Source organism: Bidens hawaiensis, unplaced genomic scaffold (genome assembly GCF_021521415.1).
Source record: "Bidens hawaiensis isolate Kalapana, Puna unplaced genomic scaffold, B.hawaiensis_p1.1 tig00022316_1, whole genome shotgun sequence".
NCBI classification, from domain to species: Eukaryota; Viridiplantae; Streptophyta; class Magnoliopsida; order Asterales; family Asteraceae; genus Bidens; species Bidens hawaiensis.
The window spans coordinates 136,317-208,405 of NW_027493470.1; the positions used below are offsets into that span (position 1 = coordinate 136,317).

At 38.3% G+C, this 72,089-nt stretch overlaps 3 protein-coding genes and 3 pseudogenes across 5 annotated transcripts in view; 4 read left to right on the plus strand and 2 right to left on the minus strand.

Annotated features, from left to right (window-relative positions):
- Window positions 1–4,041: 4,041 nt before the first annotated feature.
- On the plus strand, window positions 4,042–8,070 carry LOC143565312 (ubiquitin carboxyl-terminal hydrolase 20-like). Its single transcript, XM_077052312.1, has 7 exons — window positions 4,042–4,095; window positions 4,565–4,685; window positions 4,791–4,901; window positions 5,477–5,646; window positions 5,721–6,173; window positions 6,649–7,189; window positions 7,777–8,070. Exons 1-7 carry the CDS (start codon window positions 4,042–4,044, stop codon window positions 8,061–8,063), a joined length of 1,737 nt encoding a protein of 578 aa, XP_076908427.1. The 3' UTR covers window positions 8,064–8,070.
- Window positions 8,071–26,998: 18,928 nt separating this feature from the next.
- LOC143565297 (uncharacterized) lies at window positions 26,999–28,257 on the plus strand. The gene has a single exon (XM_077052304.1). It carries the CDS (start codon window positions 27,103–27,105, stop codon window positions 28,255–28,257), a length of 1,155 nt encoding a protein of 384 aa, XP_076908419.1. The 5' UTR covers window positions 26,999–27,102.
- Window positions 28,258–51,734: 23,477 nt separating this feature from the next.
- LOC143565313 (uncharacterized) lies at window positions 51,735–53,771 on the plus strand. Its single transcript, XM_077052313.1, has 3 exons — window positions 51,735–52,178; window positions 52,996–53,168; window positions 53,500–53,771. Exons 1-3 carry the CDS (start codon window positions 51,735–51,737, stop codon window positions 53,606–53,608), a joined length of 726 nt encoding a protein of 241 aa, XP_076908428.1. The 3' UTR covers window positions 53,609–53,771.
- Window positions 53,772–56,663: 2,892 nt separating this feature from the next.
- Window positions 56,664–57,683, minus strand: LOC143565298 (inositol-tetrakisphosphate 1-kinase 1 pseudogene; annotated as a pseudogene).
- An 8,392-nt stretch (window positions 57,684–66,075) lies between these two features.
- Window positions 66,076–67,980, plus strand: LOC143565306 (pentatricopeptide repeat-containing protein At1g62350-like; annotated as a pseudogene). Its single transcript, XR_013141042.1, has 2 exons — window positions 66,076–66,556; window positions 67,184–67,980. The product of XR_013141042.1 is annotated as a pentatricopeptide repeat-containing protein At1g62350-like (transcript).
- A 547-nt stretch (window positions 67,981–68,527) lies between these two features.
- Window positions 68,528–72,089, minus strand: part of LOC143565304 (alpha,alpha-trehalose-phosphate synthase [UDP-forming] 5-like) — a 5,214-nt pseudogene continuing 1,652 nt past the window's right edge. The window contains exons 2-4 of the transcript XR_013141041.1: window positions 70,487–72,089; window positions 69,688–69,961; window positions 68,528–69,052 (exon numbers count right to left, since the gene is read on the minus strand). The exon at window positions 70,487–72,089 is cut by the window's right edge and continues 419 nt beyond it. The product of XR_013141041.1 is annotated as an alpha,alpha-trehalose-phosphate synthase [UDP-forming] 5-like (transcript). The remainder of the gene's footprint in view (window positions 69,053–69,687; window positions 69,962–70,486) is intronic.

The following is a 72,089-nucleotide window of genomic DNA, read 5'->3' on the forward strand; positions in this document are numbered from 1 at the left end:
CTATATAATCAAATTTCATGGGTTCAATTCCGTCAAAGAGGGCCCTGATTGTATTTATTTATCAGGTTGATCCTAATGGCCAATATCGAATTAAACACGAGAATATTTTGACACAACTCACCAATTTTATCAATCAAGAAAACAACTCAAAACTTATCAATTCTCTCATAACACTTACATAAATTCTTTGGAGTTATATAGATGCTCAATTACAATAAGAATAAACCACTAACTCCTATTTATTTATTAAATAAAATTTCATCTATATCTAATAAACAAAAACAGATAATTATCTCTAAATGTAATAATTAATTAATCAATGAGATCAATCCATTAACTCGAACCAGCCCCACATTCTCGACCCATAACTCGGTTCGGAAGTTAACTCCAACAACTCCCCGGTGATTGTAGGTTTCCTCTCGTCTATTTACCAGGTAGATCCCAGGTGTCTGACACTCATCTCTCCTACCTTAATTAATATATTTTTGATAATAAAAATAATGGCGCCTTAAGTTTCCCTCCAATTTCAAATTCTCAAAAACCCCAAATAATTTTAAATCTTGATTTACCCCAAATTTTCAAACCCTATAAACTATTAACCAAAACCCTTAATTTTGCAGCACCAAAACCAAATTAATGACAAATTCCACACAAACCCAACTCGCGCAATCAAAACCCATCATGCTGTTACAAACCCTTGACCCGGATGATTCCGGGTTACCCGGATTGAAAAACGAGTTGGGTATGGGTAACCCGTTAATATCAACTGAAGTGACTGAAGATTCTGATCCACCGGCTGCTGAAGCTAATAGTATATGTGATCCACAGAGTCATGTTGATAATAATAATAATAATAATAAGTTTGGTGTTATTAGTATTGAGAACGGTGAGTTGGGTTCGGGTAGTCGAAGCGATTGCGGTGGAGATAAGGTGGTGCGATCGATTGCTTCGAGTTCTTCGGGTTGGAACGAAGATGGGTGCGAGAAGGTGAATGCGGTGGTATGATTTGTTTAATTAATTGAATTATTTTGCATTGTCATTATAACTTAGATGGATGTTAACCGGTGTTGTCAGACCGATACGAAACAAAAAAACCGAAACCGAAAAAAGTCAAAAACTTTAGAACTTACTTTATCGGGTTGGGCTTGGTTACTTCATGTTTTCGGATCAACGTGTTGACTGGGTCATGCTCGGGTGGATCGGGCCCGCTTGATGTCAGCATTGGTTTCCCAAAATGGGACACACTGTTTGGGTGGTGGGGGTATCTGGGTGAGCAATAACTGAACCGTTAACCAAAACTGAATTGTAAGCTGACTAAAAGAACCGATATTAACCAAGACTTGGTTAACTTGACCCAACCAAACCGAATCATTCGTAATTTTCAAATGTTTCAAGCTTTTATGTCTTTATTTCGTGTATTTCATGTTTTATACCACAATTTGATGTATTTCATGCGTGTGCGTGTTTACAAAAGTTCAATTTTGACCCATTTTTAACGAGTTGACTGAAGTTTGACTAATTTTGATCCATTTTGACTTTTCCGATCAATGTGATCGACTTAGTGAAATTGTATCTGCCCTATGCCGATTTTCTGTTTTTTCCAACATTAACGCCAGGGTGGGTCAACTCAATACGCATAAAAATTTTTTTATAAACCGGGGTGGCCATGCTCAAAATTTTTGGACGAAAACGGGTAAATTTATACGATATATATAAGTTTTTGAACGAAAACGCATATATTTACACTGCTTAGCAAAAAAAACCGGAGGTGCCCAGAACACCACGGGCCACAATAAAAGTTTCGCCCTTGACTGCTATTAATATTGTTTCTGTTGGGATGCGAAGGCCTTTAATTGGCCGGCCCTAGGTTGGTTTGAATTAAGGAAAAGGGCAGCCGGCCCTAATTAGTTCCTACCTAATTTAGATGACTTATTCCCCAAGCTAATCTTGTCCTATAAATACACATGATGTAATTGTATTCTTTGAGCACCTAATAAAGAATTTCCTAGTTGCAAAGTGGACGTAGGCATCTTGGCCGAACCACTATAAATCTCGTGTCTCTTATTTTTCTGCTTTCGTTTGTGCTTGTGTGTGGTTTTCCGCTGCGTACCGACTCTGATTCCTAACAACTGGTATCAGAGCTTTGGCTCGTTGTTTACACACGGTTTTCCGGGTGATTTTGCAATTAGAATTCCTGTTTTGGACTTCTTGGAGTTGCAGGTTTCACTCGGGCGTTGCAGGTGAAGCACCGGGTCGGGTGTTTCGGGTTTTAGGGTTTTTTCTTTGGAGGTTGCTTGGCTTCAGGTTGTTCGTGTTTTTTTTTTTTGGTTCTTTCTCGTTTGCAATGGCTGAAGACGGGAGGGTTCGAATCGACAAGTTTAACGGGACTGATTTTGCATGGTGGAAAATGCAAATAGAGGCGTTACTTGGGGAACACGATTTGGATATGGTTTTGACAGAAAAACCAAAAGGAATGAGTGCGGCTGATGAAGCGATTTGGGACTCAAAGGACAAGAAGGCAAAAGGAAAGATCATACTGGCTTTGACGAGGAGCGTGGCTTTCAACATAATGAAAGAAACCACAACATGTGGTATGATGACGGCTCTGTCAAACATGTATGAAAAGCCTTCTGCCGGTAATAGAGTGTTCTTGATGAGGGAATTGTTCATGACAAGGATGAACGATGGCGGTTCAGTTACTGATCATATTAATAACATCAATTCGATTTTGTCTAGGTTATTAACCGTAGGCATGAAATTTGATGATGATACTCAGGCTGTGATTTTGTTATCCTCTCTGCCTGAAAGCTGGTCAGGTTTTGTGACAGCGATCACGAATTCTGCGGGGGCTGGTACTTTGAAGTTTGACGGGATCCGGGATAGTGTTTTGGGTGAAGATATTCGCCGGAAGAACTCTAGTGGCGGGTCATCTTCAGAGTTACTTAATGTTGGCAGGGGAAGGGGAAATAACAGGAGCAGTGGGAGTAGGGGGAAAAGTTCAACTCGAGCTCTAAAGGATGTGAGGTGCTGGATCTGCGAGGAGTTTGGACATGTGAAAAATCAATGTCCAAGAAGGAACAAGGAAGAATCTGAGAAGAATGAAGGCAAAAAGCAGATAAACACATGTCAGGATAAATTTGGTTCTGATTCTGAAGAAGATGCTTTGATTTGCTGTACGGAGTCTTCTATTGATTCTTGGGCCATGGATTCTGCTTCATCGTGCCATGCCATGCACAGCGGGGATACGATGGTGAATCTAAAGGTTGGTAACTTTGGGAAGGTACGAATGGCTAATGGGGATGTTCTCGATGTTACGGGCATGGGTGACGTTACTTTAGTAACTGATTTGGGAACCACATGGAACTTGAAGAATGTCAGGGTTGTTCCAGCTTTGAAGAGTAAGCTTATCTCTGTCAGTCAGCTGGATAAACAGGGACTAGAAGTAAAGTTTGGTGGTGGCAAATGGAAGGTAACTAAAGGTAATCTGGTTATTGCTCGTGGAAACAGGCAAGGTTCATTATACATGGTGGAAGTACCTGTTGAGGGAAGCGTGGCCGTCCCTCAAAACAAAGTTAGGCTCACTGAGTCGAAGGGGCAAAAGAAGGTTCAGTTTGCAAGATTAGAGCCTTGTGCCAAAGTGATTCGAGCTGAGCGGAGTCGGAAGTCTAAACTAGGTCAGGGGTTCGGTGACAGTGGGAGCAAGGGACGTGTTCCGGTTACTGTTACAAAACAACGTTGGGTTTTGAAGACTGCTAGTCCGGCTGTGAAAATCTCTCTTGGAAGAATCTTGCTTAATAAGGAGAGTGGTAAAGGTCCTCGGTGTATCTCTGGATCCGGTGGAGTGTGCAAATCGGTTGAGACAGAGGAGGAGTTTGTGGCGGTAACAGTCACGACTGGGTTGGAGCTCGGGGGAGCTTCAACCGGCCCTTCAGTTAATTAATGAGGGGAATTGCAACTAGGGAGGTTTTGGAGTCTTAGCTTGTTCTGTGAGAACTGGAGGCTTGGAGGACTCAGACATAAAGAATACTGGAGTTACTGATGATGGGTTATTTGGATGAAATTGCTGAATATGCAAAGACCTTCGAGTGGGAGATTGTTGGGATGCGAAGGCCTTTAATTGGCCGGCCCTAGGTTGGTTTGAATTAAGGAAAAGGGCAGCCGGCCCTAATTAGTTCCTACCTAATTTAGATGACTTATTCCCCAAGCTAATCTTGTCCTATAAATACACATGATGTAATTGTATTCTTTGAGCACCTAATAAAGAATTTCCTAGTTGCAAAGTGGACGTAGGCATCTTGGCCGAACCACTATAAATCTCGTGTCTCTTATTTTTCTGCTTTCGTTTGTGCTTGTGTGTGGTTTTCCGCTGCGTACCGACTCTGATTCCTAACAGTTTCTTTATAAGTATTTAGTTTATTCAATTATTTGATTGCTTTTAACTAAAATTCTTGAGGCATGATATTGATCAAAATAAGTAAATAACCTCCCTATTAAATTAGATTAGCTGTTTTTTTTAATTTAATGCAGTATTTGAAATTTGCTAATTTAATTTATGAACTTACAGGGTGCAGGACTTGGAAATCTTGGCAACACTTGTTTTTTCAACGCGGTTTTACAGTGCTTCACGCATTCGGTGCCACTCGTTCAGGATCTATATTCACACACGCATCCAACGCCTTGTGATTGTATGTCTTAATCTTTTATATAATAAAATTTCTTTAAAAATTTACATTGACTGTTGTGAATATTGTGTTTTGTTTGTATGATAATATTAAAGCGTGCATTTGCAGGTAGCTATGATCGGTTCTGCTTGATCTGTACATTGCGGAAACACGTTGAAATTTCGTTATCATCAGCTAAAAAAGTTATTTACCCCTGGAAGTTTATTAAAAATTTGAGCTGTATCCTTTGGTTTATTACAAATTATAGATAATGTTTATTTCTTGTACCTGTTCTTAATTTTTTTTAACTGTGAGGATCTTAAGAGAACCTTTTGGAAATTGAGAACTTTGAGAACCATTTTGAGCCACAAAAAAAACCCTTAGAAATTTTTTTAAAAAAATTATAAAACAAAAAAAAACAGAAATTGTTAAAAAGTTAAAAAATCAAATTTTTTTTATTTTTCATCCCGGTTTCATAAATAAAAAACCTTAATTATACACATATGTATATTTTTATTTAATCTCGATTTACATAATGTACACATGTACATTATCATTTATCTTAATTGTACATATGCGTATAAAGAATAAGTTGTTTATAATTATAAAATACGTATTATACATATATGTATAATTTGCTACACCGATATTTTTTTTTAATTTTTATATGAAACTAGGATGAAAAATAAAAAGTGTTGGTTTATTTATTTATTTTTTTGTTTTATAATTTTTTTTATTTTCATGTTCTCACATGATCCTAATCCTATGTGTGTGTGTGTATATATATATGTAATCCTTGACCTAACGAATATTAGATTTTTCGTCATCATTCCGAAGATATCAACAAGAAGATGCTCATGAATTCCTGCAATGCTTCTTGGATCGACTTGAAAGTTCGTTTAACATTTTAGAAACAAAAGATGACGGTTCAACACAAACCGACAATTTGGTCAAACAAGTTTTTGGAGGTCGGGTTATTAGCAAAGTAAGAACCTTTTTCTCATGAACATTTTTATATTATTAGATCCTGTTATAATAATACGAAATTTATATATCCAGTTAAGGTGTTGCAACTGCAATCACGTATCTGACACATACGAGCCATCAGTCGATCTAAGTTTAGAAATTGGAGACATTAACAGTCTTGCAAACGCTCTTGAATCGTTTACAAAAGTCGAGCACATTGAAGATGAGGAAATGAAGTTCACATGTGACGAGTGTAAACAAAAAGTCTCGGTTGAGAAACAGCTTTTGCTCGATCATATTCCTCCTGTTTGCGCTTTCCATTTAAAAAGATTCAAGAACGACGGATCTCATGTTGAAAAAATAGACAAACACGTTGATTTTCCGTCAGAGTTGGACTTGCAGCCGTACACACACGACAACCAGACGGATCTGAAATATGAACTATACGCAGTTGTGGTTCATGCAGCCTTTACATCTAGCTTTGGTCATTATTATTGTTACATCTGTTTCGCACCTGATACATGGTACAAGTTTGATGACTCGCAGGTAATACCACCACCACTACTGCTACTGCTGCTGAATGGGTCAACCTTAAAAAAGAAAATGATTGAAACGGGTCAAAACGGGTTGACATTTCTCGAGTGTTTTTTTATGGAATGAGAAAAACGGAGGAAACTTTTTACTACTTTTACTTTTTTAGTTTTTGATTTATATTTCGAGTTATGATTTTTTAATTATTTTTTTAAAATTTTTTTTAATGAGGGGTTTTTTAAATGGGTCAAAATGGGTTAAGATTTCAGAAACCCCTCATTAAAAAATTATAACTCGAAATATAAATCAGAGTTCCATAAAAAAAACTCGAGAAATATCAACCTGTTTTGACCTGTTTCAATCATTTTCTTTTTTTAGCTTGACCTATTATAGACATTTTAATACAGCTCAATGTGTCACATTTGCCACCCCTAATAATAATACATGTAATTTGGATATTTGAAGTTAATGTATATTTTTATTTTGTTAGGTTATTCGCGTTACGGAAACTCAAGTGCTTGCAGAGGAAGCATATATACTGTTTTATGCAAAACAAGGCACACCTTGGTTTTCAAATTATATGGAAACATATAAACCTTCATTTTATCCTAACTTATTATCACCCAAATCAGTACTGGAGAATGTGGACCCGCCAAGTGTTAAATCTGGCGTGGCGCTGATGAAGCCGAATATTAATGTAGTTAAAGAAAAGCCTCCGTTTATCTTGAAAGAATACGGTTCTAACCACAAAAATGAAGTTGTGAAGAATACATACATCACTCCCGTTAATGACTCGAAAAGGAAAATTTTTATTGATAACTTATTATCACCCAAATCAGTACCGCACAATGTGGACCCACCGAGTGTTAAATCTGATGTGACGCTGATGAAGCAGGTTGTTAATGTAGTTAAAGAAAAGTCTCCGGTGGTTTTAAAAGAATACCATTCTAACCGTGTCACTCCTGTTAATGACTTGCAAAAGAAAATTGATTTTGACGAGTTAGATTCCGACGATGAGATTGAGAATTCAGGTTATTTTTACTAATCTTTTATGTTCTTTAAATGGCGTATATTTTGTAAAATTTTAGTAAAATTTATTAGGGGGGTGTGCGTGGTACGGTTCGGTGCGGTTTTTGAATAAAAACCAAACCGAAAACCAAAACTTCGGTTTTTGGAGTTTTTGAAACCGTTCGATTTTGGTTTTTCGGATTTCGTTTTGGTTTCGGTTCAGTTTTGGTTTTTGCCATTTGAGCTTGAAAACTTTAGGCCAAAAAAAAGTTGATAAAAAATAATGAATTTAGGTATAAATAATTTTGTTACTTATAAAAAATAGACTATTATACATTTGATCAAAAATATTGGAGTTGCATATTTATTAAATTCTCATAAATTGCTTAACATAAAATATAAAAAAAACAAATATTTAGGAATTCGGTTTGGTTCAGTTTTTTTGGTTTTTTTACATGCAAAACCAAAACCGAACCGTTAGTGCGTTTTTTACAAAGACATAAAACCAAACTGGCGGTTTTTGTTTCGGTTTGGATTATTTGGTTTTTTCGGTTTTTTTCACACCCCTAAATTTATTAACTAACATTTTAAATGTTGGTTGGTTATTCAGGCGTGGTTTTTGCTTCAAAGCCGAAGCAAGTGAAACTTGTGGAGAAAGTGACGTTTAAACGACAAAGAGACAACGAAGTCGACGATTCTGCAAAACGTGAAGCGATGAAGATGTGTAAGAAGATGCCTGGTTCAAGGGGGGCGTTGTTAATGGCTGCATTGTCGTCAAAGAGTGAAAACTCGTTGGCAAAGAAGAGCAAGAAGATGACAAGAAAGAATGGTTGTAAATCAGTTGATAGATTTGGTTCTGGTAAGGGTAGTAAGTCGGGTTGTTTAAGTTTTCGGTGAAGGGTAGTTTTGGAACTTATTTTTGGTTGTTGAGATATAGTCGAATTAAAGTGGTTTTAGGTAGCTGATATCGTAAAGAAGTTATCTTTTTGTTAATATGAGACAGCGTGTACGAATATCTGATCATGCCGAATAGATTCAAGCAAAAGTTTAACTAAGTTATTTTTTTGCATATCAAAAACTATAGTTACTAGAGTTAATATTGCAGGACTTGTCTTAATTTGTTTATTTGATATGGAGGTGATGTAATGGGCGGGTTGAGTAATAGGTCATAACGGGTTGTGGTAATCTGAGCCATTAAAAAGCTAAAATTGCCTGTTTTGACATCAACCCATTTTTCTTGTTGCCGGGCCTGCGCGACTTCTCTACTTTTCCATCTATATTAATATCATTTTATGACTTTCGTTGAACTGGTACGTCATTTTTTGGACTTTATTTGTACATATATGTGTTAAACGAACTGGTAAGTAAACATGTTTTTAAGCCTTGAAACCATTATATGTATAATTTCTGAATGCAGTACTCTTGGTTCTCGGTTTCATTTGTTAAACAGGTCCAAAGGGTACTTTTTATGTTTAAAATCTTCTAAATCGTTTTTATTAAACATAACAATGTTGTAATCATATAAACAGTTATTTGAATAACAAAGAGTTCTTGGTCAAAATTTTACTGGTAAAGCTAACCCAAACTAAAAAAATTACTTGTATATATGACCCTTGAGGCTTAAGGTAACAACTCAAAAACCGAGGTGCGACTAACCTCTTTATTGACAGTTATGGCAAAAGTATTAAGTCTTTGAAAACATACATACAACAAACTTAAATAAGACTATGTCTATCAGAGTTCCTTGTATCAAGTACTGTTTGTGCCAAATAGCCACATGATGGGTTTTATGACACTTACTACTCTTATTGCCGCTATGTTTTGTATAGATCCAATGTTGGTCGCACCCCTATTTTTGGGTGTTACTGTTGGTCGCATGATCAAGTCACTAAATTTTATATAATGTACAAGATGCAGGCCAACCTACATTCATCGTTTTCTCTTTTCTTGGATTTTAAAGTTATAATATGGAAATTATGACTAAATAAAACTTTCTTATTACATAAGTAATACATTTGATACACATTTTATTACAAGATTCAGTTGACACTAGTTATATTAGTAATACTAAATCCTCATATTTAGTTTTAGAGTGAATTGCAGTTTTCGTCCTTATTGTTTGTCCAAATATGCAGTTTTAGTTCAATAGTTTTAAATTTGCGGTTTTCGTTCATGTTGTTTCATTTCACTTGCAATTAAACCCGAATTCACTAATCCCGTTAAGTCTGATAGTTAAACACATCAGTGTGCCCTTCACGTGAGGGGCAATTTTGTCTTTTTTTATCCAGATACACCTCAGCCCCTCACGTGAGGGGCTTGCGAATTAGGACTGAGGTTTATTTGGGGAGAAAAATGACAAAACTGCCCCTCACGTAAGGGGCACGCTGATGGTTTTAACGACCAGACTTAATGAGTTTAATAAATTCGAGTTTAATTGCAAGTGAAATGACACTATATGAACGAAAATTGCAAATTTGAAATTACTGAACTAAAACGACAGATTTGGACAAACCACATTGACGAAAACCGTAGTTTACTCTTAGTTTTATGATACAAAATGACCATTCGATTATTGTCACAATCTGGCATATGATAGGCACATTGTTATAAATAAAAAGAAGGAAAAAGTAGAAACAAAAGTTATGAATATGAAGTAATGACAAAAACTGTATATGAAAAGAAGAAAGTGAGTACAATATTTCAAACATGTCCACTTACAAATCAAGAGTCAAGATTGGTTGTGCATGCTAAAAGCAATCCTAGAGTAGTAACCTATTAATGTTGGTTTTCATTTGAGATGTGAACACTTGAAGTAGTAAAGTAGGGGCTTTTTACTTTTATGTGTTGAAAACAGATTTTATTTGATCTTTTAAGGCAGTGCTCCACTAAGCCCATGTGGGAGATCACATGGTGAACCAATTATAGTGGTTTCGTTTGGTTCATGAGTAGAAGTATAGCCCACCACTTTTGATTGGACAACCCAATATAGTAGAAACTGAAACTTTAAGGCCGAGTGCTGCGGATAACCGCCCAAGGGGCGCTAACCATTCAAGTAAGCAGCAGGTGGCCGTCCGAAGAGGCGTTTGGTAGGGGCAATATTTGCAAGCTCTTGGTTTTATAAACCGGAATGTTCAACTAAGTTGCATTGTGCCTAAGTCCCCCGAGGCGCCAACATGGAGCAATATTTGCTAAGTTCTTGGTAGGGCAGGCCTTGGGGAGAAGCAAAGTGGGCGACCGTCCAGGGCCCAAAGAATGTTTAAAGATATATAATACAAAAAAAATGCTTATTTTAAAAACCCCGAGTTATTTGTTAAATCCAATGAATATTGATTTAGATTAGGTCAATTTGAATTCGATTAGGGGCTTTATTTTTCTACTCGTCTAGGACCTCTATGTTCTTATACATTTTTGGGGTGACTATAATTCTTAGTACTTAACAATATTGTTAAGCTTGAGAAATCAAACCCACCATAGATGGTGTAATAAGAATCATCAAAGTTGGGTAAAAAATGCAATGGTGGATGAAACATAAACCAAATAGATAGATCATGGACCATATGATTGAAGACTTTTTTTTTTCTTTTTAATCTTTCAACAATTCTTAAAGAAAAACTTAGGATTAATGAAGTACATATTTGCCCTTTATGACATATATTGCATATCCCTAATCATACAATAGAACTCAACGAGCCATTAACTTTGAATGGAACCATGACACTCCCTCTAACATCTTGAAATAAAATTGCACCACATCCGCATCTTGAACCACTGGTCCACGCCTTAGCGTGTCCACCATGTGATCCTTTGGCCAACATAGTTTATATGTGTTTGGAAAACCATATTAATGTAACACCTATACAACACACAAATTATATGCATTTGGATAACCAGGTTGACATATTACCTGCAAAAAATTTTTAACAATCTACACAATTTATATGTATTTGGAGAACCAGAACGGCATATACGTACACAAACTTTTTAATGTCTACACATGTATGTATTTGGATAACCAACTTGACGTATTATTACCTACGCAATTTTAAAAAAAAAACCTAAACAATATATATGTATAATGAGAACTTGATTAACACATACCTACACAATATTTTGACAAACAACACATTGAATAAAAAGTTTCATTACAATAAAAGCATAGCAATAAAAGTTTTAATTTACTAAAAGTTTACTTGCACTCAGTATGTAAATATATTGCGATGATATTGATTGTATGAAATGGTAACCAAAATTTTGATAATGATGATATGGTTGTAATAAATGGAATTGATTATTCGATTTGATTCCACATGGTCAATGGTTCATATATAATGCCTGAGACTACCATATGTGCGCAATCCAAGATGTCAAGCCGACTTGACCATGATATATGTATCTCTGCCCAACATTCTTAAAGTTACAAAAGGTTGTTTTCATGACTCGAACATGTGCCTCACGTCAATCAATGGTGAAGAGGTAGGTCCCAGCAGAGCCCAGTTGGACCCGCAAGACTCACCTTGAAGAGGGACGTTTGCGCAAGGACCAACTTGTTCCGCAGGACCCACCATGCTCAGAGATGACCTTACGCGCAGTACGCCAGCTGTTCACGCAGGGAAAGCCTCCCAATGGTGAAGTACCCCGCCTGTCCCCGCAGCTGCGGATACAAGCCATCATGGAAGGCTACCCGCACTAATAGCAAGGCTACACGCACAAGGCACTCAATAATTCAGTGTCACCTGAAGGAATGAGCAAGGCGGGAATACTCCCGCCCAAATGAGCCAGTCCGTATGCTTCTGGAAGATCTTTTGTACTATACCTACCAAGGTATGGACAAAATAGACAAGATTTGACCAAAGCAGCCCATGAACCAATCACAGGGTGACAGCTCACTGACAAACAGTACGAGGAGCATGCTCTAGTACTGTTTGTCACTATTAGCCGCTGCCTACTCACCAACCCTTGTCGTGGCACGCACATAGCCTGCAGTTGGTGGAAAAGGAATAGTACACAGCCGGCCTGGTCACTATCAGCCGCTGCCCACCCACCAACCAGCATGGCACGTGCGTAGCCCGTAGTTGGTAGAACAGGAATATTATACAGCTGGCTATACCTGCTTGGAAACCTACCTTCGGCTATAAATACTCCAACACCTTGGAACGGTAGGATCATCAGGTATTTTACCTTCACTAGCTAAATCTCTCAATATACACTTATATTCAGAGCAATCTAGTCTGATTCTCACGCCGGATGGTGGTCACAAGGAGGAACCCCCCCTTCTCAGTGATGAGCTCACGATGTCTGTTTTGCAGGTCATCTGAAGAACATCCTTCTTTGCCGGACCTAACCCTCTTGGGAAACATTACTTAACCCCCAGATTATCCATAATCTACCCGGGGTCGCCTAGTGTTTCTTCATTGGCGCCATCCGTGCATAAAAGCTAAAACTAATTCAGTTTTTTCAAAACTTCTGAAAAAATGGTTAACGTTACTCCGGTCCCAAGGCCAGTAAGTGACCAAAAAATCCCGGTAACCACAACCCCAGCTACTGGGGGAACACCGGCGGTTACACAAATTTTACGAACACTACCCCGGTTACCCAAGCCGGGGCAAGTGCAGTAAACAATATTTCACTGGGGTTCACTGATGCCCAGTTGGAGAAACAGAGGAGGCTCCCTCGCCAAACACTCGATCAAGTTAAGGCGTGGGCCGAAGCACGTCAGAAGGAATTCCAAGCTGAGTTGGATGAACGCTTGCGTTCACTCCAACAGGCTGACGAATTCGGGAGCACTCGATAACAGCTCAACATGAACATTGAGTGCGAGTACTCGGACGATGATCGGGAGGAATCCGACACTGACGCGAACCCTCGCCATAGGGCGAAAGGGAAGCGTAAAGAAACGGACTTCCAACCAAGAAGGAATTTCAGAGAAACCTTCAAACCAAGGAACGCGGGGGGAAACCCACGCGACTTCTCCAAAACCTTTAGACCAACTGCTGCAAATGCGGGAACATCCAAGTTTGCAAGGGACATTGCGGAAGCAATCGCATCGAGAAGTGCCAAACAGATGTCCAACATTGGCACTTATGATAGTCTATCCGACCCAGACGATCACTTGAACAGATTCATAGCGGGGGCAACCGTCAGTAACTGGACGGAACCCTCGTAGTGTTATATGTTCCAAATGACGCTGGTTGGAGAGGCCAGGGCGTGGTTTGATCGTTTACCGGTCCACCACATCTATGATTGGGCGGACTTTCAACACAAGTTCAGCCAACACTTCAGTCAACAGAGGAAATATACTGAAGAGCAGTGGACGATCCTCAACTGCGTGAGAGAGGAAGATGAATCTTTACTAGACTTCATCACTCGCTTCAACTCCAAAAAGCTGAGTCTGGGCAACATAAGTGAAGATCTTGTTCGCGCCGCTTTCATCTAGGGCGCCGAATACCCAAAGCTTATCCGCACGTTGACGGGTAAGGACGGCATGCCATCCACATGGGATGCCATCATGACGGCGGCCAAGCGCTTTGCCGAGACGGAGAAGCAACTGGGTAGGGATCTTCCCCAGAGTACACATCTCTACACGCAGAGGACCAGAGAAAACAATGTTCGGATCGCCCGGCAGAACAAAAAGAGGAAGCTAGGTATTTGGCAGTCAAGGGTAAACTTTGACACCTCATCCAGCTCTCGCCCTTTTGTTGGCGGAAGGGATAACACGCACCCTTCAAGCCGAAAACACCGGTGGACGCCACTCACCAAAAGCGTCACGGAGATATTTGCCACCGAAAAACTCCTATGGCCAAAAGCTCCAATGATCCGGCAACGACCTAATGCGGATAAGAGCAAATTCTGTGACTACCACGGGACAAAGGGTCACAGTACAGAGGAGTGTACATCCTTGAAGGATATTGTTGAAACATTCGTCAAGGATGGAAGACTTGCACACCTTGTGGCATCAATCAAGAATGGAGGAAGGAATGATAACCGGTATAAAGGCAATGGACGAAAGCCCGTTGACATCAGCATCCACATGGTTCAGGGCAACATCAGAGGAAGAAAAAGACGAACGACAAAACCATGCGAATGGAAGGAAGTTGAGGTGCGCTTCCCGCGAGTGCCAGGAGGACCCAGCAAGGAAGGCCCTATCGTCATCAAAAGCCAGCTGGGGCATTACATAACTTCCCGCACTCTTGCTGACAACGGCGCCTCGTCAACGGTTATGTACAGGCAGTTCTTCGACAAGCTAGACGGCGAAGACAAAGAACGCCTGGAAACGGTTTACGCCTCAATGGAAGGGTTTGACGGCAGCACAAACACCCCCCTGGGTATCCTATCTTTCCCCGTCATTCTCACGGACGGGAAATACTCCCGCACAGAAGACGTGGACTTCGTCGTAATGAGGAAGCCACATCACACATACGACATTCTCTTCAGGAGAGATGGGATGGCAAGATTCAACGCCGTGGTATCTTCAGTCCACGGCATGATGGGATGGCCAACTGCTGAGGGTGTAGCGATGATCACCGGTATCCCCCAGGTATGCATCGCATCCGTCTCATCTTAACTCAAACCAAAGATGGCTAAACCAACCATTACCGAACCAGAAAAATGGGCCCTCAATGGCAGATACCCTGACCAGGCTGTTACAATTGGCCCAAAAATCGCTGATCCTACGCGCACCTTACTCAAACGCTTACTACAGAGAAACGCTGACATCTTCGCGTAGACACCAGCTGACATGACTGGTGTACCTCGAAGTAAAGCAGAGCATAAGCTCAAGTGTGACCCGGCTTTTACGCCAGTCATACAAAAGCGCAGAGTAATGGGGGCGGAACAGGCTAACGCGTGTAGAACCCAAGTCAAGGAACTCCTTGACGCGGGCATCGTATGCGTTAGTAGATATCAAACATGGGTTGCAAATCCCGTTATGGTACCGAAGGCTAACAAACAATGGCGCATGTGTATAGATTTCAAATATTTAAACAAAGCATGCCCCAAAGATTGTTACTCGTTACCCGAAATTGACCTCAAAGTGGATTCATTAGCACCGTTTCGCCTTAAATGCTTCCTTGACGCATATAAGGGGTACCATCAAATCCACATGGCTGTAGATGATCAGGACAAAACCGCATTTCGGACGCCCGATGGCACATTTTGTTATCAAATGATGCCATTCGGACTTAAGAATGCAGGGTCCACATACCAATGCCTGATGGACAAAGAGTTTCATGCCCAAATTGGGAGAAACTTGGAAGTCTACATGGATGATTTGGTCATCAAAAGCCCTGAGCCAGAAGCGATGTTGAAAGACATCGAAGAAACTTTCAACACGCTCAGGAAGATAAACATGAAACTCAACCCGAGCAAGTGTTCCTTTGGGATGGAAGAAGGGAAGTTCTTGGGAGTCATTGTTACTAAAGATGGCTTCAGAGCGAACCCTGAAAAGGTCGAAGCCATTATCAAAATGGAATCACCTACTACCATCAAGCAAGCCCAGACACTGAATGGACGCCTAGTCGCACTTAACCGCTTTTTGTCAAACCATGCGGATAGGTCGTTCCCATTCGTGTCAACATTAAGAAACTGTTTAAAGAAAACGCACTTCCGCTGGACACCAGAAGCGGAAGCAGCTTTTCAGGAAATTCAGTCACGCCTGATCGAACTCCCAACGCTCACAGCACCAGAAGCAGGGGAGGAATTAATCATATATCTTTCTGCCACAGATAGAGTAACTGGGGCAGTCCTGCTAGTAGAGCGGAAAGGTATCCAGATGCCTATTTACTATGTTAGCCGTGTCCTAACAGACGTAGAAACCCGGTATTCTACCCTGGAAAAACTAGTCTTAGCACTTGTACAGGCTTCACGCAGGCTAAGACGATATTTCCAAGGTCACCCAATTACCATTCTCACCAACTTCAAACTCGCAAACGTTCTAGGCAAACCCGAATTATCGGGACGTCTAGCCAAATGGGCAATTGAGTTGGGGGAATATGCGATAAAGTACAAGCCACGACCAGCTATGAAAGGCCAGGTCCTGGCCGACTTTATTGCAGAAGTCCCCGCTTCGCGGGAGAAAGAGTGCCAGGAGGAGGCTCAACCCTCCCCAGCACAGGACATTAATGATGTCTGGCGACTCTACACTGATGGAGCAGCCAGCAACGAGGGTTCAGGCGCAGGGCTGAAATTAACCAACCCAGCAGGCAAAGAATACACTTACGCTATTCGACTGGATTTTCCAAGTACGAATAACGAAGCCGAGTATGAAGCATTCTTGGCAGGGCTGAGAATTGCGCGTAAAATGGGAGTAAAAAACTTGGAAGCCCACGTGGATTCCATGTTAGTAGCCAACCAGATAATCGGAACGTATACGGCCGTGAACGACACAATGGCCCTGTACGTCGCACAAGCAAAAACCCTTATGCGCGATTTTAATGATTGTAAAGTCATACACGTCAAGCGTAGTGAAAACAAATCTGCGGATGCGTTAAGCAAGCTTGCATCATTAGCCTTCACCCATTTGGGAAAGGACATCCGCATTGAACTCCTTGAAGCACCATCAGTCCCGCACAAGGAAAATTTGTGTCATCCAAACCGGTACAGAAACGTGGATGACACCAATAATAAATTACCTTGCAGCGGGTATATTACCAGAGTCAAAAACACAGGCAAGAAAAATACGATGTAAAACATTAAACTATCAACTCATCGATGACATCCTTTACAGACATAACTTTCTTGGCCCACTCTTAAGATGCGTGGACAACCAAGATGCTGACTACCTCCTAAGGGAAGTACATGAAGGCATCTGTGAAGTACACGCAGGTCCACGCGCTGTTGTAGCTAAGCTAAACAACGCGGGATACTTTTGGCCGGGGATGCATACGGATGCTCTGGCATACATCAGAAAGTGTAGGTCTTGCCAGCTCTACGCACCCAACACGCATCGCCCGAAGAATGAACTTGTTCCAGTCACCTCTTCATGGCCATTTCAGAAGTGGGCCATCGATGTGACAGGCCCATTTCCTACAGCAGCAGGAAACGTTCAGTTCTTAGTGGTAGCCATCGACTACTTCACCAAGTGGATAGAAGCAAAACCCTTAGCCCAAACAACCGCAAAACATATTAAAAAATTTATTTGGGAATTTATTATTTGTCGTTTTGGACTTCCACAGACTTTGGTGAGTGATAACGGCACCAACTTTGCTGACAAGAAGCTACAAAAGTGGCTGGAAGAACTTCAAATCACCCACACCTTTTCCTCAGTGGCACACCCGCAAGGTAACGGTGAGGTGGAAAGAGCAAATAAAAGCATCGTCGAAGGCATAAAGAAAAGACTCCGGGAACACAGATCCGGCTGGGTAGACGAAGTTCCACACGTCCTTTGGGCAAACAGAACGCTGAAAAAGGCCAGTACGGGAGAAACCCTGTTCAGCCACACTTATGGCACTGAAGCCATGGTCCCAGTCGAAATTGGTTTGCCCTCACCAAGGGTCTTGATTCAGCCAGAAGACAATGATGCGGAAAGACGGTTAGATATTATGCTAACCGAGGAACGCAGAGACTTAGCCGCAGCGCGTGAAGAAAACTATAAGCGACAAATGCAAAAGTACTACAACACGCTGGTAAAACTCTGCAACTTCAATGTAGGAGACTACATATTGCGTAACAACGAGGCTTCAAACCAAGAACGCCCAGGAAAACTGGCACCGGTCTGGGAAGGACCGTACATTATCAAAGAAGTTTTGGGAAAAGGCGCATACCGGCTCGAAAGGCTCGATGGCACTCCTATCCCAAGAACATGGAACGGAGCTCAATTACGCAAATGTTACATGTAGATCAATTCCAAACTTGTAAAGAAAAGGCCTAGAGCCACTTCTAATGGAAATGATTCTCCTTTCACATTGTGTTGATAACCTTACCTTTATACTTATGAACCTCCCACACTAATGCCGATATTCACCGCATAAATATGGGAAGAAGTAAGTCGTTGCGTGTGGAAGGCGGCAAAACCCGCATAAACACATAAAACGGTAAAAACTTCTAAGGAAAACCTTCACGCAGGTCAGCTATAGGCGAAGTTTGGTCATCCCAATAAATGAAAGTGACGGTCCTACCCGCACAATCATGATAGAGGAAACTGAACATTGACCTATTGGCAACCGCGCGTCGAAAGGTTAACTTATTCAAAACACTTAGAAAATTTCAAAGGAAAAGATGAGGAAAACTTTCACGCAGATCATATATAGGTAAAGTTTAGCCATCCTACTAAGTGAAAGTGACGGTCTTATCCGCACAATCACGAAAGAGGAAGCAAAACTTTAACTTATTATCCGCCACGTTGGAAAGTTAACTTATCTAAGTACTCAAGAAATTGCTAAGTTAAAACAAAATATACGCGAAATAAACAAGGCAAGGCATTAACAAATAATCTTTATTCCATCAACATTCAAACATTACAAGAATTGTTGGATACATACCCGCATACAAGATTAGAAGTCTACAAACATAAAAATCTACTCTAATGGTGGAAAGGGATCTAAAGTATCAAGCTTCAGGACCACTCCCACTTGGACCCGCACCATCGGCAGAGTGTGGCGGTTCAAGGAAAGCTTTGAGGATAGCTAGCCCATCATCAGCAGCAGCAATCTCGTTTACCTTCTCCACCACCGGATGCGGGAAGGCGGCATACTGATTCACTGCTTGGTCATACGCAGCTTCAGTATCCACATTGTAAAGAGGGAAGTTGGAAGGCGGAATGCCTTGTTCAACAAACCCTAGACCAAGCAGGAAGCCAGCCTTTTCCCCATCCTCATGAGAAGCGTTGAGGGATGCGCTCATCGCATCGTCATATGATGTGTTCGTGAACACCCGATGCACAACCTAAAAAACAGAAGTATATCAAAAACTCTTCTAAGTGTAAGGAAAAGCGTAAAGAAATGGTGAAACTACGCATACCTGCGACAACGTTTCTCGAAGAAGCCATTCCTTGGTAACCAGAGCCTCCTAGAGGGCAGCTTGAGCTTCATTACGGGCGCGTTCGGCTTCGTTCTTTGTAAGGTTGGCAAGCAACACATCTTTGGCTGCAGCCTCTTCGACGCCCTTTAGCTTACGCTCAGTGTGGTTATGCACCTCCCTCTGGTCCAAGATCTCTTGGAGCTTCTTGGCATCTTCCATGGCCAAGGCGTCATGAGCCTGCTGGAGCCTCTCTAATTTGGCTTTAAGTTCCTCATTCTCGATGCGTAGAGGCTCAGCAGCAGCTTCAGCCTTGGTGGCCCTCTCGGTTGCGTTCCGTGCAGTTTCCTTAGCCAACCGAAGCTGTTCATTAACAGCTTGGGCGGCCTTGGAACGGGCCTCGAGACGAGCCTGAACGTCAACCTCAAGAGCCTTGAAGGCCTTCTCCTTTTCCGCAGCAACGGCGGCAAGCTTCGCATTCTCCTCCCGGATAGCCCGCGCCTGAGCAACTTCAAGGCTACGCGCCGTCTTTAACTTGTCGTTTTCACGACAAAGTAGCTCGACGCGCGGCTGCATCCGGGCGAGGAGGATTCGGAGCTCGTTGGACAACCTACCTTCCTGGTAGCTGGCCATGGCCTCCCCCAGCGCACCGCTTGGGGCGGCGTGACACGCCCATTCGACGCAATCCTCATCAGTCCGGAGGGTCGTTCCCCGGCGGATCTTCCACCGAGGAGCGTACACCTCGTTGGAATCACGAACTGCAATAAAACGAAAAACAGTTAAGAGAGAGAAATGATGAAAGGGATATAGGCCAAAATAACCCTACGCACCTGTAGGGTCGACAACAGGCCGATAGCCACTTAACCCATCACCTGAACCTAAGGGATATCCATCCAAAAGGTCAAGGAGACGGGAAGGAGGCAAGGATTGGCTAGACGCCCTAACCCCAAACGTACCTGAAGGACTGGACGTAGTCGCAGGCGCCGGAGAAGGCATGGTGGAGGCTGCCGCGGTGGAAACCAATGGAGGTGAACTCACCGGAGGTGAACTCACAACCGTGGCCGCGGCTGCGGAAGAACCCGCAAGAGAAATCACCGCCGGCTCAGTGATGGATTCTGTGAAAATGGCACTGACGGCCGGCGGGGATAATGTTACAGCTGGAACAGTTGGCTCAACGGGATGAGCAACTGAACCAGTACTGCAAGCAGGCGTAACCGCCTGGGTCATCGCCTCGGGTAGGTTGACCAAACCTACCTTCATGGGTCCAGAGCTGCTCCCTCCCGCTCCACTCTGGAATGCCGTAGCATCCACGCCTTCACGAAGACAAGATATATAAGTATAATAGCGAAAAGATATGAAGTTAAAGTTATGTACACTTACGGGTCTTTTTGAGCTTGAAGGTGCGAACAGGCGGGGAGGAACCCGATGGAGCCAGCCTCTTCGTACCGGTCACCGTCGTCGTCCTGGGCTGCTCAGAGGTAACAGCCGTTTCAACCTCCGGAGCAGTGGTCTCAACACCACCTGGGTTCCTCGCCGCCTCTTCACTCTCGGTCTCCGACTCAGACCGGTTCACCTGGTCGGCGGTGGAGGCTACCTTCGCCTTGCCCTTCCCGCCAGCAGCCTTCTTCTTCCGCGCAAGAAAAGGACCATCTGCGGATTCCTCATCAGAAGATGACAAGATTAGAGGAATTCCGGCAGAGGTTTCAGCATTTAGAGGGCGAGGGTTAAATAGTCTTTTACCTGGCCGCGTGGCGCTCAGTTTTTCGTGGCCTGGCGGGTAGGCCTCCACAAACCGATCCGCAGTCTGCGCAAGGATAGGCAACTCGTTCTCGTCAAGAGCGCGAGTACCCAACCGAGCGGTACCGTCAGCTTCCCGCGGATGCAGGAGGGACTGCAAGTCATTTCCCTCTGAAATAAAAAGAAAAACGGTTAGAAAAAACCTTAAATCAACAAAGAAGACGGAGCATACCGTAAGGGATAAAGTTCAAACCGTATTCAAGTACGATGGGAATCTGTGGCGCATCCGCCCCAGCATCCTTCCACACCCTGCTCATACCGAGCATCACCATCCCGGACTCCGGAAAGCGGTAAACCGGAGTCTGGATCCGAGAAAACTTGGAGAACCATTCCGCCTCCTGGTAGTTGGAGGCGTGAAGGCTGGGGAGAGCTCTCCCGTTCTTAAATGTCATCGCTATAGGGACGACACGGGCAGAGATGTAAAAGAACTCCCGCTTCCAAGACCGAAGACTGCGCTCGGTAGCGCAGATCTTCAAACCCTTGATCCGGGTGACCAGGGTGTACCAGCCTTGGATGCACCTCCAGGAGTAGAAGGTCATCAGGCGGTCGACGTGGGGATCCATGCCAAGAATGAGGCACACCCACTCAAAATGGCGGATCTTGGCGATCGCCATTGGGTGAACCTCCGTCAGGTGCACACCGTGTCTATCCAGAACACGGTATACAAACTTCGTCAGTGGGAACCTAAGATTCCCATAGACGAAGAAGGCGGCATATACCCCTATTTTGCCCTTGGGGGCATCGTACACCGTCTGGTGTGGCTCCGGAAACTCAGGCTCGAACGGCTCGAGCATGAACTTCCGGACGATGTACCGGTAAAGCTCGATGGGAAGAGCACACTGGCATTCGCCAGCAGTGCTCTTATCGTCCTTATCGGACGTAGACGTCGGGTTCTCGACATACAAGTCAGACTCCTCGACGATAGCTTCTGGATCATGAGTAGACGACATGTTTTGGAGGCAAAGAACGATTTCAGGAGAATGCTCGGAAATCGCTTAGAAGAAGAAGAGAGAAGTGAAAGTGTGGATTACCAAGGACCCTCTCCCCCTTTATATACTCATCGCAATGAATGCGATGAATTTAATGCGGAGGAGAGAGAAAAGAGCTGGTGCAATGAAACTATGACACGTGGAAAAAGCAAGCTGGCAACAGCTGTGGACGGGACGCGCGCCGTAAAATCCGCACCCACGCGCCCAAAAAATTGCGCCCACGCGCCTGAAAAAGCGTCTGGAATGACCATGTACTGTCACGTCGCCATAACTTCCTGCACGTCCTGAAACTGTCAGAAGAAACCGTCGGACGACGTTTCAACAGTTTGGACTGTTCATATCCTTACACCAACTCTTCGAATTTCAAAAAGATTCAAAAGTAAGCGGGACTATACCCCTTACCTTGGCAACCAAGTAACTATAAGATAGGTGCGAGTACAGTGTCAAGGCAAAACCTTCACATACTTAGCACCCGCAGGGAATTGAAGCCAGGAATACCTTGGAAGTAAAGTAACTATAAGACGAGTGCGGGTACAGTGTCAAGGTGAAACCCTTCACATACCTAGCACTCCGCGGGGAATTGAAACCAAGAAGGATCTTCTGGGCCATGCTTGCGGAAACGGGAATTACATCCCCGCATAGCGGGAACGTCGAGAACTAGATTGTTTGAAGCTCCAAGATGGAATTGGTTGTTTTAACATAATTGATCACTATGTTCAAAACTACCAAAACCTCATGGAGAATCTACACAAGTGGAACTCAACGCTCCTGACTTGCGAGGAGGTTACACACCTACCCGCATCATACCCAAAGATCAAGCAGAAAAGTCGGGAATTTCTGCGTGACATTAGGGAAACCGCGGGAAGAATCCCCACAGACAACCTTAAAACTAAATCCTTTTCAAAACCCCTTGATTAAGTCCAAAGTTCACCTCACTTATTAACAATTCATGAGAAGAACATTGGACTGGGGGGACTTGAAGAGGTAGGTCCCAGCAGAGCCCAGTTGGACCCGCAAGACTCACCTTGAAGAGGGACGTTTGCGCAAGGACCAACTTGTTCCGCAGGACCCACCATGCTCAGAGATGACCTTACGCGCAGTACGCCAGCTGTTCACGCAGGGAAAGCCTCCCAATGGTGAAGTACCCCGCCTGTCCCCGCAGCTGCGGATACAAGCCATCAGGGAAGGCTACCCGCACTAATAGCAAGGCTACACGCACAAGGCACTCAATAATTCAGTGTCACCTGAAGGAATGAGCAAGGCGGGAATACTCCCGCCCAAATGAGCCAGTCCGTATGCTTCTGGAAGATCTTTTGTACTATACCTGCCAAGGTATGGACAAAATAGACAAGATCTGACCAAAGCAGCCCATGAACCAATCACAGGGTGACAGCTCACCGACAAACAGTACGAGGAGCATGCTCTAGTACTGTTTGTCACTATTAGCCGCTGCCTACTCACCAACCCTTGTCGTGGCATGCACATAGCCTGCAGTTGGTGGAAAATGAATAGTACACAGCCGGCCTGGTCACTATCAGCCGCTGCCCACCCACCAACCAGCATGGCACGTGCGTAGCCCATAGTTGGTAGAACAGGAATATTATACAGCTGGCTATACCTGCTTGGAAACCTACCTTCGGCTATAAATACTCCAACACCTTGGAACGGTAGGATCATCTGGTATTTTACCTTCACTAGCTATTTCTCTCAATATACACTTATATTCAGAGCAATCTAGTCTGATTCTCACGCCGGAGGGTGGTCACAAGGAGGAACCCCCCCTTCTCAGTGACGAGCTCACGGTGTCTGTTTTGCAGGTCATCTGAAGAACATCCTTCTTTGCCGGACCTAACCCTCGTGGGAAACATTACTTAACCCTCAGATTATCAATAATCTACCCGGGGTCGCCTAGTGTTTCTTCAAATGGGCACCCTCTCTTGAGCTAATATTAGTGGTAAAACTTCGAGGCACTAACCATTTTAACCCATGCACGATTGCACTTCCATACCCTCAAACATATAACCTTAACTATACCATTACTAACTTCACCAATCCACCGATAAATCCAACACAATATTTTGTCTCGGTTTTAAAGTGAAATAATTTTAACTTTTTTGACTAGCAAAACAAATTTTCATTACCACAGGCTTTACAAGTACAAATACAAACTCAGCAAGGTGCATGTGTCACACCCCGGCCAAAGGCGGCGGAACATACCGGGGTGCAACGTGATTGGACAAATACACAAGACACTATTAAAGTGACAATATTTAATCAACTCATTAATTTCATTCAATCACCAAAGTAACACATATTGTTCATACAAATAACATCAAAACATAAGAAATAGATATTGTTCATTCTTCTAATAACCTAGCGGTATCAAAATAGAATGACGTCTTCAAACTCCAACTCAAGTAATAATCAAACATGTAACATGCATAAAATAACATTTGTCAACACGTATGTTGGTGAGCAATTTCATAGTTTTGAGTATATATAATATGAGTGAAATCCACAAACGTATATGAGAATATAAATAAAAGCATCAATCATGGTATATAAAACATATGTAAATGAGGATCCTTTCTAATCGGTAAGAATACCGACATACTTGGATAATGAGGCCCTATTCTACTAGCACAAGGCTAAGTAGTTAGGGGAGCGTATGATCATACTTAATGAGGCTCAACAACAACATAAAAATAAACACTCGCGCACGTAAGGCATATGAGACATATAACACACAATAGAACAAGTATTCTAGCATCATATACCCTAAAGTTTGTGGTTTGAGAAATGAGTATAATATAAATCATTTTTGTTTGAATAACTATGCATGTTACCCCCAAAAGATAAAAGTGAAAACGGGGGATGAAATGTACTCACGTTAACTAAGTAACTTGAAAGATTGATTCGTGAATAATCGGAGATCGGGTTTAACGAGCAAGACCTAGATTAAATGGGTCTTAAGTTAGTAGGTAGTCTTGGAAGGGTTTAAAATAAAATATGACAAGTAAAGTAAATAAATGAAGTTTATGGTTTAAAAATGTAAATACTTGGAAAATTAAAGACATGTTCTAAAAAGTAAGTTTACTCGAAACCGGGTCTTGGTATTTCATTCATAATTATTACTCAACCTATGTTAAGTAACTTATGTGGGTTATAATGCACTAATGCAAGACCCTTTGGGTATATGAACACCAAAACAATGTTTTAATCGAGTGTTCGGATTTGTTAACTTGGGTCTAGATAATTAACTAAACTCAAAGTTAACTTTCCAAAATGTTTTGAGATAACTCAATAAAATCGAAAGACTTAACCAAGTATATAGTTCTATTATGAAGAACCTTAACGTCTGTTAAGTGTGTATTTGGTATCACCGGTCCAAGCTTGTTATAAGATCAAGTTGGATACCGACACACCAAGTAAGTTGATAAAATACTTAAAATTAGTTTAAAATACATTCTTGAAGAAAAGATGAGTTTCGATGGCCAAAAATACACTTGTGTGTCTTAGGAAAGTGAACTCGGTTTAGTTCGGTTTTGGTTCGGTCCTTGACTCGGAATGATACCGAGGATGGTTGCCACATACCCAAATACCATAGAACTATCAAAATGGTTTTAGAAGTTACAAGGTTCAAATCTTTCATAAACATGTTTATTTAACTATTTTAAACAAAACTATTTAAAACAAAAGCTAGTAAACAAGAGTTCGGTCTTGGTTCGGTCTTGATTCGGGTCTAATCTCGGGATGAAACCGAGACTAGTGACTTCATACCCAACACCATGGAACTCTTTAAACATGAATTAAAACTAAACTACTTACAATATAAACAAAAGCATTAAAGAGAAATAGTATAAACAAGACTAGTAAACAAGAGTTAGGTCTTGGTTCGGTCTTATTTCGGGTCTAATCTCGGGATAAAACCGAGACTAGTGACTTTATAACCAATACCATGAAACTCTTTAAACATGAATTAAAAGCTAAACTACTTACAATATGAACAAGACTAGAAAAGAATTAAAGGAAAATAGTATAAACAAGAACTACAAAGAGTTCTCCATGTAGCCTTGCCTTGTAGCATATCACCTCCCAAAGAAGATGAAAGCCGAAGGAAACAAGGGGTGCATATTATATATATGTTGTGCCACAAGATATGAATTAATAAGTAACAAACAAGAATTGAAGAAGGTTATTGCTTGATTATTAAGAACCTTAGAGGTTAGAGATATGAACTTTATTTGGGAGAGAAAGATGATGAATGAGCAAAGAATAATGAAGAGGATGGGGTTGTTTATATAGGGAATGAGTCAAACTTGTTTTCCTTGTTTTATATCAATACTTGCATGTGTTTTTTTTAAAAAAAAAATGTTTAAATAATGCAATCTAGTAACAAATCCAAAAGGTAAGAGATGGTTATGAAACATAAAAATCCAACATTTTATATTAGTGAAAGATTTGGTTCATAAATCGGGTCAGGTTTTGATACAAATACAAATACAAAAAGATCGAAAATGACGAATGTTAAAGCATGAAACAAAGAAAAGTACATCATATGTTTTTGTTTAAGGTAAAATAAATATATTAATTAATAAGAAAATTCAATTTTATCCTGCCAAATACATTAATCAATATATGTATTGTGATAGGCCATAGCACATGCATTTAAATAACTTAGCTATTAATCCAATTATTTAATATAATACATGAAACCATTTTTGGGTGGATAAAGTGGATTGAGTTGGATATCCATTTTTATCTTAAAATATCTTCTTATACATGAAGTTATAAATTTTATAAAACCATGAAGTTATAAATTTTATAAAACAATGTGTAGGAACCTTGCTACTAACATATACCGAATTACCGATCATTTAAGTGTTGAGGTGAGATAGAATTGCATATATATAGATGGTAACTTTTCTTCGACTCAAAGTAGATCAATCAATGATGTATATAATACACGGCTTATATTTTAACAAGATTACTATAGATAAAATCGAAAACTTGTATGAAATATGAATACACACATTTGGGAAACAGCAAAAGCACACTAAAAAATAAAGGAACATTCATTGGTGGACTATTTGTGAGCTGGACCACTAAAAGCTTATCTCGTTTTCATGTGGTGAGCCCATTGGTGTACTGCTCCTAGAAGCCAACCCTTACCCAATGCCTATATATATGCAACTAATTTCATGTATTTTACAAACAACTCACACTCACTTTCGTTCAATATGGGTGTTCACAAACTATCAAGTGTGGTTTTGTTAGTGTTATTTGGTTTAGGCATTTGTGTGGCTACTAGAGTTCTCTTCAATGTTGAAGAGAGCATTCCCTACATTCATGGTGGTTTAGTAGGAGGAGGTGGTGGTGGAGGTGGTACTGGTGGAGGTGGTGGTTATGGGGCAGGAGGAGTGCATGGAGGCGGATATGGAGGTGGTGCTGGAAAAGGTGGTGGAGCGGGGTATGGCGGTGGAGCAGCAGGAGGTGGTGGGGGAGGTGGTGGTATTGGAGGAGGTGGTGGTGGTGGAGGGGGAGCGGAGGGTGCAGGGTATGGTGCAGGTGAAGGAGGTGGGAGTGGTGGTGGACATGGTGGAGCGGCTGGTTATGGTGGTGGAGCAGCTGGAGGTGGGGGTGGGGGTGGTGGCACTGGAGGAGGTGGTGGTGGAGGAGGAGCAGATGGTGCAGGTTATGGTGGGGGAGAAGGAGGTGGGAGTGGTGCAGGGCATGGTGGAGCGGGTGGTTATGGTGGTGGAGCAGCTGGAGGGGGAGGTGGTGGTACTGGAGGAGGTGGTGGTGAAGGAGAAGGAGCAGATGGTGTAGGTTATGGTGGGGGTGAAGGAGGTGGGAGTGGTGCTGGACATGGTGGAGCGGGTGGTTATGGTGGTGGAGCAGCTGGAGGTGGAGGCGGAGGCGGTGGTAGTGGAGGAGGTGGTGGTGGAGCACATGGTGGGGGTTATGGTGGAGGAGAAGGAGGTGGGAGTGGTGCTGGACATGGGGGAGCTGGTGGTTATGGTGGTGGAGCAGTTGGAGGTGGGGGTGGAGGTGGTGGTAGCGGAGGAGGTGGTGGCATTGGAGGAGGTGGTGGTGGAGCACATGGTGGGGGTTATGGTGGTGGAGAAGGAGGTGGGATTGGTGGTGGATACGGTGGTGCTGGAGGAGGTGGAGGGGGACATGGTGGTGGCGGAGGGGGAGGAGCTGACGTAGGAGGAGCAGGAGGAAGCGGATATGGTAGTGGAGGTGGAGCTGGTGCTGGTGGTGGTTCAGGAGGATCATATGGTGGATACAATGGCGCAGGAGGAGGTGGTGGTGGTGGTTCAGGAGGCGGTGGTGGGGAGGTGGCGGTTTAGGTGAGCATGGAGGGGGTAGTGGTAGCGGTAGTGGAGGTGGAGAAGGTGGTGGGCATGGTGGCTATATCCCTTGAATAAGAGTTGTATTCATTGTTAAAATGGACAATGACTTCTTTATATAATAAGATGGATGCAAGAAAGCAAGTGCATGCATGCATGCATGCATGCATGCATCAATTTGTAATCTTGTTGTATGTGTGCTTATTAATTTACCTGTTGATGTGTACTTGGTTATTACGAATCTAATCTACCATATTGTTTATGTTGTACTTTAGTTACATGTTATAAGAATTTGAGAAATATTATAATTAGTAACAAAAGCAGCATAATGAGATTGATCCTATTATCAAACTGTGACAGTAGTCCAATTAGAAAAGTATCCAGGCCCAACAAAGCGATGAGACCCAAACTCAAAGAGATACCATTAAAAGAAGCAAAATGAGGCCCATTGCCTAATTAAATGGGAATAAATGATGACTAATTTCTATTTTTTTAGAGCCCAAATTTATAATCCTAATTCTCACTAAAATAAATATTGGGCAGTTGTTAAATAAACGTGAAAATAAGTAGACCCAATTTAATGAGCCCAATTCTTAGTTAGAGCTTCGAAAAAAGCATAGGCCAGTCGCCTGTGGAATTAGAGTTGCACAAAATGGTTCTTGGGCCTTACCGGAACCAGGTACACGCCGATCAGGTACAACACATGTACCGGGTTTTCTTAGGAACCGAACCCGGGTACAAGGTGTATGGCTCAAAATTGTATCCACATGTTTGAACTTTTAATTGTTGAAATAGGGAATACAAGTTGTTTTATTTTCTTTTTAGTAATTTGATAAAATGATTTATTCATAAATGCTTCTCAAATCACAATTGGTCATTAATTGATTCAAGTTGGTTCGTTCATCACTTAAATTGTTAATTGTAGTGTCTTATCGTTCTTTAACGATGTTATCTTATACGGGTTGTAGAAACAAAATTAATCACTACCGAACTGATTTGAAGAGAGCAAAAGACGTGTGAAGCACGTTCTTATTAATTTTAAGTAACTCCATCTTATTTTGTATTTTTAATAGTCTTTTCATATTATTGGTAAGTTAGTCCTTAGAAATTAGCATATGATTTTTGGCCGATTTGATATCTGATTTGAACGGCTTTGCAATTACATTTTAGTTGACCAAACTTTAACATTTTGGAACTTTGTTGATATTTTTAAGCATTTTCTAAAGGACATAATGGTAATTTACATTATGGGAACATTAGTTATTGCAATTAACATTAAACATGGCCTAGTGTTTCAACCAAAACATTAGTTGCCCCTATTTTTCTTAATATAAAGTCAAGAACTCCCCAAACTTTGGGTATGCTTGAACAAATAAAGTGTGCTACCTAAACAACTCCCCAATTTGGGGAGACTTTTAACAATAAAACCATTTTAAGATGTTTTTTCCATGTATTATACATTTAAAAACCATTTTTAAAATGTTAAATTACCTTCACATATGATTGGTTTAGTCATTAATAAACATATTATATTTGAATGGATTTGTTGAACTTATTTAATAAACGGGTTAATTTAGGATATACTGAAATTAGAATGGATAGACATGTCGACTCATTTAAAATTAAATGTGACTTTGTTAACCTACTAACTCATTTATGATCGCTTATGATTATATAACAAACAATTTTATAACTTGTAAACTTGTTTATAATTCATATACAACTGATTTATAATGTATTTACCAAATTACATGGATAAAGTTACTTGATTTTAAATATGTCTATGTTAATATTGATGTCTTTTACATAAATAAATCAAGGTTGTGTCAAATTTATATATTTTAACACAAACATGCAATAAAATAAATGTACTTTTTATACCCATTTTATTTTAGTAATATTTAATTTGTATGGTTTATAGAATTGTAAAAAAAAGGGTTAAATATACAATTATAACAAGTTTACAAATATTTTCTGAAATACGATGCTTTGATTACTTTTCTTAGGTTGCAATGAAATACCCTCAACAAATACAATAATGTGGCAACAAGGCTTTGTTAAGGGAATCTCAAAGCCACCTCATCCTTGTAATTAACAACTCATTCTAAGAATGATCCAACCCACCACGCCATATTATTGTTTGATAGAAACTAAAACACATACCTTTTATGCACATTAAATAACAAATATATAACTTTATGCATAATTATTAGACAATTTAATATGTATTACAAGTTATTTCTTCATTATCAAAATTCAATGATGCTATCTTATCTAACGAATATTCCGTGCCATCATTAGTGTGTTATAGTTTACTCATTATATAAATACTCTTACATACACAAGTTGAAACTTGAAAGAGAGACACAACTATATTATCTACCTTGCTAGAAAACTAGAAAAACATAAACTCCAAAAACAAAGCAACGTTACATTTTGTTGTAGAATTAATTATTTAGCAACGTTTAAATTACTATATTGTGTAACATAGTAAGAAATTTATTATCATGCCTAGTAAGCTAAATAAATTGGTAACATTTAATGTTACTTAATACTTTTCTATTACACCAATAAATATAAATTACATCCTTGAAAACTTAGTTGAGGCTAATAACCAAACCGATCAGTACCCTGGTAGCAAGTGTAACGAATATCCCTAGATATACCTGATAGTCGATACATTTTAGCATATGTGTATAGTAGTATCTACAGTAATAAAACCACGAATAAGACACATTTTAACAATAGTTCACTTAGATTGTCTATTGTGATAAGGCCAACGGGGCGCAAACGGTGAATTTGTGCCTCATTACTCATGAACACCGCAACAGGCGTCGGCGATGGGGCGCGGACAAACCGGCGCGATCCCGCTTACGAGCGCTAATGAGTAAATTGGAGAGGAATGTGGCTCACAAGTAGGGGTTTTATTCGCATCAGGGGTCAAGTGACATAATATTATAATATGAGTGCCAACGAAGCCACACAACGTATAGTCTTAACAGAGACTCTTGCTTTTTAGTGAGATACCATACGTATTAACCTATATGATTTGAATTACATAATTACTCGACTTATATATATAATTACTCTATTTAATTCTTATAATTAACACATTAATTTCGTTTATACTTTAACTTCTCTCTTAACCGATATATACGAGTAAATTTAGCCGCTAAAAAAATAAAAAAAAACCTATAAAAAGTCACTAACACCCACGGGTTCAACTCCAAGGTTCCACATGTGGATTCCTTGTACCCGGTTCCAATTATGTTCGGGTTTGGTACTAACCTCGTAATTCGTTCATTTACATTAATTGTGTTAGCAGATAAGAACGACCACCCACTTTCTATACTCTTATTATTTCTATTCCTATTTCTATTTTCTCCTTCATACAACACAACTACTCTCTCATTCTCATTTCTCATTTCCACTCTTTTCAACCCGTCAAACTGGCGATTGATCATCAAGAAACCACCCTTGTCCGTGAAATCAAACCCAAAAACCGCAGGATTATGGTAAGTATATATAAAATGCTAATTATATTATTCATATTATTCATGCTCTATGTTGTAACAGCTATACAATGAACCAAACTGTACTCGAAACCGAGCTAAAATGAATAAGATATCGATGCTCGAAGTTGGGTGTGTAATATTATTATTATTATTGTTATTAATATTAATATTAATGTAGGGTGCTGGAGGACCTGATGAAGAAGAACAACAAAAGTGGCCGCCATGGTTGAAGCCTCTGCTTCTTGAACGCTTCTTTATTCAATGCAAATTACACGCTTATTCGCACAAGTCTGAATGCAATATGTACTGCTTGGACTGCATCAATGGCCCACTTTGTTCCATTTGTGTCAATCAACACAAAGATCACCGCCCCATTCAGGTGTATATTATTATTATTATTATTATTATTATTATTATTAATCTTGATTCCACATTCTACCAATATTTTGTTATTTATTCAATCTTGTAAAATTCGGATTCCAAGGAATCAGTACTCAGAATTTGTTCAAGTCGGCCTTGGTCAACTTTTGACTACTCAGTCAAAAGTCTGCGGTGCAGCTTGTTACCCGTTTATCTGTCACTTCATTGTAAATCTTTTGTATGTTTTTATCGAAAAAAAGAAACAAATTAATCGTTTTTAGTAGAATCGGATTTGCTATTTAAATGTGGTTGTGTCGCAGCTTGTTGACCGTTTACCTGTTAATTTTTTTAGTTTAGCATTTAATTTAGTTAAGCTTATTCTTTTAAACTTTAGCATTTGAAGTCCGAACTTTAAACATGTATCATTTTGAAGTACCTTTATTTTTAGACAAATTCTATTTATTTTGACATATATATAATTAATATCTAATAATTAATTTTCTTTATATTTTACGTGTCCAACTAGACGGTGAGCGTCTAGCGACTTCTGCAACACTAAATTTAATATGTTTTTGTTTAATTTATAGATACGGAAGTCATCATACCACTGTTGGGTTTCTATGGAATTTATAATCTTAGTTAACCATTTAACTAGTCACAATTAAGGCGGAAGCGTGATAATTTACAAACTAAACATATGTATCCATATGTTTATATATATATCTATATATTACAAGTCTATATAATATATGTTCATGAACAACCTAGTTTATTCATGATATAAGATTACCAATAATCTATATATTAGAAACCCGAGGCAAGGATCAAGTAATGCGGGAAAACTAAACTATCAAAGCCATAAACACTTACATCCTTAACCTTTTAAGAGTGTAGTTAATGTTGAAGAAGATGATGATGTTGATGCTAGACCTTCAAAGGGAAAATCCTCAAACGGAATGTACCCCGAGCCTCCAACACACACCGAGCTATGTTAGGAAGCTTGAACACGAATAACCGAGACCCGAATCTTTCTTTTTCTCCTTGGCCGTAAACAAGAAGAAAGAAGAGAAAGGTTGTGTGTTTTATTTTTGGTTACTTGAAAGTATTTATGATCATTATCTTTTATCATCATATCCATCCATCCATGATGTTTGGTATATGGTTAAGTAAAACATACTCATTATATACCAAATACATGACAAGATTTGACCAATACATTGGGGTGTGGGGCCCACCCAAAACCGGCCCCAATTATATCTTTTTTTTTTTTTTTTTTTTTTTTATTTTATTTATTTTATTTTATATTTTATAAAATATATAAACACCCCATCTTTTATAAACCATTTTATAAAAGAATACATAGTTAAATAATTATTCCAATAATAATTATTTGAATAAATAAATTAACCAATTAATTTATTTAACACTTTCAAGTAAATATTCAGAAACCCGATTTTCTGAATGTATCGTGTCCTGTATTTGTTTTATAGATCTTATCTTAACAAATATATAATTGGTGTGTGTCTAACTCGTTATTGGGTATGACCCGACTTGGATCAAACACGGCTAGCCGCATTAACCTAATTATGTGTCTCGGGCATATGGTATTCCAACAATCTCCCACTTGCACGAGACTCATAGGAAGTTAATGCTAATGGTGAATACCGCCTAACAACAGGTCACCACCCCTAGTGTGTTTGACTAAGTGCCATTCAATAACATCATCCCCTTCAAGTCCATACTTGATATGACATAGGTAAGTCTTATCACTACATCCCTTTGTTGCTAGATGTCCTGTCAAATCGAAGAGACACAGATTGATCATTCTCTCATTGATTTAACTTAACAGGCCTTAGACATCTAAACTCTCAACACATAAGAGGAACAAATCCCATCTTGACTGCATACATCCTTGTTGACATCTCGTATGATATCTGAGCTCTTTCTTTTTACGTCATCGTGTTACCGAAAAACAAAGAAGAGAGTCAAGTTATCAGACTTGATGAAAAGACCAGATCCAATATGCATCTCAGGTCAAAGGACACAATGATACTCGCCTTTACTCAAGGATTACTTATGATCAGTTGCACTAACTCTATGCAGTGATCCTTGAGAGCGGATCATGTCCAATATTTGTATCCCACAAATATCTATGAACCTTGGTGGCAAACCTATGCCTTATATTCATCACATGAATATCAACCAATCCGGGTTCATAATAGTCTTACCTTCATACTTGTTCCCACAAGCATGATCGACTACGGACGTTTAGAACAACATAAGTCATTCATGGATTAAACATGCAAATATAGAACATAACTCATTGAATAATTAAACATAATTAATTTTCATGAGATACCCATTACATTCGTTCTTTTACAAACACTAAATACAGATTAAATCCACTCACTAGAATACCGAAGTCCTAATGCACAAACATGACCCTCATGCTTTGGCCTATCGAGGAGCTTCGTGAGTGGGTCCGCAATATTTTGATCGGTATGAACTTTATGAATACATATCTTTCTCTTTTCAACTTCATCCCTTATGTAGTTGAATCTGCGCTCAATGTGCCTCGTTTTCTGATGAGCACGAGGCTCCTTGATCTGTGCAATAGCACCCTCATTGTCACAGAATATCTCTAGGGGCTCCTGAATGGTAGAGATAATCCCTAGATCCATGATGAACTTTTTCATCCATGCAGCCTCTTGGGCTGCCATTGAAGCGGCGATGTACTCAGATTCTGTAGTGGATAACGCGACAACATCCTGCTTCGAACTCTTCCAAGAGACAGCGCCTCCATTCAAAATGAAGACATATCCCGACTGTGATCGAGAATCATCTCGGTCAGTTTGGAAACTCGCATCCACGTAACCCTTTACGACGAGTTCCTCCTCACCAGACCCATATATTAAAAACACATCCTTAGTCCTTCTAAGGTATTTTAATATATTCTTGACAGCCATCCAATGACTGTCACCTGGGTTGTGCTGGTATCTACTCGTTATGCTTAAAGCATACGAGACGTCCGGTCTGGTGCACATCATTGCATACATAATAGATCCTATTGCCGAAGCATAAGGAACATGCTTCATCCTATCCTGCTCTTCCTTAGAGCTAGGACTTTGGGATGAGCTCAACACGGTTCCTCTAGGAATAGGTACCAAACCTTTCTTAGAGTTTTCCATCCTGAACCTTTTCAGGATTTTATCAATGTACGCACTTTGATTGAGTCCGATCAATTTTCTTTGTCTATCCCTATAGACCTTTATTCCCAAGATATATGTCGCTTCTCCAAGATCCTTAATTGAGAAACGACTACTTAACCACGTTTTAACGTTTTCCATACTTGGTATATCATTTCCAAATAAAAGTATATCATCGACATACAAAATAAGGAAAATGATTATACTCCCACTAGCCCATTTGTACACACACGCCTCATCACCGTTTTGGACGAAACCAAACGCTTTGATTTCTTCATTAAAACGATGATTCCACATCCGTGATGCTTGTTTCAACCCGTAGATTGATTTCTTTAACTTACAAACTTTATCAGGATTAGATGGATCGACAAAACCTTCAGGCTGAACCATATGGACATCTTCCTCAAGATATCCATTTAGAAAAGCGGTCTTGACATCCATTTGCCATATCTCATAATCAAAATGAGCTGCAATGGCAAATAATATCCTAATCGACTTAAGCATCGCGACCGGCGAGAAGGTTTCATCATAATCAATCCCTTGAGTTTGCGTGAAACCTTTTGCTACAAGTCGTGCTTTGTAAGTATCTAAATTTCCATGCATATCGGTCTTCCTTTTGAAGACCCACTTACATCCAACCAGTTTGGAGTTAAGTGGACGATCAACCAATTCCCAAACTTGATTATCGTGCATGGATTGCATCTCGGCGCTCATGGCTTCAAGCCACTTGTCACAATCAGGTTGTGACATAGCATCTTTGTAGGAGATCGGTTCATCCGAATCGACCAAGTAGCAATCATCCACAAGAAATCCATATTTCTTGGGAGGTCGACTAATCCTATTAGATCTGCGAGCAACGTGTGTATGATCAACCATTTGATCATCTTCAACATCCTCGTGTTGAAAGCTAGTATCGACCAACTGTGTATCATCCAGTGATTCTTGAACCTCTTCAAGTTCCACTCTCTTTTCACTAGGTCCTTCCATAAGGAACCTAGTTTCTAAGAAGTATCCTTTGCGTGAAACAAACACTTTTTGTTCACTAGGATCATAGAATATATATCCTATATCATCCTTTGGGTATCCTATGAAGATACACCTGATGGATCGAGCCTCAAGTTTATTTGGGGTGTCACGTTTAACATAAACTATGCATCCCCATACCCTTAAATATGAAAAGGATGGAACCTTTCCATGCCACACTTCATAGGGTATTCGATCCACCTTTTTGGTCGGGGCCATATTCAAAATACGAGCCGCTGTAAGTAACGCATATCCCCAAAATGATGGCGGTAGTGAGCTTCGTGCCATCATTGATCGAACCATGTCCAACAGTGTTCGATTCCTCCTCTCGGATACTCCGTTATGTTGAGGAGTTCCAGGAGGAGTGAGCTGTGAAATAATTCCACAATCTCTAAGATGACTTTGAAAAGCATCACTTAGGTATTCGCCTCCTCTATCGGAGCGGAGTACCTTGATTGTTCGGTCGAGCTGATTTTGTACTTCATTTTGAAATTCTTTGAACATTTCAAAGGCTTCATGTTTGTGTTTCATTAGATAAACATACCCATATCGACTAAAATCGTCGGTAAAGGTAATGAAGTACCTTTCACTATTCCTACTAGTTGGCTTGAAAGGTCCGCATACATCCGTATGTATGATACCTAACAAATCCTTAGCCCTTTCATTTGTACCTTTGAAAGGCTCTTTGGTCATCTTGCCTTGAATACAAGATTCACACTCATCAAACGAACCTAACTCGTTTGTTTTCAAAAGACCTTTCTTTTGGAGAGTATTTATACGATTCTTGTTTATGTGTCCAAGGCGACAATGCCAAATGTAGGAATCACTCAAATCCTTTTTGAGTCTTTTAGTAGAAGTTTGATATAATGAGCTATTTAAGGTATTATCATGAACCAATTCATAAATACCGTTGTTTGGTACAGCTTTAAAATAAAAGATACCATTAGATGATACATGCATTTCTGATCTTACAAATTTAAAGTCAAAATTACATTGTCTAAGAAGGTGCACAGAAATAATGTTCCTAGTCAAACTAGGAGCATACAAAACATTTCTCAAAACAACTTCCAAACCACTTGGAAGCGATAAAGTGAAGTCTCCTCTAGCGACCACGTGCACCCTTGCACCGTTGCCCATGAAAAGATTCACTTCGCCCTTCTTTAAGTCTTCATTCTTTTTGAACCCCTGCAACCAATTGCAAATATGAGTTCCACATCCGGTATCCAATACCCATGTGTTAGAAGAAATAAGATTTAGCTCAACATTAATCATAAAGACATTACCCGAGGTATGCGCCGCATTCCTCTTGTCTTTTAGCTCTTTTAGGTAGACCGGGCAATTGCGTTTCCAGTGTCCGGTCTCCCCACAACCAAAACAAGGATCATCCTTATGACCCCTCGGTTCCATAACCTTTTGTTTCTTTGCCATAACCGGTGATTTGCCCTTACCCTTAAGATGCATAGGAGGACCCTTTCTTTTGGCTACCTTAGCCTTAAGATTGGGTTGAGATCGATTCTTGGATCTACCTTCATTGATCGCAAACATGGGTAAAACCCTTTTGCCCATGCTCGCCTCGGCTGTTTTAAGCATTGAGTGAAGTTCTCCAATGGTTTTGTCCCACCCGTTCATGTTATAATTTAACACGAATGTGTCGAACCTTTTCGACAAAGAGTTAAGGATCAAATCCGTTGCTAACTCTTTTGAGATGGGACAATTGAGCTTGGCGAGGCGATCAATGTAACTTTTCATCTTAAGTACATAAGTTGAAACTGGTTGATTATCATCCATTCTACATGCATGCAAGGCTCGAACCGTTTCGAACCTTTCAACCCTCGATTGCTTAAGGAACATTTCCTTAAGTTGAGTAATCATGTCGTACGCATTATGGTTTTCGAAATCCTTTTGGATTTCGGGAACCATAGTCGCCAACATGAGGCATGACACTTGAATGGAATCTTCCGTGAGTTTGACCCAATTCATATATTCGACCTCACTACCCTCTTCCGGTTCTTCGGGGATAGGTGTTTCCAAAACATGATATAATTTTTCTTGTTTTAGAACTATCCTTAAATTTCGGAACCAATCCGAAAAGTTATTGTGGTTAAGACGGTCTTTAGCGAGAATAGATCGGAGAGAGACATTTTGGACGTTAGGGATTATGTTGTCGTCGACGTGTGCGGCCATCTGCAGAATTTTAATTAAGTTCATTTTAGTGTTTTACCTTTTTAATTATTAATACCCTTTTATATATATACCAAATATAATTAATAATTAAAATCTAGAATCCAACGATAAACCCGACTCCGGTTAGGTGATCTTTTTCCCATTGTCGGTTTATCAAGGTAGTTATTCATAACAATTGCAAACCCTTTTGCAACTTCTAGAGTTTATGGGACCGGTTCGAAATCATATTTCGTGTCGGCATGTTTATCCCATCAACACCTATTAGACCCCATGCTTGGGTGACCCTCTTCACATGGTTCTAATTTAAGTCGTCCTACTTGTATCAACTTGTAATATTAACATACAAACGGTTAGGTGACCTTTTTCCCATTTATATGCCAATATTACCTCAACATATTAATTTACTCTACGCGGTTAGGTGACCTTTTTCCCACTAAGAGCTTACTAATATGTTAAGCGTTATACAAAAGGATGGTGTTTAACTTATTATCCTTAATTTTAAAAGGGATTTTTAGTTTTAATAATTCTAGTTGTAAAACTTTAAATCATGTTCTAACATGCATTTAGTAACATGATATTTTGAAACCATTTTCAAAATTCTAATTTATAATAAAGCCATTTTATTATGGGCGTGAGACGGCTAGTTAATAAATCCATTTTATTAAACTATGTGTCACGTAATTACCGATAATTATTAGAACCCGTTTTATGCTTTGTTAATTAATTCTATGTGACGAAGTTGATATCCTAATATCTAACAACCACACAATCAAACAATCAATTAATTAACAAGCATACACAATTATACTAGACACGAGCCACTAAGTTAGACCACACTTGTTAGCCGAAACAAGTGTGTATCTTAGGTCCGATCCTAAGGGACACATGACACATGGATGTTGTAGCTCCCACTCGATCCCGCATCCAAATGCTTCGAGCATCTTCTTCAACCCCGTTGTGATCCACTGGGCTTGAACTTGGGCCTTAGCTTCCATAAGCTTCCATTTGGGCTCAATTGGTGGGCTTAGGTCCTTTTGGGCTTGAATCCCTTAATGGGCTTGTGAGACCCATTATCACCATACCCGGCCCAATTAGGCCCAAACTTCCAATTTTGCAATCTTCTTTATATTACAAAACAAATGTCCTAATACATTTTTCTATAAAATAAAGATATTACAAATAACCTATTTATTACATACCCATATGAATAAATAATTACAAAATTACAAAATTGCCCCTAATTAATTATTACAAACCGAAACTTGAATAATTAATTTCAATCACAACATCAACCACAAACAAACATCCACTTGGTCTACGGCTCGGTCTAGTATTTAACAAACATAACCCTTTATGTCATAGGAACCCGTTCCAAAACCCCTTTGCTTTATCGGGCCTAGCCCAACCCATTTGGGCTTGACCCAATAACAAGATTATGGGCTTCGGCCCGATTAAAACTACATGGGCTCGGCCCAAATAAAACTGCTTGGGTTCGGCCCAAAAACTTTATGGGCTCGGCCCAATAAAATCTTATGGGCTCGGCCCAAATTAACCAAAATTGGGCTTCGGCCCATTTGCTCGGTTTTTTTTTTTTTTTTTTTTTTTTTTGAACAAAGCCAAAAACAATAACAAGATTAAATACAAAATATCATGCATGTTAATTTTTGTATAAAATCTTTCAAGGGGAAAATAAAAAACCGAGAACCCGAAGCTTAGTTTCCCGTATCCCGGCTCTTGATGCCATTTGTTGGGTTTCTATGGAATTTATAATCTTAGTTAACCATTTAACTAGTCACAATTAAGGCGGAAGCGTGATAATTTACAAACTAAACATATGTATCCATATGTTTATATATATATCTATATATTACAAGTCTATATAATATATGTTCATGAACAACCTAGTTTATTCATGATATAAGATTACCAATAATCTATATATTAGAAACCCGAGGCAAGGATCAAGTAATGCGGGAAAACTAAACTATCAAAGCCATAAACACTTACATCCTTAACCTTTTAAGAGTGTAGTTAATGTTGAAGAAGATGATGATGTTGATGCTAGACCTTCAAAGGGAAAATCCTCAAACGGAATGTACCCCGAGCCTCCAACACACACCGAGCTATGTTAGGAAGCTTGAACACGAATAACCGAGACCCGAATCTTTCTTTTTCTCCTTGGCCGTAAACAAGAAGAAAGAAGAGAAAGGTTGTGTGTTTTATTTTTGGTTACTTGAAAGTATTTATGATCATTATCTTTTATCATCATATCCATCCATCCATGATGTTTGGTATATGGTTAAGTAAAACATACTCATTATATACCAAATACATGACAAGATTTGACCAATACATTGGGGTGTGGGGCCCACCCAAAACCGGCCCCAATTATATCTTTTTTTTTTTTTTTTTTTTTTTATTTTATTTATTTTATTTTATATTTTATAAAATATATAAACACCCCATCTTTTATAAACCATTTTATAAAAGAATACATAGTTAAATAATTATTCCAATAATAATTATTTGAATAAATAAATTAACCAATTAATTTATTTAACACTTTCAAGTAAATATTCAGAAACCCGATTTTCTGAATGTATCGTGTCCTGTATTTGTTTTATAGATCTTATCTTAACAAATATATAATTGGTGTGTGTCTAACTCGTTATTGGGTATGACCCGACTTGGATCAAACACGGCTAGCCGCATTAACCTAATTATGTGTCTCGGGCATATGGTATTCCAACAACCACGATGTAATTCGGGCATCCGAGATTCAGAAACACCTAGACATAAGTTCGGTCCAAACGTACGTTATCAACAGCGCGAAAGTTGTGTTCTTAAACGAACGGCCGCAGCCGAAGCCGGGTAAAGGGGTGACCAGTACCTGTGAAGTTTGTGAACGAAGTCTTCTGGATTCCTTCAGATTCTGCTCACTTGGTTGTCAGGTTAATGTTAATATTATTATTATTATTTCATTACGTCATTTAGTTTTTATAAAAATTAATAATGTTCAATACGCCATCGTTTCCTTAGTTGACTTTATATTGATGCGTGTGGTTATGTCAATGGTGGCCACTGGCCGTAGTTTTCGGCTATCGGAATCACATTATTATTATTATTATTATTATTATTATTATTATTATTATTATTATTATTATGTTTTAGTGGGTTTTTATTTTAATTAATCTGTTTGATGAAATATTCAAATTAGTTTTGTTTAATAATTTTGTCTGATATTGAATCTTGTTGTTATGGGTGAGTATATATCGGTTTGGTTATTCCATTACACCTAAACCGTTGGTTTTTTGCAAAATCATCCACCGAGACCGATAACTGAATTCGGTTTGGTTACTTCAGTTAGTTTGTCGGTTTTCGGTTCAGTTATTCCACTCCCCGAAACCGAAAACTTGATTTTTCAAAATGTACACCGAAACCAATAACCGGAATCAGTTCGATTATTTCAGTTAGTTTGTCGGTTTTCGGTTCGGTTATTCCACTCCACCAAAACCGAAATTTGAAGTATGATGTTCTATTTTTGCAAAATCGTTCACCTAAACCAATAACCGAAATGAATATGGCTAGTTTATTGGTTTGTGATTCATTTTGGTTATTACACTCCACCAAAACCGAAAACCAAAATTCGGCTTTTGAAAAATCATACACCGAACCAATAAACGATGCCAATTTTGTTAATTCAGATGGTTTTTCGGTTTTCAGTTCAGTTCAATTAATTCCAACAAATAACTAAAGGTTGAGCTAAAATATTTGCTTTGAAATACATGCAATGAAGGTATAGAAACTAAAAATATATGAAAAATATGAATTATTCGATTTGGTTAATTTCGGTTAACTGATGGTGCCCAAAGAAACCGATAACCGGCTATCAGTTAATATTGGTTCGGTTTCGGTTAACGGTTCCTCACCCTTAGTTGTTATCGACGCAGATTGTTGGGACATCGAAGAATTTCGTGAGGAAGAGAAAGCTGGCCATCTCCGATTCAAAGGATTCTTATAGCAATAGCAGCAGCAGTTGCCACGTTGGTTCTCGAAGAAACTGTCACGGCCGAGTCAACAACTTCACGCCGTCAACTCCACCGCCAATGGCCGCCAGCTTTAGGGCGGCCAAGAGGAGGAAGGGCATACCTCATAGAGCCCCAATGGGTATACTCATTATAGAATACTAAAACAAACAGTCAGTCAACCCCCTAAACTTTTACCTAATTACCCAAAGGTCCCTAATTATTTCCTAGCACAAGTGCTTACAAAGGCCTATGAGAGGGAATTTGTGGTTTAGATATTGTTTGTACAGAGTTTATACTTGATAGTAATAGTGTTTAAAATAGAAGGGTCAAAGTGGAAATAAAATATATACAAAATAAGACAATGTGGAAAATGTGTAGATGGTAAGTTTTTTAATGGTTTTGGGTGGTGGGAGAATAAATAAATAAATCTTCCAAAAATGTGGATTACTTTGGTTATATTTGTGGAGAATGTAATTATGTTTTTGTTTGACAATAAATTGTAGTTGTGTACTTGTGTTTGTAAATTATTACATGATTGAATGGTTTGATTAATTGGTTTCCATTGCAATATGTACAACTTTTATTGTGCATTATGCCATTATGTGTAGGTAGGGTTGGAAATGAAACCAACCCGAGAGAGACATTATTTATGTACAACGACCGTTTATTTAGATTTTATTAGACAAAAGAATGGTTCACGAACATATAACATAATTTTGTGCTAATATTTTTTTGTTGAGGAAAGTAAATTGTTCGAGTTCGTTCTAATTCTGTAAATAAACACAAACTTATGTCATTGATATTTAAGGATTTTCATTTTCTTGTTAAAATATGTAAAGCGTAAAAAATGAAAATAAAAACTAAAATGTCTCAAAAAAAACCTTTGACGGCATTAAAAACCATTATATAAATGAACGCTAAAATGTTCACCAACATATAATTAAACAAACGAGATATTGCGATATTTATTAGTGTTTGTTATTTGATTAATCAAACGAAATATCATTATCATTATCATTATCATGTTCATGTTTGTTCATTTATCAAACAAACTTTTTGTTAATAAGTTCATTTAAAGTTTGATTAAAGACCAAATCATGTCTTTTAAGTCTGGACCTTCTAGTGACAGTTATCAGTTATGTGTAAGTTACAAAGGTCTAAAGAATATATTAAATGAATATACTAATAGTGATGCATGAGGTACAAGTGTGCTAAAAGGGGTGGGCCATATGATGGGAATGGCGGGAAGAAAAAAAAGGGTTAACATCGGTGTAGGTATGAAGTGGGGTAGGAGGGGTCGGGTTGTGATTGGTTGAGAGAAAGTGACGTGTCTTTGTTTGATGGAATCAGCAACAGTGATGAATCATAGACTTCTTGTATCCCAGTCACTGTCTTCTTTCATTCTCCACCATTTGATCTAAAGATAACAATGGGTCGAGGTTGAGATAGGTTTTGATATTTTCAAACTCAAACTTGATTGGTAAAGTTAAGTTCAAATCCGTCGAGTATTTGTCTGGTATCGGGCAGCCCCAAGGGTTTTGGATATAATGGTCGGGTATGTATTGTGTTTTGACAATTTATAACATAGGGTAAATTACTATTAATCAATTGAAAAATATAATTACTATAAAATGTTGTCGATAACTAATATAAACAAATTTTGACGAATAAATAATGGTCCAAGTTTTATATGATACGTTCAATTCTATCGAAAAAATATAACTACATAAAAAACAAATAATAATTTTCAAAGTTATTAAACACGAGAAAGCTTGTTTAGAGAATCGAAATGTGTGTGTCCTCATATTTGTTTTTGATACATTTGGATTCCTGGCCCTGGAGGTTGTGAGTTTTCTGAGCAGGGTTCAGCTTGTCGTGTATGATACTTTTTCGGCTCTTAAGTCCCAAAGTTTCGTTTTCAGTAGGATTGACTTTACTATCAAAAGGGGGTTGAAGTGTAGCTTGTTGTCCGTTTGTATGCCACTTTAATGTAATTGTTTAGAATTTAAATGAAAGTATCATTGATTTTCAAAGTATATTATATGTTGGGTTATTGAGTGACGGGGCTGTTTAAAAAGCTCGTGGCTTGAAGCTCGAGCCCGTGGCTCGCTCGATAAAAGCTTGAATAAAACTAGCTTAAAAAAACTTGATTTGAAACAACTTGAGCCGAGTTGATTCATTTTTTTAACCGAGCCAAACTCGTCCCAAACTCGGTTGGGGTCATGGCTCAACTCGTTGGCTCGATCTTATGCTTATTTAACTTCAAAATCAAGCTCGAGTCTAGCTGAGTTGCTTCGTTTAATTTTGAACTTGAGCTCAAACCCATCCTAGCACAACTCGTGCTCGACTCTTGAATAACCCTTTACTCAAGTATATAAATGGGTAAATGGGGTTATGTTATTGGGTAACCGGGTCTATTACAAATCATACACCAGTCCAAACCTGCAATAATTTTCGAAAGAAATCTCAAACTCATCTCAAACCCTAATAGAACGGGTGTTACTCGTCTCAAATGTTTCAGGTTTCAGATTTTCTATCGGGTTCAGGTTTCATTTCAATATATATATATAATAATTTAATATACCTAGTAATGGACAAGTGAAGGTTGTGGGGTTTGACTAGATGGATGTCGTTACATCTAGTTAATGATACGGCATCGAGTCATAGGAAGTTGTTTGGAACCATCTAGTTGTAACTTGTAAGTGCGGTGTATATGTCATAATATCACAATCATGCTTAAAGAATATAGAACCAGAAATGGAACCATCAAAGCCTCAAAGGTATAAAATGTTTTTGTATTTTTCAACCAGACAATAATAAAAATAATCATTTTTTGTATGGTATGGTATATAAACAAATAACTCATTAGTACTTTTACTCTAATATAACAATTCCTCAACAATGAGTTGGCATATAGATTGTTATTGGTAACCAGTTAATCATAGTCGGGTATGTCTCAGTCACGCGACATATGTTCTTGACATAGAAACCCTATTCTTTAAAAGACAAGTGTTTAAACAAAAAAAAACACAGGACACATGATGAAACATCGATCAATCCCAGATACATGGACCAAAGATCATATTGTTGGTTATGTCAACCATTGATTGGGTTTTGATGGTCAAATACCACAACACGATTGACACAAAAGTCAACCCTAGAATATAAAAGCATTGTGAAACTTATCGAAGCCGGGAGAAGCAAGCAGGACGACAGACCAACCAAGTTAACTGTGTCGACAGTAAGTTTATTAATCACACCTACAAGCCATTTGCACCATAAAAATTCGACCTACCTACATGAGGCGATCCAAACACGAATAGTTACATGCTTGCTTTTACAATCTTGTTTTAACAAAACTAAATATTGTAATTGTAATTATTCTATTGTTATATCGTTTGTGTTACACTAGTATGAGATAGCAACATTATTGCTATGATATTGAAGAAACACTAGGCGACCCTGGCAGATTACGGATAATCTTAGGGTTAAGTAGATGTTTCCCACGAGGGTTAGGTCCGGCAAAGATGGTTATTCTTCTTGACCTGCAAAACAGACACCGTGAGCTCGTCACTGAGAAAGGGGGGTTCCTCCTTGTGACCACCCTCCGGCGTGAGAATCAGACTAGATTGCTCTGAATATAGGTGTATATTGAGAGAAATAGCTAGAGGATAAGATAAGATGATATGAGATGATGATACCGTTCCAAGGTGTTGGAGTATTTATAGCCGAAGGTAGGTTTCCAAGCAGGTACGGCCAGCTATATAATATTCCTTTTCCACCAACTACGGGCTATGTACGTGCCACGATGGGAGTTGGTGGGTAGGCAGCGGCTGATAGTGACATTTTGTACTGGAGCGTGCTCCTCCTCGTACTATTGTCGGTGAGCTGTCACCCTGTGATTGATTCATGGGCTGCTTTGGTCAGATCTTGTCTATTTTGTCCATACCTTGGCAGGTATAGTACAAAAGATCTTCCAGAAGCGTACGGACTGGCTCATTTGGGCGGGAATATTCCCGCCTTGCTCATTCCTTCCTCAGGTGACATTGCTGAAGTGTAAGAGCTAGTGCCTTATGCGTGTAGCCTTACTGTTAGTGCAGGTAGCCTTCCTTCCTGGCTTGTACCCATAGCTGCGGGAACAGGCAGGGTACTGTACCAAGGGAGGCTTTCTTGCGGGAACAGCTGGCGTACTTCGTGTAAGGTCTTCATCTCTCTGAGCATGGTGGGTCCTGCGGGGCCGGTTAGTCTTTGCGCAGACGTACCTCTTCAAGGTGTGTCTTGCGGGTCCAACTGGGCTTTGAGGGGACCTACCTCTTCAAGTCCCCCCAGTCCATTGTTCTTCTCATGAATTGTTAATAAGTGAGGTGAACTTTTGGACTTTAAGCAAGGGTTTTTAAAGAGGTTTTTGTTTTTTAAGGTTTTCCGTGGGGATTCTTCCCACGGTTTTCCTAATGTCACTTGCAGAAATTCCCGACTTTTCTGCCTGATCTTTGGTTATGATGCGGGTAGGTGTTTAACCTCTTCGCAAGTCGGGAGCGTTGAATTTCACTTGTATACTCTTCACGAGGTTTTGGTAGTTTTGGACATAGTGATCAGTTATGTTAAACTATCAATTCCACCTTGAAGTTTCAAACAATCTAGTTGTCAACGTTCCCGCCATGCGGAGGTGTTATTTCCCTTTCCGCAAGCATGGCCCACAAGATCCTTCTTGGCTTCAATTCCCTGCAAGTGCTAAGTATGTGAAGGGTTTCGCCTTGACACTGTACCCGCACTTGTCTTATGGTTTTTTGCTTCCCAAGGTGAGGGGGTATATTCCCTCTTATTTTTGAATCTTTTTGAATCTTTTTGAAATCTGAAGAGTTGGTGAAAGGATAAGAACAGTCCAAACTGTTGAAGGGACGTTAGCGTCTTCCGACGGTTTCTTCTGGCAGTTCAGGATGTGCAAGAAGTTATGGCGACGTGACAGTATATGGTCATTCCAGACGCCTTTTCAGGCGCGTGGGCGCGAATTTTACGGCACGCGTCCTGTCGACAGCTGTTGCCAGCTTGCTTTCCACGTGTCGTCATCTCATTGAGTCTGCGCTCTTCTCTCTCCCCCGCATTAAATTCATCGCATTCATTGCGATGAGTATATAAAGGGGGGAGATGATGCATCTCAACTCACACTTTCACTTTCTTCTTCTTCTAAGCGATTTCCGGCGAATACTCTAACTTTTGTCGAGCATTCTCCTGAAATCGTTCCTTCTTTACATCTAAAACATGTCTTCCATTCACGATCCTGAAGTTACTGCTGAAGAGTCCGACGTGTATTCCGAGAACCCGACGTCCACGTCTGACAAGGACGATAAGAGTACTACTGGCGAGTGCCAGTGTGCTCTTTCCGTCGACCTGTATCACTACATCGTGAAGAAATTCATGCTCGAGCCCTTCGAGCCTGAGTTTCCAGAGCCCCACCAAACGGTTTATGATGCCCCCAAGGGCAAGATAGGGGTATATGTTGCATTCTTCATATATGGGAATCTCAGATTCCTATTGACGAAGTTTGTATATCGTGTTTTGGAGAAACACGGTGTACACTTGACGGAGGTACACCCAATGGCGATCGCTAAGATCCGCCACTTTGAATGGGTGTGCCATATTCTGGGTGTTGAGTCCCGCGTCGACCGCCTGATGACCTTCTACTTTTGGAGGTGCATCCAAGGCTGGTACACCTTGGTCACTCGGATCAAGGGTTTGAAGATCTGTGCTACCGAGCGCAGTCTTCGATCTTGGAAACGGGAGTTCTTCTATATCTCTGCCTGTGTCGTCCCTATCGCGATGACATTCAAGAACGGGAGAGCACTCCCCAACCTTCACGCCTCCAACTACCAGGAGGCGGAATGGTTTCGTCCAGTTTCTTAATAGTTCTTATAGTATCCTTGAATTCCTAGTTGTAAACATATACTTAATCAATCGAAATCAACTGTCCATTAACTCAATATTCGTTTATATATTAGCCGTGTTAGAACCAGTTCACTTCATACTTGGAGAATTGAAGAATGGAGATGATCGAATGGGCTAGTAGGGGCCATTAGTGACGCATCAGGACATTAATAAGAAGTTCAAAATTTAAGTTACTTGTAGATAGGGCTGTTCACGAGCCGAACCGAACCGAGCGAAGCCTTGCTCGTTGCTTGGCTCGTTTACAACCGAACCGAACGGCTGAAATTCGAACCGAGCGAAAACCGAAACTAGCCAAAATCGAATCGATCATTTTTCGATCGAACATCGAGCGATTTTGAGCATGATTTATTTCTTTTTCACTTTAAAATTTTCAATAAGAAACAAGTTTAAAGGACAACTTAAAAATGATTGCTATTTTGTTTTCATTGATGCCCCCGGCGAAGCACCGATAGGAATCCTTTGTCCTTTTTTCGATCGTCTACTTCTTCTCCAACCAGAAACACACCAACATGAAATCTATTCATTTTGCTTACTTGTATTTTCAATCATATTACAAAGTATATACTATACCTCTTTAGCAATCTCCTTCAAAATCTCAATGATTTCTGTAAAGTCGGGTCTCAAACTCGGGTCTTGTTGCCAGCATTTCTCAAGCAGGTAGTGACGCATCCGGGCATTAAAAAGAAGTTCAAAATTTAAGTTACTTGTAGATAGGGCTGTTCACGAGCCGAGCCGAACCGAACCGAGCGAAGCCTTGCTCGTTGCTTGGCTCGTTTACAACCGAACCGAACCGAACGGCTGAAATTCGAACCGAGCGAAAACCGAAATGAGCCAAAATCGAATCGATCATTTTTCGATCAAACATCGAGCGATTTCGAGCATGATTTATTTCTTTTTCACATTAAAATTTTCAATAAGAAACAAGTTTAAAGGTTGTAAATTATAATTTTATAAATAAATTAGTAGTTTTTAGACAAACGTGTAATAGATTGTAAATTTTTATTAAAAGTAAGTTTGAAGTGAGATAAAATGATCATATAAACACACTTCTAGTATTTTAAAAACTTGAAGGGAACAAATAAAATTATAACATTGACGAAATAGGAAAAATTTAAAGGGGTTAAAAAAAACTGTAAGCTTATATTTATGTGTTTTGTCTATATATTTATATATTTGTTCATATATAATTATATATAAAATAAATTCAAAATATACGAGCCGAACCGAACCGAGCAGGCCTTTGCTCGTTGCTTGGCTCGTTTGCAAACCGAACCGAGCAGAGCGGCTTGTTTACAATCGAGCGAAAAAACGAGCGAGCAGTTTCCAAGCAAGCGGCGAGCGAGTTCGAGCGACGAGCGGTTTGGACGGCCCCACTTGTAGAGGTTCTGATTTTTGCAAGATGGGCTTGGTGAAATTAGGGTAATTTGGGCCCGTATCCGGCCTGTTTTCATCCAAGTATTGAATAATTGAAACATGGGTCACCCTTGGACCGTTTAATTATATACCTACATTTTTCATTGAAATTTTCATGTATTAAAATTGTTATATTTAACTACTGTATATCTAAATATAAGTTTTCATACTGCTTCTACATCTCCTTTTCATAGAACATGTATACATGATACATCACCGAACAACTTCTCAGTTTTCGGATTAAGATTGATATTTTTAGCATATATGTATAGTCATGTTCGGTTTATGTACATTTATGATAAATCGCTAGAACTCCTTAACCTGTTAAACTTGCATGATTTATATCACTATCTCATAGGTGTGACGCCATTGGTTGCCTAAAGACCGACCATTATGTCCCACTTATTAATTATTGACATGGGTCATTAGTTTTGACGTGTCATGGAAAGGCATTGAGGAAATAGTTACAATTAATGAGAACAATTAACAAAATATAAGTCGCAACGCCATTTTCACCCACATTATATTATGTTCTCATGCGCTATTAGAACATGTGTCAATATATGGTTAAGTGGTAATTTAACAAACTTCAAATGACTATTTTAATGATAGTTCTTAAAGACAACTTAATCTTTTAATGAAGTTTTTTGTAAATTCAAATTTGCAAAAGTAAAAGGATTATTTTGGTGAAAATCTTTTCACATGGACACTCTTAGCAAGTAGAAAGTGCCATGGGTTTTGCTTCCACATAAAGACAGGTGGCACAATTGTAACCAAATGGCAGTTATTTCATTGGTGAATATAGTCAACCTCACATACACCGAACAAAAATGGCAAAGTTTTAGCCTCAACACACGGTGGTCAAAAGTCAAAACGATTCGCATCACATTGAGTCGTATGTATAATGTACCTATAGGTTTAAATAATATTACTATCTTCAATATTTCGTTTTGGTTATTAATCTGATGTGTAATTAGCATTGACCTTGTAGTCAAATAATACCAGTGTGATGATTAAATTTTGAGATCTTATGATATCAGCCTTTTAGGTTTGAAACTGAATTTAATGCGGGTTTTTCATGTTGGTGAATTTTCTCCAAAATCACCTTTGTATTTGTAGATGGATTATTATTATTATTGTAAAAGTAGATAACTCGCACTCTCGTAAGAGGGATCTTTGAGTTTAATCAGTAATTATAAACTCGTAAGGGAGAAAGGGCAGCTAGGTTCCTACTTTAGTCATATGCTAGGAATTTTTGAAAGTGACTTGATGTAATTAAACCTAGCTGCCTCCCACCCTTGCTTGATTTAAAAAAAAAATATAGAAAGAACAACACATATAAAGGGGTCTTCTAAACAACCTAAAAGTATAAAAAAACATTGTATTTTTTGAGTGAACCAGGCCTGTAAATTAAAATTTGATGAGTGATTCAAAAGGCTCATTTGGTATTATATATCTATAAATTATTAAATATACTAGAACTTCAAGAATGCCGTACGGCTTAAGTAAAGTCTTTCATACACCATCTTCAACGGTGGCACTATCCACGTCACCTCACTTTCACGTCTTGTACGTGATCCTCATTCTTTTAACAATCTACGTTAACTCCCGTTAAGTGAACACTAACATGCTCTCACGTGCACGATGCACCCCTTTACACGTCTCCTCTAACTAACGCCGTTAACTAACACCAAATTGTTGGTTATTTTATGTATTTAGTTATTTACAAATATTCAACCTCATAAACCTCACACTGCATGATCATAACATTCTTAACAAATCTCTAACAGAATTTGAAACAGAACATGGAATCTCTGCTGTTCCGGACGGGTTCAGGATCAATCTGTTCGTCGCCTAGATTCCCCGTACCCATTCTTTCGCCTTTGTCCCATTTGGAAGTGAAGAATATTCAAAAACTCAGCCGCCCTGTGTCCGAGCCAAAGATATTTTCTAGATTAACGTCGATTAATGCCGGATCAAAGATCTTGCATGAAATGTTACGTGAAGTGGATGAGGATCAATGCTTTGAACCAATAAGTGGAGTCTTGTTCGAGGAGGGGTTTTATGGAGTATGTGGTGGTGGAAGTGGACGAGATCGTGATGGTTTTGGTTCTGGTTCAGGACGGTTTGGTGGAAGTAGAGATCATAATGATGATCGAAATAAGATTGGCGCGCGGTATTTGAAACTGTTGGAATCGAATCCTAACGATGCTCTTGTTATGAGAAACTACGGCAAGTTTTTACATGAGGTTTGTACGTTTTGATCGGTTTTTGGACTATAATATTCTGTTAGGGACATGATATAGCTATACCACCCCATTTAAGGAGGGTCCATAAAAGACTAAGACGGCTGTTTTGACCAAAAAAGTCAAATTTTGAAAATTATTGGTCAAAATCAGTGTTGCAAAAATCCCGACTAGTCATCGATTAATCGCTAGACCTCACTTCACCGATTAATTTTAGGCTAGTCGGCCAATTAATTGGTCAATGGTTAAATCCGGCGGTTTCTAGCTAGACTCCGACCAAAATCATTGGTTCCCAGCGTGATTCCAACCAAAATCAGCGGTTTGGGGCTAGATTTCGGCAAAAACCAGTGGTTTCAAGCGAGATTCCAGCCAAAATATGTTTGTGTATGTATAAAATTGAAAATTACATATAAAAATGTGTGCGTGTATATATAAAACTGAAAATTATACATTAAAGTCTGATCTGATTAATCCCGATTAATCGCTAGTCCCCACCCGACCGCTCGATTAGCGACTAGCGATTTTTACAACACTGATCAAAACAACCATTTACACAATATTTAGATGGTTATTAAGGCTAGGGGTGGGTCAAACTTTGAAAATTATTGGTTTGAACGGTTGTGTGACCAATATATGGACGATGGTCAAACTTTTGAATTTTTTTTTGTCAAAATGGCCATCTGACCTTTATTTGGACGGCCATATGAAACGGTGTGGGATTAGATGTTAGATGGCGTGTGTATAGATGAACTTGTTAGTTAATTTGAAGAATATGTTATTGTTATATTAGCTGTAAGTATAAGTGTTTTCCTAATTTTAGGTTGAAGGAGACACTGTTAAAGCAGAGGAGTATTACGGAAGAGCGATACTAGCGAGTCCTGGAGACGGAGAGCTTCTTTCGTTGTATGGAAAATTAATTTGGGACGTGTATAGAGATGGAGAGAGGGCGCAATATTATTTCGATCAGGCAATTAGCGTCTGTTCTGATGATTGGTATGATTTTTATCTTGTTTATCGATTAACCATTCTTATTTAATCAATCTAAAATTTATAGGCCTATACAAATCATATAGACGCCTAGTTTTGCGTGTTGTATGAGATTCTTGTGTCATTATACTCTGTAGGATGTAGCCCAGTTATCATATAAAAATAACAAAAAAAATAGGATATGTTTTATAAGAATTTATTATTTTATTACCATATAGGCCTGTACGAGTCGTATAGTTGTTAGACGGTGTCTAGATATAACATCATGGTGTATGAATATCACATGCCAATTGAATTCATTAATGCAACCGACTAATTTGCGGTCTGAAAAATGTAGTATGGTGATGGGATCATACGCGCAGTTTCTGTGGGAAGCAGAAGAAGATGAAGACATTGAAGAAGATTCTGGATCTATGGTGTCGGTTCGTGCAATGCAAACGATATGATGATTGCAGCTTCCCGGATTTTCTGTGAAGAATGTATTGAGGATAAGTTGGTAATGATGTTAATTACATAGATTAACAAGTAATAAAATGAAATGATCATCTAATCTAATAACTTAACATGAAACTATTTTCTACTTTCAATTTGCTTGTACAGAACATGAGGGTTGTGACTTATGGCACAATCTGTTTTGTTTTATAAGATCAGAACTCTCACTTCCTTAATGTTTCGGGTTATTACTTATTTTAACTTTTTTACATAATATTTAGTCTATTCATTTGTTATATACATATAGATATTGTTATCAAAACCCGTATAGTTAGATTTTGATACCGTAACAATTCTAAATCGTTAAGAGGAACCCTTAACCCAGAGACTCGGGATCACCTTCAGACGCTCAAGTCAGTCATGATGATTGATGGTTATTGATCTAAACATAATGAGATATAGATTAGTAGAAGAGATGTACTTGGTAGAAAAATAAAGAAGCCCAAACAAAATGGGTTAACTTTTAGGCAGAATTAAAAATTTTGTTCTTTAATTATATGCGATTTATGGATCAGGTCATTTAAAAAGTTTATTTGCGGGCGCTGTCCTTTATATGACAATATACATTCGCTTTTTGTCATTTACGCTAATTGTCATCCAAAAACTCAGTTAAATCCAAACATGCACTCGGGGTTTTTGTTTAACATATTATATTTAGTTTCTTTTTCTAATAATATATTTAGTTTGTTTTTTTAATTATAAATACTTCAATAGTGTGCGTAAAAAGACTTAAATGTCCTCACATGCCAAGACTTAACGGTGTTTTTGGATGCCAGTTAGCTAAAAGGACGAAAACCAAACAAACAAACATGCCATGTAAAGGACACGTCTGCAAAAAAACTTTTTAAATGACTTTATTTATGAATTGCATATATTTAAAGAACAAAATTTTGTAATTGTGAACTTTTATGAAAGTTATTGGGCTAATAGGTTAACTTTTACTAGTCTATTGAGCATACGTAAATGGAATACTGGTTTCACTTTAGATGAATTTGTGTCAAATGGGCCGGGCCGGGCCAAACATGTCTAATGGATTAAATCACAAAATATGTATAGTTCATTAGCTTCTATATTGGCCCTTCTATATTGGCCGGGCCGAACGAGTCAAATGGGCCGGGCCAAATATTTCAACTAGTATCCTGCAATTGTCAATGAAGTTCATTAAACTTTTTTCCAAAAGGGTCATTGTTTACAACATGACTAAATTCTTTATGCAAACAACTTTATCATTAACTTTTAAATGTTTTAAGAATTTAATCATACAAAAATACGGCATAAGGAGTCGCGTGTGAATTTATCGAAAATCCAGTAGTTGTTTCAGCAAATGTGATGTTATACAATCATAATAAACATAGTAACAGTCTACATAACAAATGAATACAAAAAATGGACACCAAAATGTTTGTTTGTTTCGACCCATACTAAAACGACCCATTTTGACCCGCTGACTGTCTTCTGACCCTCTATCCTGATATCTTTATATGATGTCTCAAATCTCACAGATAGTTCAAACTTCAAATGTTTTAACATTTGACTGTCATATAGTTATCAAAGGAACACAAACATAATTTAGTATTGACAAGAAGTTGACTTATGAATACAGGACAACAAGACATCATATGCCACAATTAAACAAACATGCCCCCCCCCCCCCCTCTCTCTTAAATCAGAGGCATTATTAAGTATGTAACAGTAAGTTGATTTTCCTAATTTAATAAAGTGAACAAAGAACAAATACCAAATTTTCCATAAACGTAAAGATGTCGCATTTAACGCTCAAACGTGACGAAATCTAGTATACATGGCAGAAAGTTATGATCAGCAACGAAAACGTCACACCAGTCGGTGCAGACAACATAAACATAAAGACATCGCATTTAACTCTCCAAACGTGAAGAAATCTAACATAGAAAGTTAGGATCAGCAAGGCAAACGTCACACCAGTCGGTGCAGACAACAAAAACGTAAAGATATCGCATTAACGCTCAAACGTGACGAAATCTAATTATTACCTATTTATTCCAATTACGATTTTGTCCACCGTATACGTCAGCCCGCATAGAAACAAGTCGAGTTTATGGCACTGCCAAGAAAACATGGATTTGTGACTCAAACCATCCAAAGATATTAATATCAAAAAAGGGTCCATAATATTATCCGAAAACATCTAGTTTAACGCGCTAAATCCCAGCATCTAGTTTTATCAGAACAAATAACAAAAGCAACCATCTACAGAACAAGTTGCTAGAGGTATATAGTGATGTCTTATTGTAGATACTTTATGCAAACTAAGATTCTTCACTGTGATATTAAATCACATCAATCACCGACAATCTTGTCGTGTTAAAAACACGTGGATTCTCGCATCTAGATATAGCAGCGTATCAAAGCAAAAAAGTTATAATTTGATACAACCGTGAGCCCGTGACATATTAAAAGCGAAAAAAGTTATAATTTGGTTCAATGATGCAGTCACGAACTCGAGTCATTACATTTCACTAAACAAACCGACAAAACATCATATATTCTACAGCAGCGTGTAAAAAACCAAAATCGTCATGATAAACATATATCAATAAGAAAATAAAAGTTTGGAATTCAATTTATTTATTAATTACTCATAACACAAATCGAACTACATCTGGATAATGGGTAAGCGAGCAACAAGCTGCGCCGCTATCCCCTTTTGAATCGCAAAGCCTATTTTACTAAATATAAATCCTTGGTTTCTCGGGCTCTGCGAGTCATGATAAACGTCATAAAAACGCAAGATTCATCCACTAAAGCGGGCACAAGCCACATTTTATAAAAGTCTGTAAACGAAACGATTACAATGCGCCTTTTAAAGCAACCTAAACTCTACCTATACCAAAAGCAAAACAAACTATCTACATAATCAACACATTAACCGAACCGAAAACAAAAGACAACCCCCCCCCCCCCCCCCAAACATAACACTTTTACTAACGAACACAAGATCAAAACCGACACCGATTCCTGCAGACATTACTAGACCTCCAAAGCCTCTTGTTCCTCCACTTCATTCGTCGCCTCGTTCTTGGTCAAAACCTTCCAAAAGAACTCAGTCAACACAGATTCATAACCAGGCATCTTAGCATACCCCGGGAAATAATTAATATCCACAACCAGATACCGGTTCCCAACTCGGGTATCCCTAATCACATCAAAATTAAACAAACTCAACCCCATCGCCTTACGCAGCCCGCTTGCAATCCCATTAACCAATCCCGTTGGTGGCATCTCAACCTCTTCCAAACTCTTGTAATACACCTCCTCATTCTTCACATTAATAATATTCGACACTTGACAAAACGACAACGAACCACGCATAGTTCTTAACCTCTGTTCACTTATATCCGCCAACGACTTCCGCTTCATGCATTTCACATACTCCCCAACCACATACACTTTAAATATCACCCCACCATGATTCACAAACTCTTGCAACACACTTGGTGTGTTTAACTTCTCGAACCCCTCTTTATCGAATATTAACGACATTTTATGCGATTTCACACTCCCATCCGCCACTATAGGCTTCGCTATCACCGGATACTTCAATCCCATACATGTCACATTATTCATATTATTCATATCTATCATATCTATTAAATTATCTTGATCATTTACATCATTTACATTTACAACAACTTGTTTAGGTGTCCCAAAACTAGCTAACTCACTCGAGTCGACTGCTTCAATCTCCTTAACAACTTCTAGCATGGTAACGCGGTTATGCAGCCGTTGGATGGCGTCTGGAGAGTCGATTACTATGGACTCAGGGTTAAGCTTAGAGTACTCATTTAACTGTGTGCTCCAGCTATCATTGTTGATCTTGTGGATCACGCAGTCGAACGGTCCTTGTTCGACTAGTGGTTTGTCTGTATCGATCTTGATCAGATCGATACCACGCTCTTTTGCTAGGTTTACTAGTGAAAGTTGAATGAAACTGCGTCGTTTCTTTTGTAACAACGCGTAACCAACGCTAAACCGCTTCGTTTCCGCCATTGTATGATCATTTGTGATCAAATAAAATTTGTTCTATAGGAAAAAACTTATAGCAAATATTTTTGTTACATAGAATGGTAATATTATGGGAATTTAGTATGGTGGATGGGTGTGTATATATAGGGTGGTGGTGGGGTTAACTCATGTGACAAATTAAGAGTTAACTATGGTTAAGAGAGTGGGGTTAGTTTAAAGAGATAAAAATGAACGGTTGAAATTAATGTGGTGGTGATGTACGTCAGCTTGACTTTTGTGGTCTCAACTATCTTACTTGATGATGACTATGGTCTTCTTTCTCATGTGTTTATTTTTAGCTTTTTGTATTTATAAACTTTAAAGTATCACAAATATACCATAATAAAAAGCATTATGCTTTCTATTTTTTATTTTTAGCAAACTGTAGTTTTTATGTTTGTGGTTTATTTAAAATGCGGTTTTAGTCAAATAGTTTCAAATTTGCGATTTTCGTTCATGTGTTTTCATTTCACATGTGATTAAACCCGAACCCACTAACCTCGTTAGGTCTGATCGTAAAAAACCCACCAACGTGCAACTCACTTGAGGGGTAGATAACTAAATCCCTTTTAAGCTGTTTACTTTTATTTTTCATGATTGTTTTGAAATTAACATGTATAAAAACTTTAATGTGAAAAAAATTATTGATAGACTTCTATGAGAAATAACCGAAAGTATGTTGGTTTTTAATAGTAATTGGCCTAATGATTACGTGCGTATAATAGGTGTCACGTCCCTTAAGTAATCGGTGAGTCAAATTCTGCAGTTCACACTACCATATAGATGAATAACGAACATAGATCAATAGTTTGATGCCGTTCAAAAAAAAAAAAAAAGATTAATAGTTTGACGATTTTTCTATCAAACTAGCTTGATGCTTTTTTTCTTACACATAATAATTTTCAAACACTACTGCAAAATAAACTTAGTTATAATTTCGATAAATTTCGCAATCTGTTTAGTAAAATGCATAATTATTTTGTGGGCATGTTATACACACGCCACCCCAATCTAATCACACACAATTTTCAAATAACCGTTTGAAGGTTAGTATGTCAAATGATAGTCGCATACTTTTTCAAATGGTCTTTTGGGGTTTTTCAAACGGACACTTAAAGGTCAAGATATCAAATCGTAAGTCATAATACCTCTATTTTTCAAACAACTGTTTAAGAATTCATCGAATAGCCGATTGAGAGTGACACGTAGGATGATTATTATTTGCCATTTTGCCTTCATGGTTTCCACATGTCAATTTAGTAGTTTTTCATAATAAATTTGCATGAATTTCACATGCCAGATTTAGCAAATTGTCACCTTTATTTCTTAAAGTGACGTAAATTTGAAGACTTTTACTTTACCCATTATTTAATAAAAGTGGGACCCACTTACACTTGGGCCGTTACATTCAATTAAAATTTCCACGTCATTAAGTCATGACAACATTTTCTATATATGGCGAATTTACATGCATACATATCCTCAAGTCTATATTTAGACCTCATCTCTCTATTTCATTCTCATGGAACATGCATTACACTCCCATGCATCATGATGACGGGTGAGGTGGACCAACGACACCGCCAGAAACACCACCTCGCCTATAAATGGTGGTGGGTGGTGTTTCCAACACAATAAAGACGCACCACGTGTGTCTCTCCTCCTCCTCCATATCGACCACTTAATGGTAATATTTTCAAAAAATAATTCATTTTACGTTCTATAAATATCGTGTTTAAAGTTTTGAGGATTAAAAGATGGATTTGTAGTTATTATCGAACTTTAGTGGAACATATGGAACATTTTTACACATTTCAGTTATGTATATTTAACTATTTTTTTTAATTTAAGTGTATGATTTCAATTTGAAATGATGTGTTTTCTTTATTTCAGTGTTATGTAATTTTTTTAAATAAGAAAATATTGTTTGTATTAAAAGTTAAAACGGTTGAAAGATGATATATGATAATTAAAAAGTGAAAAATGTAATGAGAAATAAAGAAGTGTGGTGATGTAATAGTAAGACGTGTAAAATTAAATAAAAGATAAGTATAACATATGTCATGTTAGACACTTGTTAGGGGATCAAACCTCACTTGTCATGGGATCAAATCTTATTACCACCAACTTATATGGGAGATATGAGGGATGACTCTGGCTTGCCAGGGTGCGAGTCCTGATCTCACCCGGTTTTACCGGTTCCTCGTTGTCGTGCCGTTTGGCGGGCGTGGGGGTCGGGTTTTATCCGGTGAATCCCTCAACATGTGGACCGCTAGGGGCTCCATCCGTCCGGACTAGTGGCCGGCTCGGGCTACCTTTAGCTAATGGGGGCCGCGTACGGAGTACCCGGCGTTACTTAGTTGGCCGTTCAAAAAAAAAGACCTTTGTCTTTCTTCTTCTCTCTCATAAGGTGTATATTGGTTGAGTATTTAATGAATAAAGTCTAGCTATATGAGATAATGCAATGATAAAATACGATCCCATACGTATGTCATTCACATATAGTGTTGGATAGTCCAAGCTCATCATTCCTTGTTCGATCCAGTGGAACCCCGCAGCCCAAAGGCCCATTGTAATAAAACCCAATTGAAATCAGATGCAAACTTGATACCTTACTACCTACATCTCAAATCTTTATTTTCCCTTTAAATATAGATAAACTAAAGCTCGTTGGCTCTAAAACGGTGTAGATACCAACACCCAAGATAAAACAGTTTTAAATAAGTTTTACCCGTTTAATAAAGTTTTGGTTTCACGTGTGTGAAAAAAAAAGTTTTTGTTTCGCAAGCCATTATGTTAACATACAATTTTTTACTGCTGGTTATAATATAGTTGTCTTTAGTTTTAATTTCATCAGTTATTATTATATACAATGTAACCAAAAATATTTGGATGAGTATATGGCTAGTAATTAGGTCTGGATTATTTTTGAAAATTTCCACAGGTATGAGATTTAGTGATATACCAAGTTACCCAAACTCAATTACCTGATATATAATCATTTACTCGATTATATACCCAACATAAATTTCATTTTACATCTATATTAATTTTACTCAATTACCTGAGGTATTTAATCTACCCGATTATATTAATAGATCCTACATCCGTCCACCCCAATTCCTAATTAAGTTTAAGGGAAATTATGATAAATGCAATTGATTAATTATTGTTATTCAAAAGATACCCGACATGTTTTGGGCCAAATATACATAATGTGTGTATAATAAACTAACGGGAATACTTGAAACTTGCGGTCATGCCTGATACTCAACCGATAATTACCCTATAGTTACATGTATGGGTTTTGGGGCGAGTATGAAGCATGGATTTATCATCTAGTACGGGTTAAGGTTATCTAAAACTGACCCATTGTCATCCCTATCTTATACTATAAGTAATATATGATTTTAACTCATTTAATTTTTTCTTTTCATTTTTCTTCATGAACTTGTGTTTGTTAAAAATAATAAAGAAAATAAAAACCCCTAAATACACCTTTATGATTAATTTTTCCTACACGCCCTAACATAACTTTTAATAAAACGTTTTTGTATTTCAAATGTGATATTTTTTTAGTATTGTAAACTATATCGAGTGTTAATATTGTATCAATGTCGTGATAAATCGAACTAATAGTGATCGAATAACGTAGGTTACAATTTCGGTATAATCGAGACCGGTATAGATATTCGTTTTTATGGTTTTCAATCAATGCGAAACACATGTAGATATATTTTTAGGCATATCACGCCTTCATTTTTCCAGTTACACGAGACAAACTTTGTGTAATTAAACCATTCGTAAACTACCCGAGTGTCGGCACCAACAAACTAATGTCGACCGAATAACATAGGTATTAGTGTTGGTATTATCGGGACCAATATCGGTATTCATTTTTATGGTTTTCGGTCGATATAAAACACTAGTCGATATCTTTTTAGGTATATCGCAATCTTATTGATTATTTTCCGAGTAACGCGCGACAACTTTTATGTAATAAATCATTCTATATGAACTTTTTAGTTTTATAGCATTAATATTATAGCATTTATTTCACTACCGATGCCAAAAATGTAACAATTTTACGTTTACAACTTTATTAGACAAGTTTAATAATATTGTTAAATATTATATTATATTTTATACACGCCACAAGTTTTAAACATGTTCTTTTGTGTCACTTACTTGCCACATGAATACGGATAGACACCCTTTATAGATACTATATTTGACACAATTTAATTCTCTTATAATTGTGGGATACATTCATACATAAGAGATTTTTTGACTTCTTTAAAGTTTACACATTTATAATATTCACCAGCTCGGATAACAAGACATACACAAGTTGACAACCTATAAACAATCAATAACAAATTATAGTTGAATAATATGCTAGAATAATATGTTAGTCGAATAATATGTTAGCTCAATAAAAAAAATATTTTGTTTATTACTATCGGTGAGAAACCTAAATGATGAATGTTATGTTAAAAGTTATTACACAAATACTCAAGTTAAAAAAACTTCAAACTAGTTAATGCTTAATCTCTATATCATTTACCAAATAATTTATATAAGACATGATCAATTAAATACATTTTATTCTTAACATGAAAACAGTGAGAACAACTTGTTATTATTAGGTTTTTTTTGTAGGTGTTTGTTGATATTTTTTGTTCGTATTTGCTAATTTTTTTATTATGAAACATTATAGTATTTGCATATTTATTTTGTTGTTCTTGATTTTGATTCTTTTGTTGTAATTTTTAGGTTTTTTTCTTTGTTATTACAAATCATTGTTTATGTATATTGGTTTTGTAGTTGGTATTGTTTCTTACGTTCTCATTTTTTTGATAAATTTGTATTATTTCATATGTTCTCATGTTAAGATTAAAATCTACACGAACATTCCCCTAATTTATATACAATACTTTGCTTATTTATTTATTTAATTTTTTGAACAGCTAAATGTTACACCCTACATAGAATATCTTGTTCATTTCGAAAAACAAGTAATAATTTTTTTTTCATTCTATTTTTTTGTACACAACAAACACAAATGTATATAGAGAAGTGGCGCAATTCCCTCCAGCGGGAAGCTGGAAACTGGAAACAGTTAAAAAAAACACGATAAAGCGAATATTAGACATAGGTTGTGTGAAACAAGAGAACGGTGACTGTGACTGTGACTGTATCCAAATCGACCACTCGATAACTTTGTGCGATGACATGAGTTTTAACCAACCAAAAAGACTCCTTTTGATTTCATTGTTAAAATACTTATTTCATCATACAAGAAGCTTCAAGTTTGGGACCCGTCCAATCTCATTGTGAATCTTATTCCACCAGTTGTTTTAAGTGATTTATTTATTAAGGAGTCAGTTTGCATTTTGATATGCCCCTAAACCTAAATATATTCTCTTTTGACGAATACGTATTTTAGTAAACAGTAGAAAGAATATTTATTAATGACTTTTATATAGAATTATGCTTTAGAAAGGCACCAAATATGATTCATTATAATACTTGCCAGAAAGGGAAAGTAACATATCGAATTTCAATACCTTAATTGGGTAAAACTCTATAGTCTATTCATGTACTTAATAAATACATATTTAAAAAATAGAAACCAATGACCTTCATAAGTACTCGTTAAGTAAAATAAATATAACTGTTATATGCATAATATTAAAAAATAGTCGAATTATATATGCATTGTGGCGAGATTTGGTGGTAACCGGTTAGGTTTGGTTTATCACAATATACGTATGGTACAAGCATTTGGTATAGCAAACGAAATAGAATGCCCAAGATATAATGTCGTGAACTCGTGATATGCCTAAAAGATACAGACACACTTTCTTCCACATAAATAAAAATCGGTTTCATAAATTCGGTACCAGTGGTATAGCACAAAAAAATCAACCAGTTTGAGCCGCTCAATTAACATTATTTTTATAGAAACGTAAATAAAATAAGCACACTGCAACGATATATGTGGTGATGGTGACAAGTGGTGGTCGTTGATGGTAGCCGTGGTTAGTGTTGGTGACGGCGGCTAGAGGTGGTGGTGATGTAGAAAGGAATGAAATGGATTTTGAAGTGTTTAAAGGAAATTAATTTTATGTAATAAGATAATTAACCAATCAAACATATTATTTTCATTATTTACAATGGTCCATTATATTAGATCTATAATTCATGTACACCAAAACACAAACACTACCACTACGTACATAAATAATTAAATATCAAAGTTATTAGCTATAAAAATACTCTAAAACCACTATTAATTTATTACATATAAAAGTAACTTATTTTATATTTGGACGTAAAAGAAGAATATGCCACAAATAAAGAAAAAAAATACAAGCAGATCAAGTCTTCAAGATAAGAACAATATATGAATCATGATCGACCACACAAATTATGATTGTGAGTTGTGAGTTGTGACATATCACTCACTAATCCCGTATACGCATGCAAACGAACCGAATGAACATGAACACAGATGTTCATGTTTGTTCATGTTCGTTTTCATTTAACTTTAAATAAACATGTTTGTGTTCGTGTATGATCCTTTGTTTAATATGTAACCAAACCGTTCACAAACATAATTGAACAAATATAAACAAACATAAATGGACATATAGGAACAAATATAAATGAATACAAACACAATAAACAGACATAAATATATAAAACCATTAAGTAGATGAGTCGTCTAGATAATATTCAGTTATTTTCTATTATATGTAAACTAACATAAACGAATAGACATAAACAAACATAAATAAACGAGCATTAATAAACGAATGAAACATGTGTTCATGTTCATTCGTTTATTAAATAAATGAACTTCCCTCAAACGGTTCCCCAGTTCGGTGCATTTAGAGACATGTTGTTAGAACTTAGAATGTTATATTAGGGACAAACTGGGCTTGGCCCATTAACTCAAAACGACCCGATCATTTCATCCCAAATGAGGCTCACTGGCCTGCAATTGAACCTTCATTAATCGCCGGTGCTCAGCCTCCTTAATCGCCGACTGTAGCGTCGAGCAGTGGTCAGTAGATCAAATTCTTGGTGCTTTATTATATTATTATTATTATTATTATTATTATTATTATTATTATTATCAGTTAAAGAATATTGTTTCTTGCCTTATTATTATTAAGTAGAATGCTCTTGTACTTTTGGTTTCGGGTTATTCGGGTTTTGAGTATTTCAACTAGAAAATAAATATTTGACCGGGTAACTAATAACTGTCGGAATACTAGTACCGATAATATCGGCGATATTGACGATATCAGTGTTTTAAGTCTTAATTTTCAACTTATAGTGTTTAATGTTAGAGTCTTATTAATTGCTACTTGCTACAATTGTTAGCGTTTTGCCAGTTGCAAAAGGATAATTTGCTAATAGTAGGAGAGTATTAAGAATTCTTAATATTTTAAAATTACCGATATTCCACCGCGATAATCGATATCCAATATATTTTCGTATTAACTGCTTAATTTGAACAAATACCAGTGAACAAAACCTGTAGGATCGGACGGACTTGAAATCGGTCGAACAAAAACCTGTAGAGTTGTTGAGGAGAATTTGAAAGTGTAAAATTCGTAGAATTAGTAGAATAAATAAGTGTTTAGAATTTAGAAGTATAATACCCATAGAACATGAAATAATTGATGGAATGCCAATCGAAGTGTCGAGTAAATCTATGATGGAATATTAAACGAATGAACACGCACTATTCGGGTATAAAACGCAACAATTTTTTTTTTTTGGGGGGTTTTTCGGGCTGACCAGAAACGAGTAATTAGTAACCGAACCGAATTAGAACTGTTCGGGTTTGGGTAGGGGTGCAAACAAGACGAGCCAAGCCCGGGCTCAACTAGGCTCAAGCTTGCCTCATTTCGATCTCTAGTTCTAAGGCTCGAGCTCGGCTTGTGAGTAGTTTTTGAAGGTCAGCTCAGGGTCGGCTTGTTTACTATGTCTTAATTAATTTTATATATTTATAATTAATTTTATATATTTTTCTTTCAATATAATTTTTTATATTTTTATATTTATAATTTTTTATATAACATAAATATATTATTTAGTTATTTTTTATAATATTATGCCGTTTAATTATTAAATATATATTAAAAAAAATTATATTAACGAGAGGCTCGCGAGCCGGCTCGAGATCAATAAGTGAAGCTCAGGCTCGGGCTCGTTTAAGCTTGGATCGATCGAGCTTTTTCACAAGCCGATCTCGAGTAGCTCACAAGCAGCTCTGCTTGTTTGCACCCCTAGGTTTGGGTAGTGTGAATTTGGGTTTCATGGATACGAGTACGTTTGGGTTCGGGTTAACAGTTTCTCGGGTTGCGGATAAAAGTGACAGGCCTAAATTTAGCAGTAAATGACATTTTTGAACAATTTGAACAGAGCTCGTTAAACTTGGCCCGCGCAGCCCGTTTAACCAAAATACGTGATCATCGAACGAAACTTAACAGTTGTTAATCTCTAACAGGGGTGTAATAATCAATATGTTCAACTACACTCGAACCGTCCTTCTGCGAAGAGCTTCAAGGTCAGCGGGCTGGTCAAACCTGAAAACCGTATCAGATTATGTTTATTATAATCACACGAGCTCGGGCTCAACCTCATTATCAATATGGAGGAGAAAGAAAGAAATGGGAAAAGAAGGCTTGATTATAGCCAAAGAACTTAAGAGACTTGAATCGAGCCCAGCTCGACTTGACCGTTACATCAAGTCACATGTCTCGCGCCTTCTCAAGTCCGACCTTGTTTCCGTTCTTTTTGAATTTCAAAGACAAGACCTTGTCTTTCTATCCATGAAGGTGTGTTAAGAAATTTTTAAATATTGTTGATTGAATGTATTTTGGGTTGGTTTAGGTCGGATTTAAGCTCAAACTGAACCAAAAACTGAAAATTTGGTTTTTTGGGTTTTTGAAAATTGTTCTTTTTTGGTTTTACCATTTTAATTTAAAAATTTTGGGCCCAAAAAATGGCCCAAAATTATTTTTTTAGCCTATTATTTTTTATTAATTGTTTTTTACATATTTGAGCCTAAAATCTTTGGGTTACACTATTTACTAATTTCTTGTTAACTACTTAAAAACGGTTTTTTTTTTTGCAGTTTTTTTCGGTTTTCAGTTTTCGGGTATGGTTTTGATTTTAGCAGTTTTACCATTTGGGCTTGAATATTTTGGGCAAAGAAAATGGCTCAAATAAATAATTTGGGCCTGATTATTTTTTCATTAATTAATGATTAGTTAATTTTTGAATCTAAAATTTATGGACTACACCCTTTAACAGTTACTTATAAATTACCTGAACTCGGTTTTTCGGTTTTATAATAAAACATAACCAAACTGTCGGTTTTTTATTTAATTGGTTATTTCAGTTCAGTTACGGTTCAGTTTTCGCTTAAAAATGATTTAATAATGTTAAATATGATTGCACAGTTATATGAGGTGGTGCGGAAAGAGATATGGTACCGACCCGACATGTTCTTTTACCGGGACATGCTTATGATGCTCGCAAGAAATAAAAAGGTGGACGAGGTGAAACGAGTATGACAAGATTTAAAGAACGAAGAGGTGCATTTTGATCAGCATACATATGGTGACATTATTGGGTGTTTTCTCGATAGCGGGTTGCTATCGGAAGCAATGGCTATATACGATGAAATGAGACGGGCTCCTGACCCGCCACTGTCATTGCCTTATCGGGTCATCATGAAGGGGCTTTTACCGTATCCGCAACTAAGGGAAAAGGTTAAACAAGATTTCTTGGAAGTTTTTCCTGATATGATAATTTATGACCCGCCACAAGACTTGTTTGATGACGATTATTCGTCTAGTAGCGAGTGCAATAACTGAAATAGAGGCTAACATGAAGCCCGGATACAAATAGGGCTATAGGCTACCCTCGGGCCCACTCGGAATTAGCCCGTCATACGACTTTATGCCGATTTCTGACGTATGCATCAGTCAGTTTCAGTAAAGTTATATTATGTATGCCCATATATACATTTTCACCATATCTTACTGGCCATATCACACGGTCAGTATGATTTGGCGAAAATGTATACAACCCCTATGACGTGTAACCGGTTTACGGATAGTATGTCATTGGTGTCATGTATTGGTTTATTTTAGTTCACAATAACTTTATGTCCATTTAATCTTATTCTATAAAAGCTTTATGCTTTATGGTATTCTATGAGAAAATTTTGAGTGAACTGCGATTTTTGTCTCTGTGGTTTGTTCAAATATGCGGTTTTAGTCCAGTAGTTTCAAATTTGCGATTTTCGTCCCTGTGGTTTCATTTCACTTGCAATTAAACTCAAATTCATTAACCACGTTAAGTCTGGTCGTTAAACCCATCAACTTGCCCCTCACGGTGAAAGGCAATTTTGTCCTTTTTTCCTTAGATACACAACAGCCCCTCACGTGAGGGGCACACCAATGTGTTTAACGACCAAACTTAACGGGGTTAATGAATTTGGGTTTAGTTGCAAGTGAAATGAAACCGCATGGACGAAAATCACAAATTTGAAACTATTAGACTAAAACCGCAGATTTGAACAAACCACATGGACGAAAAACTCAGTTCACTCGAATTTTTTTTTTCTTTGAACAAGATTAGTGAAAGTATATGTCAAGGCCAAAAATACATAACAATGGATACAACTTGGTATGCAGTAAAATTTTATATCAAAAGGCAGTCATAAAACTTACAATATATTCATTACTAAATGTTATAAGAAATAATCTATGTCAAGTTAAAAAGCCAACCACCTTAGAGTCAATCTTATTATATGACATCTAATACAAGACCTTACAAGTTTGACTTGAAGCACCAAAAGTCAACTTACTTACTAACAAGGTCCAACCCACCAATTTCACATACACTTTCTAAACATTAAGCATAAGAACTCGGAGAAGACGAAAATTATTCACAAGCGGCCACGAACACGTTCGCAATGGGAGTCCCGTAAACACCCCCTACTCGATGACAACTTTCTGAAAACCGCTCGATATGTTCTTTAACGAATGCAGCTCAGAAGCAGCCGAAAGAGCCTGCAACATTCTCATTATCTAGGTTGTGTCTTCAAGAAAGTATTTAGCTTTACTCGGTTTTGTGCCAACTGTGCAAGCAAACACTTCAGCCACCGGGGAAAGCGTGGGCCCCGCCATTGCCCGTGTGATTGCTTCAAACATGTCCTCATCCGACTTATCATCCCCGATGTAAAGCACAAAATCCGGCACCATATTTTTTTGTGTCATTATCGTCAAAAGCCGATCCACAACAAGCCCTTTGTTTATCCCCTGTTCAAAAAACAAACAATAGGTGTTTCGGGTCAACATAGATAGTTACGGGTAGGAGTGGCAAACGTGACCCATTGGGTTGAATGGGTTGTATTAAAATGTATATAATGGGTCAGAATGGGTCAAACAAAAAAAAGAATATGATTGAAACGGGTCAAAACGGGTAGACATTTGTTGAAGATTTTTTGTTTTTGTTTTTTTTTAATGGAACGAGAAAACCGAGGAAACTTTTTAGTACCTTTACTTTTTTAGTTTTTTATTTATATTTCGAGTTATGATTTTTTTATTATTTTTTTTTGAATTTTTTAGTGAGGGGTTTTTGAAATAGGTCAAAATGGGTTGAGATTTCAGAAACCCCTCATTAAAAAATTAAAAAAAAATTATTAAAAAATCGTAACTCGAAATATAAATCAAAATGTAAAAATTACTAAAAAGTTTCCTCCGTTTTTCTCATTTCATAAATAAAAATTAAAAAAAAAACTCGAGAAATGTCAACCCGTTTTGACCCGTTTCAATAATTTTCTTTTTTCAGTTTGACCCATTTTGACTCATTATATACATTTCAATACAACCCATGGGTCACATTTGCCACCCCTAGTTACGGGTCAAACGAAAAGGGAAAAGAGTATACGAACTTGTGATGTAACTTCAACTGTGTTTTGACCGCTTTTGACCGTAACCGGCTCATTAGCGAGAACACTTTCTAAATGGTCCAAAAGCTCCTTAGCTTGACACGAACCAAAGTCCGGGTCCGCATACTGATAATTCCAAACGAGCCCGCTCTCTTTAGTCTCGATGGTTGACCCGTCTGTTGTTTCGGTATACAACTTCATCACGGGCTCTGCAATCTGTTTCCAGTAAAAATCCGACACCGCAACACACGTTTCCCATTCCGCATCCTTATTTTCTCTACCCAAAAACAAACAACTTGTTAAAACAAAGTGTAAACCCGCACTTAGGGGTGCAAATGAGCCGAGCTGCTCGCCAACTACTCGAGATCGGCTCGTTAAAAAGCTCGTTTGAGCCGAGCTTTATCGAGCCCGAGCTCAAGCCTAAAAATAAGCTCGTTTAATAAATGAGCCCGAGCCCGAGCTTTACTTATCAAGCTCGAGCCGGCTCGCGAGCCTAAACGAGCCTGCCATTTATATAATTTTTTAAAAATATATATTTAATAATTATTAATTAATAAATATAATGTTATGAAAAAATAAATAAAAATAACTAAATAATATATATTCTTTTATTAGGTTATACATAAATTATCATAGAAAAAAGTATATAAAATAGTTATAATTATATAAAAAAATAATTGATAAATAGTAAACGAGCCGAGCACGAGCTTCAAAATCCATTCACGAGCCGAGCTCGAGCTCTGTGTAAGTTAAACGAGCCGAGCTCGAGCCTAGATATGACAAAACGGGCCGATATTTGTACCTTAAAAAGTAACCATGCTCAGCTGCAACCCCCAAATCTTCACACGGTGAAAACCATTTAGTCAACGTCGCCCGATCCTTCCCGCTAACTACAAAAACCACATTATTCGGGTCCCGACACAAACTATTCACTACTTTTATAACTTCAGAACTCGGGCCCGTGCTGTCTGAAGTATTAAGTGTCAAAGTACCGTCATAATCCACCAAAATCGCACGTTTTTTAGTCCGTTTGTAAGCCGAAACAATACGTTCAATCGAAAGCTTCTGGAAGTTCGGATCCAGCGCAACGACCCGGAACCCAAACCCGAACCCGACGCCCCAACATCTTTTTTCCCACGTGATCCCGACATGATCTTTCAAGATCTTGCCAAAAGCTGCGGGCCCAATACCCGACATCATGAGTGCTAACAAATCTGTAATGTTTTTCATGCCTCGTTTGTTTTTCGGTTTCTGAAAAAACCAATGCGGAATCCATAGCTTCCGCTACTGCCTCAATATTCCACGGGTTGACCCGTATGGCCCCGCTTAACGACGGTGAGCAGCCGATGAATTCCGAGACAACTAACATACTCTTTTTCGGAAATGACGGATTTACCCCTAGCGTTTCGTCAAGCTTAGCGTTTCCTTGTCTACATATAACGTATTCATACGGTATCAAATTCATCCCGTCTCGTAAAGCTGTCACGAGACAACACTCGGAAACCACATAATAAGCGATCCTCTCGTAAAACTGAAGAGGGTTATCAATCAAGATAACGGGCTCATACCCGGGCCCACCAAAGTTTTGGTTAATTCTTTCTTTAGTCGTATGAGTCTCGGACTGCACCTCGAGTACATCCTTACCCCGACCACGAGCCGGGTTCGCAATCTGAACCAAAACCACCTTATCCCGTTTTTCGGGCTGCTGAGTCAGCAAATTCTCGAAAGCTAAAAGCTTTAAACTTATTCCTTTGAAAATGTCCATGTCATCAACCCCGAGTAACACGGTTCGACCTCGAAACTGACTTCTTAACTCTGCAACTTTTGACTCGGTTCCGGGCAAACCGAGCACTTTCCGAAGCTGTTTTAAATGAATCCCGACCGGTAAAATCTTGATGCTGACCGTACGACCATAGTATTCGAGCCTGATATAGCCTCGTATAGATTGATAAGATAAACCGAGCATCCGACTACAACAAGAAAGAAAATGTCTTGCATAGTCGAAAGTATGGAACCCGATGAGATCAGAATTCAAAAGGGCCCGTAAAAGATCGTCTCTAACGGGTAAAGTGCGGTATATCTAGGAAGATGGAAACGGGCTGTGAAGGAAAAACCCGAGCTTGACCCGATTAAATCTTTTTCTTAAAAAAGTTGGTAAAACCATCAAATGGTAGTCATGTATCCATACAAAGTCATCATCTGGACTGACTTCCATAACTTTATCAGCAAATATTTTGTTGACCGAAACGTACGCCTGCCAAAGAGACCGATCAAACCGGCCACCGAGCTCTGGTGACAACGGAAGCATGTAATGAAACACGGGCCATAAGTGTTGTTTACAAAACCCGTGATAGAATTTAGTAAAAAGATCAGGATCGATAAACGCGGGCACGCATTTAAAATTC

What these genes read in the sequence shown, in the direction of transcription:
- LOC143565297 (XM_077052304.1), top strand. Translation starts at nt 27,103, where the DNA reads ATGTATTTTACAAACAACTCACACTCACTTTCGTTCAATATGGGTGTT.
- LOC143565313 (XM_077052313.1), top strand. Translation starts at nt 51,735, where the DNA reads ATGGAATCTCTGCTGTTCCGGACGGGTTCAGGATCAATCTGTTCGTCG. An exon ending in ACGGCAAGTTTTTACATGAG is followed by an intron (nt 52,179 to 52,995) that starts GTTTGTACGTTT and finishes TCCTAATTTTAG; the next exon opens with GTTGAAGGAGACACTGTTAA. An exon ending in AGCGTCTGTTCTGATGATTG is followed by an intron (nt 53,169 to 53,499) that starts GTATGATTTTTA and finishes TGAAAAATGTAG; the next exon opens with TATGGTGATGGGATCATACG.
- LOC143565312 (XM_077052312.1), top strand. Translation starts at nt 4,042, where the DNA reads ATGGGTTATTTGGATGAAATTGCTGAATATGCAAAGACCTTCGAGTGG. An exon ending in GCATCCAACGCCTTGTGATT is followed by an intron (nt 4,686 to 4,790) that starts GTATGTCTTAAT and finishes GTGCATTTGCAG; the next exon opens with GTAGCTATGATCGGTTCTGC. An exon ending in ACAAGTTTGATGACTCGCAG is followed by an intron (nt 6,174 to 6,648) that starts GTAATACCACCA and finishes TTATTTTGTTAG; the next exon opens with GTTATTCGCGTTACGGAAAC.